The 70610-nt window shown below is 51.2% G+C and overlaps 3 protein-coding genes across 3 annotated transcripts; all 3 read right to left on the reverse strand.

The window, feature by feature from the left end:
- Nucleotides 1-25969: 25969 nt before the first annotated feature.
- Nucleotides 25970-31538, reverse strand: C1qb (complement C1q B chain). The gene is given in 3 exon segments (NM_019262.2): nt 25970-26696; nt 27960-28161; nt 31390-31538. Coding segments are annotated over 2 exon segments (762 nt in total). The 5' UTR covers nt 28141-28161; nt 31390-31538; the 3' UTR covers nt 25970-26115.
- Nucleotides 31539-34585: 3047 nt separating this feature from the next.
- Nucleotides 34586-37941, reverse strand: C1qc (complement C1q C chain). The gene is made up of 3 exons (NM_001008524.2): nt 37893-37941; nt 37436-37617; nt 34586-35420 (listed from the first exon to the last, which is right to left on the reverse strand). The coding sequence occupies exons 2-3, from the start codon at nt 37614-37616 to the stop codon at nt 34864-34866; spliced, it is 738 nt and encodes a 245-aa protein (NP_001008524.1). The 5' UTR covers nt 37617; nt 37893-37941; the 3' UTR covers nt 34586-34863.
- A 2877-nt stretch (nt 37942-40818) lies between these two features.
- C1qa (complement C1q A chain) lies at nt 40819-43666 on the reverse strand. The gene is given in 3 exon segments (NM_001008515.1): nt 40819-41620; nt 42558-42727; nt 43637-43666. Coding segments are annotated over 2 exon segments (738 nt in total). The 5' UTR covers nt 42721-42727; nt 43637-43666; the 3' UTR covers nt 40819-41045.
- Between the last annotated feature and the right edge of the window lie 26944 nt (nt 43667-70610).

The raw sequence follows: 70610 nt of genomic DNA on the forward strand, positions 1-70610 counted from the left end.
GTTTTTAATTAAATTCGATGTGAAAACACTTGCTCTGCTGAGGATGTGGCCACAAATTGCCCATAAAATTCTTTTTTTTTTTTTTTGGTTCTTTTTTTCGGAGCTGGGGACCGAACCCAGGGCCTTGCGCTTCCTACGTAAGCGCTCTACCACTGAGCTAAATCCCCAGCCCCCATAAAATTCTTAAGTAGCATTCCCATTCGGAAATGAGCTGTGTTTGATACAGCGAGCTGAGGCCGTGGGGCGGCACGTGATGAACCATCACTCCCCTCGGGATGGTTACCCTCCGTTCCAGTTGTTCCTACAGTTCCTGTCAAGGGTGGCTTTTTGCTGCTTCTGTGGTGACAGGGACTCTCTATGGGGTCCAAGCTTATTTTGGACTCATGGTCATCCTCCTGTCTCAGACTCCTTAGGGCTGGGGTTATAAACCTGGGTGCTGCCATACCTGTCTTCTCTCACACACCCTTGATTTTTAACTCACTCTCTGTGAGCAATGTGCAGGCAGCCGAGGCATCAGATGATGCCATACTCGAATCACGGCTCATGCTGTTCACATATGCGCACATTTAGAAGTGGTGGGACCTGTTTAATAACGTGGGATGTCCCCCAGCTGCCAAGTGTGGGCCCTGTGCATCTCATGCCTCACATTTTAGGTGCTTGGTTGGTTGGTATTTTCTGCATTGTTAGGGCTTTCACATGCGTTAGGTGAGCGCTCTACCGCTGGGCTACTATGGTCCTGGTTTCTCTTCAGTCTCACTCTAAAGCCCAAGGTAGCCTTAAACTCACGACAATTCTCCTGCCTCCGTCAGCCTAGAGCTGAGACTGTAGACTTGAGTCACCACACTAGGTCCTCTCTCTCTCTCTCTCTCTCTCTCTCTCTCTCTCTCTCTCTCTCTCCTCATTTTGTATTTCTGTGGAGACCAGGCTGGCTTCAAGCTCACAGTGATCCTCCTGCCTCTGCCTCCCAAGTGCTGGGATTACACTTCAAGTGTGCACCGTCACACCCAGTTTAAAATTTCTTTCTTTCTTTTTTGGTGCTCAGGGTTGAAAATGTTCAACCCTTATGCGTTCTAGGTAAACATTCTGCCCCGAGCCTTTCGTTAAGACCTTTGGAAGCTGTAATTTAGAACGTGGAGAGAAATGGACACCAATGCTAAGATCCCTGGGAACCCTTGCCCCTTGCCCTCTGAGAGGACGGACACAGCCGTCTCACTAGAGTCTCACTCAGGGTTTCCTTCCCAGCATCACTCTCAAACCTCATGTGTCCTAGAATAGGCTCTGCCCTAGAACAGGAGTCGGCAGCCACAGCTCCTGCACTCAACAGTGTTTGGCTGCAGCCCTTTCGTTGAGGACAGAGATTAAGAAATGAGGGAAAGCTTGTCCGTCCTTCCTCTGGGGCCCCTTCGTGATCTGTCAGTCACAGGAGTGGATGCCGAGGGTGACTGGGTGTGCTGGACCACGTGACGGAGGCGCCAGCAGCTAGGTAATAAACTCTGTGTGCTGGTGACGGGTGTGTCTGCTCTTGGTGTGTGGTCTGGGAAGGGGTGAGGGGCTTGGGTGTGTGTGTGTGTGTGTGTGTGTGTGTGTGTGTGTGCTTGTGTGTATGTGTGTGTGCAAACTGCCCAGCAGCCAAGAAGCTTGAAAAGCTTTTGTGCCAGGAGAGTGCTGTTACATTAGGTTTGCGTTCAGTTTCCTTGAAGGTGGTTTTTTCCTCTTTTTTTCACTGGCTATTTATTTATATGTGTGTTTGAGTATATGCCTTCATACACAGGGGCCGAGGGATGCTACTTCGCACATGTGGAGGTCAGAAAACAACTTGCAAGTAATGATTCTTTCCCTTTACCCAGTGGGTCTTGGGAATTGAACTCAGGGCATCAGGCCCGGTAGCAAGTACACTTACCCCCTGAGCTATCTCTAAAAATTGACAAGGCTAGCCGTCTTCCAAAAGTCTTGATGAGCAGCGGTAAAAGTGTGTTCAGAAACTTGGGAGACTTTCAAGGGCTTCTTCTCAAAAGATGGCTAACATGTGAAAGACCTATTTTGAGAGCATGCTCACACTGGGGGTACCTGGGTGGGGGGAATCAGTTGGCTCAGTGGGTAAAGGAAGGTGCTTGGTACGTAAGCCTGAAGACCTAAGCTTGATCCCCAGACCTTACAGTAGAAGGTGTGATAATACACGCATGCTGATGGTGATGATGATGGTGATGGTGATGGTGGTGATGGTGGTGGTGATGGTGGTGGTGGTGGTGATGGTGGTGGTGGTGGTGGTGGTGGTGGTGGTGGTGGTGGTAATGGTGGTGGTGGTGATGGTGGTGGTGGTGGTGGTAATGGTGGTGGTGGTGATGGTGGTGGTGATGGTGGTGATGGTGTTAGTGGTGGTGATGGTGGTGATGATGGTGTTGGTGGTGGTAGTGATGGTGGAGGTGGTGATGGTGGTGATGATGGTTTTGGTGGTGGTGATGGTGGTGGTGATGGTGTTGGTGTTGGTGGTGATGGTGGAGGTGGTGATGGTGATGATGATAGTGTTGTGGTGGTGGTGGTGATGGTGTTGGTGGTGGTGGTGATGGTGACAATAAAGGGTGTTGGGGACAGAAGCCAATACGGGAAGACACTGAAGATGTAGGGTTTGGACACGTGGGAGTCATCACTCACTCACTGGTTTCTGCAAACTGGGTCTCCTCAGCAACTGCAGACCAGTTATCCTCATGTGTTTGGCTATCAGAGCCCTTTACCGTCTTCACGTTGTGCTTTGTTACATCCTAGAGGTGCTCGGACAGGGTTTGGGGCCGTAAGCAGACTCAGCAGACCCCTTGCCACCTGCCGCAGATGACACAGCACTTTGAGGATGTGCTAAAGCACTCCCAATTTTACCGACTACGCTGCGCCTCCCTATCATGTTGCTCACATGTATTCGAATGGCGCTTACAACAGTGCTTGCCTGGCACACACCAAGCCTTGGACTCAACTCTCAGCACCTCACAAACCAGATGCGGCAGTGCACACCTCTAACCCAGCACTCGTGAAGTGGAGGCAGGAGGATGAGGAGTTCAAGGTCAGCCTGGGCTATAAAAGCCCTCGTCTCAAAACGACTGTTTTAAAAGAGAAAATGTAAGCATATTTATTCATTTCAAAAGAATAAGTCTCTGCTACATGTTAAGATAATTGCTATCTTTTTATTAAAATAAATTCGATTTCCCAAGATGAAAGCACAGTAAGGCAGGGTGGCCTTGCTTCAGGTTTTTTTTTTCCTAACATCGCTTATGTTTAGCTAGTAATTATATAACATTCGGTTTTTGCAAACGCCCCCAGGAAGGTCTCATAGTCACCCTGATCCTCTGAGGAGGGCGATTGGAGGTACTCCCCTGCAGACAAGAGATGGAGGGAGGCCAGTGGGAGTAGCTTTTCTGAATGCATAGGGGGTGTTGGAAAGGAAGTCAGGGATAGGGGCTGCAGGGAAGCCGACCGGACTTTGCCTGCAGGGGGCAGAAGTGAGAACCAGAAGCTGGCTAGGTGCCCAAGCTGGACTCCTGGAGAAGCTGCTGCGAGAAGAGTGATGAATTCTGTTTGCAATTCGCTGGGTTTGGAGATCTGTGGAGTCCCCAGAGACCATGCTCAGAGAAGCCGTGGGCCAAGAAGGGAGCATGACTCTGAATCCAGGAAGGCAAACTCTCAGGACTCCAGGGAAGAACCTCTAGGAGTGGATGCACGGCCTCGGAGCAGAACCTGGTGGCCAGCGGGTTCCAGAATCTGCTCTAAGACGCAGCTCCTGGGGTGGAGGCTGGCAAGAGCCCACCCGAGCTGACCTAGGGACACGCAGGTGATAGGAGCCCAGGTTGTGCCCGCGGTTTGAGGAGGCGTGCGAAAGGGGTGGGGTTCAGTGCGGAAGGAACCAAAGACTCCTTCGTCGCCATGTTTGAATCTCTGCTGTTCAGAGAACCTGACTTCCTGCCAGGAAGAGGCGGAGCTGGACCAGTTGTTCCCACAGCGGTCCTTCCATCAACCTTCCCTGGCCCCGTGGGACACTCCGTACTATACCCTCCGGCCTCTGGAGTTTGGTTTGGGCTGTACATACGCCATGTTTTTGCCTTTGTGCCTCTGCCCTCACTACTCCCAAGCCAGCCCCACTCCAAGTAGGCCATTTCCTAGAGAATGGCCAGCCTCAAACATGGAGGGAGCTGCAAGACCACTCAGAGAGAGGAGCCAAAGAGCTGTGTCTAAGTTAGGGTTTCTGTTGCTGCGATGAAACACCATGACCAAAGCAGACTGGGGGCAGAAAGGGTTTCTCTGGCTTGCACTTCCAGATCCTAGTTCGTCACTAAAGGGAATCAAGACAGGAACTCAAACAGGGCAGGAACCCGGAGGCAGGAGCTGATACAGAGGCCATGGAGGGGTGTTGCTTACTGGCTTGCTCCTCATGGCTCTCTCTGCTTGCTTTCTTATTGAACCCAGGACAGCACCCTAGCGATGTCACCACCCACAGTGGTCTGGGCCCTCCCCCATCGATCGCTAATTAAGGAAATGCCCTACAGCCATTTTCTCAATTGAGGTTCCCTCCTCTCAGAGGACTCTAGTTGTCGTAAAACTAGCTGCCACAAGCTGACAAGAGACGTTGGCCAGTGCCAGGACCTGCATCTGAGGGGACCTCACTGTTTCAGGACAAATACCGAGACTTAGAAGATATTGTCACTGCTGTGCAAAGGATGAGAAACAGAGGAACAGAGAAGCTGGGTAACTTTCTCCAGGTCACACAGCAGGGGTTGGGGCGGAGGGAGGTGAGGTTTGAGTCTGCTGGTCTATTGAACATGTTTTACCACTATGTTCCATCAACGCCATATTCCAGACCGTCACATGGAAGAGCTGTGTATGTGGGGGGGTCTCTGAGTAACACTGTCATAGCTGGGTGACATGAGGGAGGGCTTCCTGGAGGAGGTGCTGTGGGGCACAAGTAATTGCCCATGAAAGAAAGAAAGAAAGAAAGAAAGAAAGGAAGGAAGAAAGATCAACAGATGGAGACACCCCAAGCAGTGGATACAGCACAGGCAAAGGGAGGACAGGCAGATCCTGGCTACTTTGGAGGTTGCCAGGGTCTTACATAGAATGGGGCCGGGACATTGAAGTGGCTGCTTGGGGACTGGGACAGAACAGCGTGGAGACAGATTAATGTCGCTTCCCCCTGGAGTCTGGACACTTCAAATGTCCCATCTAAGACCACTGCCTCCCTCTGACCCCTGGTGACATCCCACCAACTTGAAAAGAATGGGTACCCCGCCTCACCACGGACCGGTCCCTCCTAACCTTCAACCAGCCGCCAGCTCCACCACGCTTTGCTTTCTTTGGGCCGAGCCACCCCTGTGCCTGTTGCCCGGGTCCAGCTGTAGGGTGGGCCATCTCTGTCCACCATTGAACCATCCTGATTCCCTACCTTCCTTCTCCTCTGCCTAAATGGCTGTTCAAAGCTTGCAGGGAATCCAAGTTCCTCGGCCAGAGACCTTGCCCGCCTCTTCTATCTGCTCGCTACAATCCCAGCTTCTGGAGATCTCTCAACTTTCACAGAAGCCATGCATCTCTGGGCCTTTGCACTCTCCTGCCTGGAAGCCCAGCCCCTGGCCCCTCTCTCCAGATACCAAATAGTGACCTCACCTTTGCTCTGACATTCTATGCCCCCATTCCTCCCAGTATCCTGTCACGTGTGGTTTGTGCTATCTTTTCTGGTGAGTCACTTTGGTAAGAAGCTGCGGTAAGAGAAAGCCCTTTTCTCCCTCAGCACAGAGCTCATAGCCAGGCTTAGCAGGTAAGTTCTCAATAGTGTGTTGAGTGACTGAATGATACCTGCCGCTAAGAAGCTTGGGAACTCTGGATAGACATTAGCGTGCAGAGTGCTAGGCCCCCACCAGAGACAAAGTATGGCAGGGGACAGCTATGGGAGGCCAGAGGAAGTTACTACAGATTCAAGTAATTTCTCTATAGCATTTAAGAATGGCCTGCTGGGCCCTGAAGGATGAATAGGAGTTTATTAAACAGACAGTAGTAAGAAGAGTCTCGGAAACCTCTCCTTCCTGAATCATAGTGTCAGTGAGTGAGGCCAGGCGGTTCCCAAGCCAGAGCATGCTGGGAGTGTTAGCCCCTGATGGCTGCCTCATGGAGCCGAGCCTGGGAGCAGCATAGCACAGACCCTCAGGGCCCACACAAAGACGACTTCGTCAGATGTGGCTTCCTGCCCTGGCTCTCCATCCCCCAACTGTGTAACCTTGGCTGGAGTGTATGCCCTATCTGAACCCCAATTTTTCTCCTCTACAAAATGGGACAAGTCAATCTAAGACAAGGAAGGGACTCAGAGATTGGGAAGTTTAGAGGCCAATCTGGAAAGACACTGCCTAGACACTTAGAGGAAGCCAGGCCTAGCCACGGCCAGCCCCCAGGCCTGTAGCTCTCAGAACCAAGACAGCCATGGCTGCTGCTTTGAGGCACTGGGGTTGTGGTCCTTGGTTCTGAGATCTCCATCACTGAACATGAAAATATGATCTCATCTTTGTACTTATCCTCCATGCTGCTTCCCAAAGCCGGACTCTGTCTCTCATGGTCACCACAGTGTTCCAGCAGCCCAGAGACAGTCTTCAGTATATGGATGCTCATGACACATTTGGCTGTCAGTGAACAATGCCTGACATTCTTCAACATACTGATCCCAGCACACCAGCCCAGTGAGGCCCCTAACCCTAACCCTAACCCCAACCCTGACCCCAACCCTAACCCTAATGTGCGTGCAATAACGGCATTTGCAGAAAGCTCAGAGCACAGTTTTTGAGAGTCAGTTCTCCTCTTCCTCGTGTAGAGATCCTGGCACCAGAGCTCAGACTTGCCAGGCTCCTAGGCAAGCACAGTCCTCTCATCAGCCTGCTTTTGACAAATCACTACCTCCCCCACTGCAGACACTCACACTACTCTCACAGAGGCGGGAGCCTGTGAAAGGCAGACTTGGAAATGTGAGGACCCCAAGGCTGGTTTCACCCCCCAGCATTTCTCTGCCCATCACTTTCTTCTCTGGAAAATAAGGGCAGACTCCTCAACCTCTCATGACAACTCCAAGAGCACAGGACACAGTAGTTGCTCAATAAACAGCAACTGAACTCAGCATTCCTTGAGGGCTGGACTTCTTTGAGATGCTGGCACTCTCTAGGACTAGCTAGAAGTCCCCAGTCCCTGATGGGCTTCGTGGACACTGAGCATAGCCTGTCTGAGTCTAGGGATTCTCTTCCTTGTGTGCATGGAGTATCCCCAGTGGGCCGCTCCACCCTGGCTGGGTTTTATTGAGGTTTTCACCCCCGAAGGAGTAAAGCCGCCTTTGATCTCTCTCTGTGGGTCTTTGCTTTGATGTCTGCACCCAGGGACTGCTGAGAATCTGCCCACCGCTGCTGCTTCAGGCCTGGCCCTTGGCAGGTGCCTCCTCTCTGCCAGCCTTGGTTTCTCAGAGGGAAGCAAAGGGGCCTGTCAGCCAGCCGGTCCCTGAATTCAGAGAGATGTCATCTTTGGCCCGGGTCCTCTGGAAACTTCCCCTCCTTAAATTCCCTGGACAAGTCAGCCAGTGAGGAAGCATGAGGCCGGGAGAGGTGATGGTCGCATGCCCTCCACTGGAGGTGGAACGGAGATCCAACCCAGATGGGCTCCCACCAGAGCTCACTTACTCCTGAGACCGCCCCCAGGCCAAGGTTACTTGGAATGCTGTGGTCTGTGACATCCTGGTTTCAGTCAATGTGGGGATTTGCAGGCTCACTCTGTCCTTTGAAGGGATAGCTGAACGCTGTAGGCAGGAGACTGGGGACTAGACTCTGGAGGAAGCCCACTGCCAAAGGTAGGCAGACTCTCACCACACTCATGAGTTGCCCCAGGGCCAGCTCTAAGGGTCAAACAATTGTGAGAGGCCAGCCCCTTGAGTGCCAGGCACAGAGGAAGAGCTCTGCAAGGAGGAAGATGTTTGGAGGTTTGTGACAGGGCTGGGACAATGCCTCAACTGTATCCTGTGCTCTAGGACAGGTGCAGGGTCAGAGGGGAAGCAGCCTCCGGTGTGTGAATAGGCCAGGAACAGGCTGAGCTTTGGTACAGAAAACACATGGTGGCTAGAGCTGGAGGCGAGAAGGGGAGAGGAGACGAGAGAGGGAGGGAGAACGAGGAGGGAGGTAGGGACAGGACCAGGGAGCACAGAGTGCGGAAAAAGACGGGAATGAGGGCTGAAGCGGTAGGTCAGCGGTTAAGAACAGGTTCTGTTCTGGCAGAGGATATGAGTTTGGTTCCTGGCACCCTGGTCTGGCGGCTCACAACCATCTGTGACTCTGGCCCTAGGGGATCGTGCAACCTCTTCTGGCCTCCAGAGGGCGCTGCACTCATGGACACACTCACACCCACACATTAACATAATTAAAAATAAAACATATGGGGCTGGAGAGAGGCTTCAGTGGTTAAGAGCACTGACTGCTCTCCCAAGGGTCCTGAGTTCAATTCCCAGCAACCACATGGTGGCTCCCAACCATCTGTAATGGGATCCGATGCCCTCTTCTGGTGTGTCTGAAGACAGTGACAGTGTACTCATATAAATAAAATAAATAAATCCTTTTAAAAATATATGTATTTTATTAAACAGCAAGAGTGAGGAAAGGAGGAAGTGGGAGAGAGACACAGAATCCTAGATTCATGGTCTTGGCAGAGTAGATGCAGATTGGAGTAGGGGCAGGTACCATAGCTGTCAATCAACTTCCATGGAGACCTAAGACTACCACCACCGTGTTCTATCCTGGTTCCCAGTGTGGCACCTAGATGGGAAGGGACTAAATAGAGGCTGGCAGTGTTACGGAACAAAAGGACAAGAGCCTGTGACAGGAGGTGGAGGTCATGTTTGGGAACTGGGGCACCTTTGGTGAGCCACAGTCTGTCCCATTTTGGAATCTGTGAAGGGTCAGAGCTGGGGCCCTGGGTGCATGCATAATATGGGTGTGCACGAAGACATGCCCATGTGTGTGCATGTGTGTGTGCGTGTGTGTGTGCGCGTGTGTGTGCATGTGTGTGTGTGTGTGTAAGTACACGTGCACATGTGCATGCACAAGCATTGTGTTTGTGTATGGGTGTGTGCCTGGGTATGGACATATGTGCATATATGAGTACATGTGTGTAGATAGGGTAGAAGTCAGATCTTGGGTTCTGATGGCCCCACTGATCTTGGCTCTGGGACTCCCAGGGGTGCAGGGAAGCAACTATACCCTAGGCCCCTTCTGGGAAGAGATTCTATCCAGGGCCTCAGCTGTTGCCGGTTCTGCCCATCTCAGCATTTCCTTCTTTCTCAGCTCCTTCCACTGGGAAGGACTCCATCATGGAAGGGACGGACATTTGGGGAACACGGAGGCAGAAAGGTACTGTTCCCAGATCTCCCTGCTCTGGGTCCCTATTGTTCTGGAAAGTTTAGCACTAAAATTCTGCCACTGCTGGGGTCTCTCTGTATAGCCAGACTGTAGCAAACATCTATGTGAAGCCATCTCCTTAAACCCGAGACCCTTGCTCTCTTCTGATGCTCACTTCGTAGAGGGAGAAAGGGAGTTCATTCATTCATTCATTCATTCATTCATTCATTCATATGACGTGTCCCACCTGAGGACATGTAGCATGTTGCACACTGAGTTATGGAGCAGAGACCAGAATGCAGGGCAGCACGAATGCCAAGGTTTCCTCTGACCCACGGCGTGGGGACATATTATTTTCTGCCTGCTGGCATCAGTTTCCCTATCACAAAGCCTCTGGTAGGAAACAGAGATGGTTGCCGAGGCCCTGCCTGGAGAGGCTCCGCAAACCACAGCTCAGCAGATGATGGAATTTAGATTCAGCCTTGAACGGAGGAGATCCCGTCTCTGCCAGGTGGCAAGCAGCTGGGTGATCTCAGGCAAGTGACTCAGCCTTGCTGAGCCCATTTGTAAAACAGAGTGGTACAAGGGAGAAGACAGTGTATCTAAAGGGCTCCCATAGAGTGCCTGGCACAAGGAGGGGGGGGGGACCTTTGATCCCCTCTCCCTTCCCCGGTCCTTTGCAGGGGTATGGGAAGGAGAGGCCTCGGGCAGGAGGGGATTAGCCTTGGGTCCCTCTCCGTGGGCGGCACTTTTAACCGTAGTCTCCTGGAGATCAGCCCTGCCCCCTCCCAGGCCCTGGGCCAGGCCAGTGTTTGCTGTGGGGATCTGGGCAGCCAGGGCCCGGCTTTCATTGCTGGAAAGCTTTTGCTTGCTTTAGGAGGCGCGCTCTGCCGGGCTCCCAGGAGCAGATGGGCCACAGTGGGAAAGGGGCTCGGCCCTAAGAGGATTGGAGGCCTTTCTTCCCACCCTTTGTGTGGTTTCCTTGGGCCGCCAGTGCCCAGACCATAAAGGCCGTTTGTTTGACGGCCTCTGGGGGCGCAGGGGTCACAGCTGGCGTCAGGGGCACCCTAGTGTGTGGGACACCCAGCATACTGAAGCACCCAAGCTGGGGGAGGGAAGCTGGGAAGAAGTTCCAGGAGCCCCACGATGTTGCGCTGACCCTGGACAATTTAGCAGCAGACTAGAGGGGGTCCTTGATTCACTGAAAGCTGGAGGCCACAAACTAGACTGTGACACACAGCAAGTGGGTCCCCTGGACTTCTTCCCTGGGACCCCACACCCTCAGAACTCGTCGTAATCTTGGAAATGTGGTCTTATTCCTGCTACAGGATAGGAAAGCCTCTGCGAACAGGAGGCAGAGAGGGAAGGTTTGAACCAGCTGAAGACCAGCCATGGAGTCAGGGACCTGGAGCTGGGTGGTGGAGGTGAAAATGGTGTCTGAGGAAGGACAGGAGAAACCTCACCCATGCAGTGACCCTAACCAGAGGTGCTGAATGGCTGTGCTATCTTGGGTGTTGGGAAAGCAAAGATAAGATTGAGTTGGGTCTTGGGTCACCCACACTGAAGTCAGGCTATTGTGCACGTAGTACATTTTCTGCCTTTTTGCCAGCAGCTCTCAAGGCCGCAGGGCTGCCCTCTTGCACCCAGTGGGGTTCTTGGTCACTATCTTGAGATTTTAGAAGCACCTCCAATTTCATTGACAGTGTGTCTGTAGATATGACTAAATGCCCCCTGGGTGGCAATCACAATTTTCTGCTGCTTCACTGGATACCATTCTTCTGTACTGAGTGTGTGGTGTCGCCGGGGCATCCGGGATGCTGCACAGGGCTAGAGGGATCAGGATGACAAACTGGCCCTCACCTCCTCAGGGACAGGATGAGCAAGTCCACACACGGATGATGTAGGAGAGCTGTTCTCCTTTCAGCTTCCCGGAGGAGGTGACATTTAAGCCAGTCCTAGAGGGGCGAGTAGGAGATTCCTGGACAAGGAAGGAAGAAGAGAGAACATCCCAGACAGACAGAGCAGAGGACACAGCCCCTACCAAACATTGCCCAGAGGCGTCGTGGGGACAGCTGTGTGAAGAACATCTCTGGGGACACAAGTGTGCCAGGACGGGTTCCGACTGGCACGTGGGGGTCTCAAGGCCAGCAAAGAAGCTTTGCCTGTGGTCTGAAAGGGCAGAGGCTAAGCAGGCAGGGGAATGGAGGGCGGCAGGCATTCGAAGCAGCCTCAGCTACTGAGCCCCAGAGAGCCAGAGGTAATAGTGGGGACCTTCAAGGAGGAAGCTGGAACAGGAGCAGAGGGGAGAGCACTGGGTTTAGAGAGGGAGGTTTACAACAGGGATCCCTCTAAAGAGCTTGGACTTTATCTTGGGATAATGGGGAGCCATGGAGAACATTTGAGCAAGAGAAGATTCGTTTCGTTTTAGAAGTTTCGCTGTGACTGTTGGGAAGTGATTAGACCTGAGGGGAGCTGGACCAGTGGTTCGGAGGTAGTCACGGAAATCCAAGTGTGAGACCAGGTTGACAAATACATGTGGCGAGCAGCGGACAGTCCTCTAGACACTGAGAGGATGAAGCTTGAAGACACGGGCTGGAACGTGTGGAGGAGGGAGCTGGAGGAGACATCTGGGCAGATTGTGGGTGTCTGGCAGCATGGCCTTGCAACAAAGCACCAGATTAGAAACACCAGATAAAAGACTTCGTGGAGAAAGCGATGTCTGCGAAGCAGAGAATACAAATTATTTTTGGAACTTTGCTCTCATGCACCATCTTTAAATATTGATAAGCGACATTTTTAAAGAGCTTAATGTGACGTGCCAGCACCGCTCTGAGCACGCCGTGCTCATCAGAGCGTTTAAGTCCTCAAAACAACCCCTCCAGAGGAGAGGTTTCTATCTCCATTTTGCAGATAGAGAAGCAGGCACAGAGAGAGTAAGTAACTTGTCCAGGGTCACACAGCTAATAAGTAACGGAGCCTGGATTTGATCTCAGGAAGTTTGGCTCTTATAGTTTGACTTGAGCCTACTTCACTTGGGCTATTTATAAAGTCCCATATGATATAGTTCCTGTACGCCAGGGATAAGTCAGCCGTTATGAGGTAATGGAGCCTCCCCTCTCCCTCTTCAGGGCTGAGTTAGAACTCAGGCCTCTGGGTGTGCTAGGCAAGTGTTTTGCTACTGACCTACACCCCAGTGTCTTGTTCTCGAGTGAAGGCAAGCATTAATATTTCCGAGTCATGCTTGTCAGAGGATGGTTGCAGTGTGTGGAAGTGAAACTGCAGAGGAAGGAGGGACACACCGTACAACGTTAACACAATGAAAGAGTCGCCGGGTGGGGAGGCACATGCCTGTAACCGTGGCACTCTGGAGGCCATGTCAGGACTAGGCCTACGTGCGCTAGAGAGAAGGAAAAGGCAATGGCCTTGTGTAGCCCAGGCACGGCTCTCCACCTGCCTCAGCCTCCAGAGTTCTGGGATTGCTAGAAGAGTCGTTGTGCTCTGAGCAGCGATGGGGCAGAGAGACATTTAGAAAGAGGGAGGCGGGGGCTGGGGATTTAGCTCAGTGGTAGAGCGCTTACCTAGGAAGCGCAAGGCCCTGGGTTCTGTCCCCAGCTCCGAAAAAAAGAACAAAAAAAAAAAAAAAAAAGAAAGAGGGAGGCGGAATCAGGTTTGGGCAAACCCTAACCGGAAGGAGGCATCACAGAGACTAACCCAGATGCTTTGTTAGTTGTGTTTGTTCCCCTGCACATTCGTGAAAGACATCCCTAGGTTTGAGGGCTTACTCATGTCGTTAGCACTAGTTAGGCCCTTGGCGGGATAGGAAGGAGGCATGGCTCCCAGGCTGCAGGGTGTGCACAAGAAAGGACAGAGATCATGGGTAGGTGGGTTGCCAGGACCTGTCCCAACTCTTACCGGTCTCCTAGACTACTAGCATCAGGCATTTCTGAAACAGCTGGTGGGAGCTAGGGGTGGGGTAGGTTTTACTCTGCAAACAGGCTGTACCCATGACCCCGACCTTCTAATCCCAGGGTTTAACTGACTTCATTAACTATGGAGGCCTCAAGGGAGAACCTCAGTCATTCCTTGTCAAACCATACTCATAAAAGATCCCGTCTTGGGAGGTATGCAGGAAAAACCTCTTGCCCGAAGGCAGGGGATTGAACGGGATGACCCTGGACGTGAACCGTTGACTGACTTGGAAAGAGCAGGATCACCCCCACCCCCTGCCCGCCTGAGGGCAGTGAGGGAGAAAACTGGGTGAGAGCAGAGCATGCTGGGTAGCCTGGCCGAGAGCAATCGGTCCAGCTGCCCACCCCCCACCGTGGTTGCCATGGCAACCGAGGGTCGAGGGAGGAGGAGAGAAGAGACCACTCCCCCTCAGACAATGGGAATCTATTCCAGGTCACCCCTGGTCTTATCTTAAGGAGCTCTCCATACCCTCCGACCGAGAATTTTGGGGAACAGTCAATTCAGGTCCAAACTGGGGTCCCCTTGAATGGAGGTACAGACAAGTTCCTTCCTCCTGGAAAATCCAGGTTCTGCTGCCCCTTCTTTTATAGGGCACCCAGATCCCCCAAGCTGAGGCACTGAACAGTGTACAGGGGGAACTTTGGGCACAGGGAGGAAGAGGCTACTCCGGGGACAGAGCGAATATTTTATGAGTAATTTACTATCTGGAGCAAGAACACTGAGCAGAGAATCAATCTGTCAGATCAAGGAGCAGGGCTGTGCTTCTTAATGTGGCTCCGAGGGACAAGTCAGAGCCATTGGGAGGCTAACCCCCCTAGGGGATTCTGGGAGGAAGCTGCGTGAGACAGGACCATGTGGCTGCTGCACGTGTGTCCTGGATCTGGAGCCCGAAGGCTAGATGGCACAAGTATCTGCGGGGAGCCTCCCAGACATAAGGACTGAATTTGGCTTCTGCTAAATGTGGATGGTGGACCAGTGAGTGACTCCACCTGTCTGAATCTCAGTGTGCTTACCTGTAAAATGGGGTGATAATGCATCCAAAGCACTGGTTCTCGGCACATCCTTCAGAGCCTGGGACACAGCAGGTGCTCTGTGACAGACTTGCCCTGGACATGACGCTTATGCCACCAGAACCTCCCAGCAGCCCTTTAAAGCCTGTCCTCAAAGAATCCTTCAAGATCTTTGCACCATCCTGCTTCGGAAGGGATGGGGCAGCATGGCCTTCTTCCCATTCTACAACTAGGACAGTCACGAAGAGTGCTGTTAACAGCTGGTGACAGTACCCTTGTAAAGTGCATACGCACAGCCAGGTCCTCAGTCAGGTGCTTCCAAAGAGCAGCTTGGTCCCAACCCATCCCCCCTGAACTGAGCTGTGAGGGAAGACAGCTTCCCTCACTCAGTTTCCATCCACTTGAAACTGGCCTAACAAGGTCCTTCCCTACCTGCTGGGACTGCATCCGGACACGGGAAGCACCTGGAACAGAGTTCAGAGGAAGGAGCCCATGCCTGCTGCCTTCTTAATGGTACATTTTTCCTTCCAGCAAAGGGACCCCAGGCCCTTTCCCCAACCTCACAGAGTCTCTGGGCCACACTGCATGTCACCTACACAGGGGCCAGGCTGTGGTAGGGGGACTTAGGTCCTTGGCCTGGCTTTCTGTTTCCTCAGGCCTCCAACAGTGCAGGGGCTTCTGTCTGCAGAGTCTACACTGTGTTAACTCTAGGCAAGGAGAGTTCCCCTTACAACACTCTTGAGAGTGCTGGAGCTCTGGTGACCATAGTCTTACAGATTGGGAAAGTGTGTCTCAAAGGGACAAGGGTAGCTATCTCCCAAAGCCCTGTGGAGGGTATTCAGGCTAAGACTGGCCCTTCTGCATGCCAGGCTGCCTCTGTGGGCTGAATACAGCCAGGCCCAATGCCACACGGGTCAATTACTTATATATCACTGTGACCAAATCGCTGGCAAAAGCAATTTAAGGAGGAGGGATTTATGATGGCTCGGGGTTCATGAGGCACAGACATAGCCCATCGTGGCAGGGAAGGGAAGGCATGGCGCCTGGAACAGGCACAGGGCCTGTGGTAGCAGGAGAAGGTAAGCAGGGAACCCAGACTGAAACTGGGACCTGGCTTTAACAGGCCCACTAAAGTGACCTACATTCACTAGCTGGGGACCAAGTGTTCAAACGAAGAGTCTGTGGGAGATAGTCTACATTCAAGGGGGAACAGCCCTGGTAGGGATGTGGCAGTTAAGACACCTCAGATTCCCAGCTAGTGACGGGGCAGGAGCCTAGCCTAGGACAATCCGAGTCTGCGCACTCTATGACCCTGCCGGGGCCTGTGCAGTGGAGTTTAGACTATGCCACAGGGCCCTGGAAGGAAAAACTCAGCCAGCCCCACTTTGCAGAGGAAGAGACTGAGCCTGGAAGCCATCGCTCATCTGGAGTCCGTTAGTAAGCCAGGGACTGTGGCACGAGTGGTCCTACATCATCCTGTGACCTGTTTTAATGTTTCACTGGGGGTCTTCTTGTCCCTACCTGCTTGGAATCCATTGAGGGGACAAACAAGGAGCAACTGCATAGCCTGTGTCTGGCTCCATGCTCCAGGGTCCCTCGTTGTTTGTCTGGTGGCTGTGAGCATGGACTCCTATGCAAAGTCCTGACTGGGAGCACTTCCAGGTGCTCCTTTATCTCTTCAACATCCTACAGAAACAAACGTCATCATTTCCATTTTAGAGAGGAAGAAGCTCTGGAGGGAAAGAGACCCTGGGGCTCACAACTATCCACCAGATACGGGCACCCCGAAAACCCATCTCTAGTCTTTTCTCCGTCCTGACACAGAGCTCCGAATCCCCTCCACACTCCTGGCAAGCCCCACCCTTCATGGCGACTTGCTCCAATGAAGCAATGGGGGAGGGAGGACTGGACCATGAAACAGAAGGAATGAAGATGTATTTTTCAGGTCTCCTTCCCCGGAAACCAGCTGGGGCTGGGTCCCTGGGAGGTTGGCATTTATGTCCTGCCTTTAATCATATTAGCTGACATATTCCAAACAAGCCCTGCAGACACTGTGTTAACGAGGGCCGAGGGCTGGGCTGTCTCTCCAGGGGATACCTGTGAGCGAGGACAGCTGCCCAGGAGAGCTGTGCTGCCCCGAGAGCTGCTGGCTCAGGAACTGGAGCTTCAAGACAGGCTGTGCTGTGGCAGAGCCCTTATGTCTCCCACACCCCGCTGTGAGCCTGGCATGTGTCCAGGGTGGCGGAACACAGGATGGAGGCAGAAGGGAGACCACCCCAAGGGTTTTTGTTTATTCTAAGGCTGGCTCACCTGAACGGGGGTGAGGTGGGGGGGTGTTGTTTCACAGATAAGAATGTTGACATTTACCGAAAACCTACTATGTGTGTGGCATGGTGTATGTTTTTTTTTATAAAGGACCTTCCCCACTGCACACCTACTGTGTGCCAGGTGGCTACACTATGTGGGCTGGTTTCTTCAGCTCAGGTCAGCATTCATTAGCTTGGCTCAACTTCCGGCTGACCTGTCCAACCAAGGTCACAACACTGCAAAGTGCAGAGAGCTTAGATCCTGAGCACTCCCCCAAAAGGATGTGTGCTACATGCTTGATGCCCAGGATGGCCAGAGACTTTAGGAAATGTACCCTTGTGGGAAGCTTGTAGGTCACTGGGTATAGTGGGACCCTGAAATCCTATTTTTGTGTGTGTGAATTATCTACCTACCTACCTACCTGTTTGGCGTGTGTGTGTGTATGTGTGTGTGTATGTGTGTGTGCATGTGTGCATGTGCATGCATGTATGTGTGTGTGTTCATGTATGCCATGAAATTGGGTCTCGGGGTTGGGGATTTAGCTCAGTGGTAGAGCGCTTGTCTAGCAAGCGCAAGGTCCTGGGTTTGGTCCCCAGCTCCAAAAAAAAAAAGAAAAGAAAAGAAAAAAAAAGAAATTGGGTCTCTTTTTCCTCCTTGAACTCTGTGGACAGCTGATCCTCCGGCCTCCACTTCCCAAGCGCTGGGACTCTCAGCACAGACCGCCGTGCAGGAATCTCAATCATGGGTTGAGATTGAACTGAGCCAAAGATCCCCAAAGATTAAAGATGAAGTTCGGTTAGTACTCTGGCCTGGTAACATAGAAGAACATGCGTGTGCTGAAACATGCCTATAATCCCAGCACCCAGGAGGCAGAGGCAAAAGGGATGGTTGAGGCCAGCCTAGGCTACATGGGACTGTCTCAGACAGTGTGTGAGCCAAGATGGCTCCTTCTCTCCTGTGAGCGAATAATCTCAGTGACATACTGTAGTGAGGGGGAGATGAACTAGGACACTCCCTGAGTCTGCGCACTCTATGACCCTGGGAAAAAGAACCATGGAAAATAGTGAAGGAGCCACAGTGTGCGTCCTCACGGCCCACACTGTACACGGGGGAGCTCCTAAGCCGGGCACTAAGCCTTCATAACTTCTGCCCACCTCACCTTCTTCTCCCTTGTACACAGAGGCCATGAGGCAGCTTGAGAGGTGAATACCAGGGGTGTCTGGTAAGGAAGACAACTCCATGGGGACAGTGGAAGCAGGGCAGGAGACAGATGTCAGCATGCGAGCAGGGGGTGAAGGGGTCCTCACACTGAGCTCTCCACATCCCTGTGTGTGCAGCACTGTCCTCTGGCCCCAGGTCTCCATGACCTGGTAGAGGTAACCTTAGCTTCCTTGCTTCAGAATGGGTCAAGCCCACGGATGTGAGGTGAGGTCCAATCACACTCATCATGCTCAGCGAAGGCCACCCCTTGGTTTCCCCTTGGGGTTCCAGGCCTATGGTGACTGTTCACAGGCCTGGAATAACTCACTGTTCATTCTTTTCTTTCTGGGTGGGACATCACCGTGATGTCCTTTCTGTCTGCTGTCCTTCCTTGCCTTTGACAGCTGTTTACCGGGCATGTATTGTGTCTGTGTTCAGCTCACAGGGGAGGGTTGCTGGAGAACCTCAGGTTCCAAAAGCTGAGAGTGCTCAAGTCTCATGAGGAGAAGTTTCCATTTAGCACAAGGCTCATACACATCCCTTGTATACTGAGTACACGTCTGTGTCTGCGTGTAGCATGTTTGCCTTTGGGTGGGTACATGCAGGCACACATGCTTTTATCCTTTTCCTCCTGTTTGTTTATTGTGTGTGCTCACCCATGCCACTGAGGAAATCTTGTGGGACTCATTTCTCCTTGCACAGATAACCAGGCTTGGCTTCAAATACTCGTCTTGGGTTTACTATTGCTGTGGTAAACACCACGACCAAAAGCAACTTGGAGAAGAGAGGGTTTAGATCAGCTGATCTTCTGTAGTCTGTGAGGAAGAGGAGTCAGGGCAGGGATTCAAGACAGGAACCTTGAACTGTAGCCATGAGGGAGTGCTGCTCGATGGGCTGCTCCTCCTGATTCCTCCTGGTTCCTCCTACACCCTAAGACCACCTGCTCAGGGATATCCCTGGCTACAGCAGGCTGGGCCTTTCCCTGTCAATCATCAACTATCAATCAAGAAAACAATGTGTCACAGGTTTGCCCGCAGGCCAGTCTGATCGGGACATTTCTCAATTGAAATTTCCTCTTCTTAGCTGACTCTAGTTTGTGTGAAGTTGAAAAACAAAACAAAACAAAACAAAACAAAACAAAACAAAACAAAACAAAACCCTAACCAAGGCTTCATCAGTTGATCCATCTCAGCAGTTAACACATTACCTGTTTTTGTTTGTTAGTTTGTTTTTTTAGGCAGACTCTCAATGAACTTGGAGCTCACCGATTGATTAGGTTGACTGGCCAACAGAAAATTGACAGCCGGGGATCCTCCTGTTGCTACCCACCTCCCACATCCTGGGTTACAAACACACACCCAGCTTTTTTTTTCTTTCTCCCTCTCCCTCTCCCCCCTCTCCTTTTTGGTGTTTAGGATCCAGATTGAGGCCCTCATGCTTGTTACAGCAAGCACCTTACTGACAGAGCTATTTCCCGAGCTCCTGAATACCTAAAAAAATAATGCATTTATTGTATGTGTGCAAGAGAGAGATTACGAATGTGAGCGTGCAAGAATGTGAGTCTCAGAGAGGGTGAACGTGCACCAGTGTGTGTGTGTGTGTATGTAAGTGTGTGTGTGTGTGTGTGTGTGTGTGTAAGTTTGAATGTGCTTGAAAGTAAGTGCAGGTGTGCCTGGGTGTGGTGCACACACACACATATGGAGCATACCTTACAGGTCAGAGAACGATGTCTGGTGGTTTGCCCTATCCTTCCCTCCCCTATTCCTTTGAGAGGGGTCTCTCACAGAGGCTGAGCAGAGCAGGTGGCCAGCGGAGCCCAGCAATCCTCTTGGGACTGCCTCCCCATGGCTGTGGGATTATAGGCATGATGGGCTGTGCCACAGGTATTTGTTTTTTAATGACTGTCAATAATTCCGTGAGCATTTTCTACAATGTATTTCTACCATATTCAACCCCACCTCTTCCTCTTAACTTCTCACCTCTCCACCCACCCTCAGCATTGCGTCCTTTTAAAGTTTTACTTTAATTTAACAGGCCACTGACTCCAGTTTGCACTGTCCGTGTGCTTCTGCATATGGTTGCATAGCCGTTCGCTGTGCACAGCACCTCGGTTAGAGGGGCTCATGAATCCATCCCCAGACCATGCTGGAATGTTGATGCATGGTCTTGTGCAGCCAACCACAGTTACTATGTCCAAGAGTACAGTGGTTCTGTCAGGTCCAGAAGACACCGTCTTGTTCTGGTCTTCCCTGACCTCTGACTCTTAAAGTCTTTCTACTGAGCCGCTTCTCTAGCGCAATGCCTTTTAAATAGGTGCTGGGGAATTGAACTCAGGTCTTCATATTTTTGTAGCAAGCCCTCATACTGCCCAAGTCATCTTTGAAGCCCCTCTGTATATTTTTTAAATTAATTAATTTTATATATGTGAGTACACTGTAGCTGTCTTCAGACACACCAGAAGAGGGCATCGGGTTCCATTTCAGATGGTTGTGAGCCATCATGTGGTTGCTGGGATTTGAACTCAGGACCTTTGGGAAAGCAGTCAGTGCTCTTTTTTTTTTTTTTTTTTTTTTTTTTGGTTCTTTTTTTTTTTTTTTTCGGAGCTGGGGACCGAACCCAGGGCCTTGCGCTTCCTAGGTAAGCACTCTACCACTGAGCTAAATCCCCAGCCCCCGCAGTCAGTGCTCTTAACCCTTGAGCCATCTCTCCAGCCCTCTGTATACAGTTTTTAAAAATTGTTATTTGTTGACTTCTGTGGTCTCTTCCATCGCTAATTCACCTCAGGATGACTTCCAGCTGCTAATGCAATGGAAACACTATGCAAATAGAGATGTTGTCTTGCTTCTGGAGTAACGAAAGGCAAAGGCATCTGTGGCATTCAGGGTAGACATACACTGTGTGTATACACTCTGTGTATACCTTACCTGGTGGTACACAATCTGCAGATATTAAGGGGACATGAAGATGCGTGGGGACATGGGGATGACTGTCCTTGGCTTCAGACCCTGTTCCTGATGGGGTAGGGAAGATGAACCAGTAAGCTAGGTAAATAACACATCCACACTTTCATGCACTCATTTGTTGAACGTGGCTCTCCCAGGCTCTCTGGGCTGTGAAACATTGGCTTCTGACTTGCTCAGTTCCCCCTGGGTCTCCGCCAGTGTTTTTGCAAGGTTCTCCATGAAGGAGGGGGAAGTTCTCTGCTCTTTTCACATGGGTATCACCAGAGAGCCTGGGCCCCCTAGCTTCTACTTTGAAGCCTTTGGGTAAGCCTTAGAACCTGTTTCTACCATAAGTTCCCCAAGCAAGTCTAGGACAGTCCATCTCTTTCAACCCCCTTCTTTTGTGGGGCAGGCTGAGTTTCAGAGAGGGTTAGTGACTTGGATGAAGTCACACAGCTCAGGTGCAAACCAAGTCTAGAACAGGGATTTTGACTTCTCCTTCTGAGGCTTTCCTGCTCAGCCAGGAACCCTCACAGTGGGTGTCCCTCCCTGGGTGGGCCTTGCTGGGTTTCTTGAACAAACACCTCCTTTTCTTCTGCATCTGGCCAACAGGGTCGTCTATGAAAATGCCTTCTGGCTGTGTGCAAAAATAAACTCAGCTTGCAGTTTGCTGGGGAAGGAGGGTGTGTGTGTGTGTGTGGGGGTGTTGGGTGAGAAGTGGGCAGGGCACCTCCTAGTCACAGGACGACCAGGACAGGGAGGACATGCAGAAGAGGAGGGGCCACTGTGCCCAGCATCAGGAGTCAAGATACATTCCCATCAGTACCCTGCCTGCCCAGTGTCCTTTGCTTTGGAGTCAGGCAATCCTGGCTTTGAATTCCTCAGCCTCACCTCCAAGCTTGGAGCCAGCCCTGTGTCCACAGCAGGACTGTGAACTATATGTGGTGCCAAATCCCACCACAGTCCACCTCCTGGGGGTGTTCTCCACAGTTTTAAGTAGGTAGAAACAAACCAAAAGGAAATTTATGTAAAATTCAAACTTCAAAAAGATGACTTGGAAGCTGGGCAGAGTGGAGCCCCAGGACTCTGAGTTTTAAAATAAAATGAGGAGATGGCTCAGGGGGTAAGGTTGCTTGTGCAGGTAGGAGGACCTGGGTTCTGATCTCCAGCATCCATGAAAGTAGCCCATCTGGGGTTCGGCATGGCGGCACACACCTTTAATCCCAGCAGTTGGGAGGCAGAGGCAGAGGCAGAGGCAGAGGCAGAGGCAGAGGCAGAGGCAGAGGCAGAGGCAGAGGCAGAGGCAGAGGCAGAGGCAGAGGAGGCAGAGGCAGAGGAGGCAGAGGCAGAGGCAGAGGCAGAGGCAGAGGCAGAGGCAGAGGCAGAGGCAGAGGCAGAGGCAGAGGCAGAGGCAGAGGCAGAGGCAGAGGCAGAGGCAGAGGCGGGCAGATCTCTTTAAGTTTGAGGCCAGCCTGGTCTACAGAGTGAATTACAGGTCAGCCAGGGTTATACAGTGAGATCTGTCTTTAAAAGTTAAATTATATTAATTAAAAAGGACCCACTTGGGGTTGGGGATTTAGCTCAGTGGTAGAGAGCTTGCCTAGAAAGCACAAGGCCCTGGGTTCGGTCCCCAGCTCCGAAAAAAAAGAAGTAAAAAAAGGACCCACTTGTAATTTCAGCCTTCCAGAGGCAGGCAGAGATCAGTGAAGGAAACCTGGCAAGCTGGGCTAGCCAAGTTGGCAAGTTTCTGGTTCAACAAGAGACCCTGTCTCAATATCTAAGGTGGAGAAGCAACCTAGGAAGATGGCTGGACATTGACCTCCAGCTTCCATACACATGCATATACATCTGCACACCCACGTGCCCTCGCACATGTGCACTCATACACACACACAAGCCCACAGACATGTATGCATGTCATATACATACAAACATTTCTGAACTTAGCCATCATTTGTGTATATATAGTCATCCCTCAGACTCCCAGAGATGGGTTCCAGAACTCTCTCAGGGATCTCAAAATCTACAGATGCTCAAGCCCCTTACAGAGAAGGGCACCTTGCCTGCATAGGAGCTGTGGGGGTCCTCTGTGTACGGATCTCATCCCTAGATGATTGTCATAGAAACACAATGTCCATATGGGGAAGGCAGAGCTGTGTGGTGAGAGATACCAGTGTTCCCACATGTTCAGAACAGATGCAGCTTTTTTCACGTATTTTCCATTTCCACCTGGATGAATCGTGAATGCAGAATTTGTGGGTCCAGAGGGCCGACTGTAAATTATGTATACACAGTTCTGTCCTACAGAAACAAGATCCAGTACTTGCAACAGAGTCTTTGGTGTCTGCAACAAAGTATTCATTTGATTTTTCCCTCCTTTTTCTTTTTCTGAGACAGTATCTCTGTCTGAGGGGTTACCATGACTAAAAAGCAAGTTGGGGAGGAAAGGGTTTATTTGACTCACACTTCCAGATCATAGTCCACCACTGGGGGAAGTCAGGACAGGAACTCAAGCAGGGCAGGGACCTGGAGGCAGGAGCTGATGCAGAGGCCATGGAGGGATGCTGCTTACTGGCTTGCTCCCCCTGGCTTGCTTAGCCTGCTTTCTTATAGAACTCAGGACAACAGACAGGGATGGCTCCATCAACCATGAGCTGGGCCCTCCCCCATTGATCACTAAGTGAGACAATGCCTTACAGCTGGATCTTATGGAGGCATTTCTCCTCTCTGATGACTCTAGCTTGGGTCCACACAAAACCAGCCAGAATAGTCTCACGTATCCTAGGCTAGCTTCAAACTTGCTATGAAGTCTGAGGATAGTTTTGAGGGCCTGATTCCCTACTTCCACCTCCCAAGCACTGAAACTCCAGACATTCACCCCCACATATGCTCCCATGCTGGCTTAATGTGGTGTTCTAGTTTCATTCCTATTGCTGTGATAAATACCTCAATGAAGAGGCTGGAGAGCTGATTCAGCGGTTAAAACACTTGTTCTTGCAGAGGACCAGGGTGTGATTCCCATTGCCCACAACCATCTCTAACTCCTGTTCCAGAGGATTCAGCACACTCATTTGGCCTCTGAAACAGTATGCATGTGGCCCACAGATATACATGCAGGCAAAACGCCCACACATAAAACAATTAAGTAAAATAAAGCAAACAAAAACGTACACACACCTTGCCAAAAATCAACTTGGGGGGATTTATTTCAGTTCACAGTTTTAGATTATAGCCTACCATAGTGAAGCTGTCTCAGTGACAGGTGCCTGAAGTGGTTTGTCACATCCAGAGTCAAGAGCAGAGAGAGAAAGAGTAAATGCATGTCTGCTTGCTTACTTACTTGGGCTCAGCTGATTTCTCTACTCTCCAATAGGTCAGCAACCCCTGCCTAGGGAATGAAGCCGCCCATAGTGGGACAGTCTTCCCATATAAGATAATCACCCACAGAAATGCCCTCAGGTCAATCCAGTGTAGACAGTCCCTCACTGAGACTCCTCTAGGGGATTATAGGTTGTGTCTAGTTGACAATGCTGACTGTTACATGCAGTACTGGGGTTCAAGTTCTTAGATATTTAAAAAAAAGATTTATTTATTATTTGTACACTATAGCTGTCTTCAGATGCACAAGAAGAGGGCCTCAGATCCCATTACAGGTGGTTGTGAGCCACCATGTGGTTGCTGAAATTTGAACTCAGGACTTCTGGAATAGCGGTCAGTGTTCTTAACCCCTGAGCCATCTCTCCAGCCCAAGTTTTGGCTTTTATTTACACTTGACAAATGCTCTGTCATCTGAGCTACATCTCGGCCCTTCTGTTTGTTTCTATACAGAAATAGTTTGGCAGCCCCTTGTCTGGAGTGCTGATTCTCCAGGACTTATTCGTTAGTGTATGCTGGGGAAAGAACACAGCCCTTTCCAGGCTGGGTGTATGCTCTACCACTGAGTTCTGCCGCTAGTGTCTACAGTGGCGTTTCTCAGCCTCCTGTCCACCTACCCATGGGTGACCCGTTCAAGCAGTTTGCTTTCGGAGTTCCTGCTTTAGCTGGTGGGGGCTGAGATTTAAAATTCCTAACAAGTCCTCTGTGAAGGTGAGACTGATGGGAGCCACATATGGGGACCCTGACTCTGTGAGCCTGGATCTTCAAAACTGACTAGTAACTAGTACTCCATCCTAGAAGGTCACAGATCACCCGAAGACTGGGGAGTGAAGGAAGGAGAGGAAGCTGCCAGGTGCCACCTGGCATCAGTCCTGGGCAGGCCATCCTTCTCCTGGTGTCTACTCCCCCCTGGTGGCCGTGAGACTAAAGCCGGCCTGTCCAGCCTTGAAGCCAGCGGCTCTCTGCAGAAACATTTCAGAGTCTGGGAGCAACCGGGCATCGTGGTGTACACCTGTAATCTCAGCAGAGATTGCTGTGAGTCTGAGGCCAGCCTGGGCTGTAAGGTGAGATCCTGCCCCCCAAAACAAACAAACAAACAAACAAACAAAAAACCAAAAAACCAAAGCAATTAAAGGTACATGCCCCCTCTTGCATAGGACCTAAAGTCAATTCCCAGCACACAAGCTAATGGCTCCCAACTATCCATCAATCCAGGGATCTGAGGTCCTTTTCTAGACTCATATGTGTCCATTATCATTACATAGACACACATGTATACATTGTTTTAAGAGTAAAATAAGTCCTGGGCAGGAGAGATGGCTCAGCAGTTAAGAGCACTGGTTGGTCTTCCAGAGGACCTGATTTCAGTTCCTAGCCACCGTATAGTGGTTCAATGATTCCTGACGCCAGTTATAGGTGATCTCATGTCCTCTTCTGACTTCAGAGGGCACCAGTCACACACGTGGTGTACAGAAGTGCATTCAGGATCGTACTCACCAATTTCCTCCACCGACTGGCCAGTAAACCCCAGAGATCCATCCCCCTGTCTCTGCTTCCCCAGTGCTGGGAATACACGTGTACTCTACTGTGCTCAGCATCTTTATGTGGGTGCTAGGGATTGAACTCAGATCCTCATGCTTGCAAGGTTAAGTACTTTACTGACTGAGCCATCTCCCAGCCTGTGAACATTCATTCATTCATTCATTCATTCATTCATTGACTAACACTTCTCAGACCTCCTATCAAGTACTGGGACTAAGACTCAGGTTACACCATGGTCCTTGGCCTTGAAGAGTTTATTTACCCATTCTGTAACATCTACAGGGCTCTGGTCAGGGCTTTGGGCAGTCAAAGGGCAGTGTCAGGGGTCCAGGGAGGATTACTGGCAGGGAGGAGGTTTTGGATAGGAGTGATTTGACCCCGTGATCATACATCCATGTCAGGGAAAAGCAGAAAGCCAGTGAAGATGCTATTGGCTCCCTCGACGCCCAGCAGGGAGTTCTTGTCTGTGGCCTGCAGGTGAACAACCTCTTCCTGCTCCAGCTTCAAGACTACCCCACCCGTGGTGACCTGGAAGGTGTTTTGGGCATAGTCGCAGAAGGTGAGAACTTTCTGCATGCGGTCTCGGTCGCGGCCGCGCACGATGTTCACACACAGATTCCCGCGGGAACTGGCGTGGTAGGTGAAGTAGTAGAGGCCAGGTACCTTGCAGGTGAACTTGCCACTGCGCGGCTCGTAGTTATCATTAACATTGGTGATCACCTTTTCGAAGCGAATGGCCTGGTTTGGTCGCAGGGCGCTGTTGACCGTCCTCAGGGCAGAGAAGGCTACTTTCTGGGTAGCCTTGTAGTCTCCAGAGTCACCTTTGGGACCGCGGGGTCCAGGGGGGCCTGGAGCACCCTTAGGGCCGACGGGACCCTTGGGGCCAACTTTGCCTGGGATCCCAGGGATCCCTGCATCCCCTTTCTCTCCTAACTCACCATGGTCTCCAGCCAGTCCGGGGAGCCCTGGAGAAACAGAATCAAGAGAAAAGAGGAGACTAAAGATCACTGTGACAAAAGGAAGAGAATGGGGTGGACTTCAGATGGCTTCTTGTGCCTCTCTGTGTTCAACTGTCGAACTATAAAATAGTGGGGGTGCCAATAGAGCCTCCTAGTCTCCTTCCACTCCAGGGATTTAACTCTGTGGACAGTCATGAGGAACAGCCCAGGGTGTGAGTGAGTGGCACCCCCATGGAGCCATGTGACCCCTGATCTTGGTCAGCACACATGCCTTTGTCAAGCTTAAGCCTGAAGTAAGGGCAATGAATTCATAGCACACATGCTATCCTTTCCCTTCCCTCGCCCATGGCAGACATCCTTAATCGATCACAGCACACTTCTGGCTCACCTAGTTGTGGCTGGTAGAATTTCTCTCACACTATTCCTCTAAGCAGTCATGGTCCCATCACCATAAGACAGAAGAAATATTCTGGTAGAAAACCAGAGCACGGTGCTAAGAGTACACTCTAGAGCAGTGGTTCTCAACCTTCCTAATGCTGCGACCCTTTAATATAGTTCCTCATGTTGTGGTGACCCCAACCATAAAATCATTTTGTTGTTACTTTGTAACTATAATTTTTCTACTTCTATGGGTTGTAAACATAGGATATACAAGATATCTAATATGTGACTCCCAACAGGGTCACGACCCATAGGTTGTAAATCACAGATCTAAAGACACAGGCATGCATCCCATGTAATGCCTGCTATTTTTAGTTGTGTCACTGAGACACAATGAGGCATTGACTCTGGGCCTCAGCTTCCTCATCTATAAAATGGGGATGATTGTTTTTTTGAGGTAAGGTGAGGATTTAGTGGGCTTCTAAGAGATGAGGGGCTAGCAGAGAGGCTGGCTCACAGCCCCTGAATTACAGAGGGAGCTTCATAGCAAGCGGACTCCCAAGCCCACACCTGCCCTTACCTACAGATGAGGGCAGCTGCTTTCTCTGGAGGTCATGATGAGTTCAGGACTGAGGCCCTGAGGAGTGTTCTCCCTTCTAGCATGGGGGAGGAGGACAGGACCCCTTGTTTGGTATGAGCCCCACTGCTGACTGGGTTTCCTTCCCACACACTTCCCCTGTCTGCAAAAGGACAATTAAAAGCCCTTTCTGGAAATGTATTGGAGACTCAATTTCTCTTGCAATCTCTAAGGCAAGGGATTATGACTCAGGAGATATAAGATGAGGGTCATGGCCAGCAACATTTGTGTGTCCCCAAAGTGTACAGTACCTTTCTCTCCTTTTATCCCTGGAGTGCCTGGTTTGCCATCAGAGCCAGGGACCCCAGGGATGCCAGGGACCCCAGGGATGCCAGGGGACCCAGTACAGCTGCTTTGGGCCCAGGAGACATGGAGCAAACCCAGGAGCAGCAGCAACAGGGGTGTCAAGATCTCACTCCACTGTGTCTTCATCAGCTCAGCTTCAGGGGCCTCCTACAGGGTGAGAACACGTGGAAAGTTACTGCCATGGTGGCTTCCACCTGTCATTAATCCATTCCTTCATTTATTCATCTATCTATCCATCCATGTCCCCATCTCTACAACCATTCATCCATCATTCCAAAGAATCATCCATCCACCTATCCATTCATCTCTTTATCCACCCACCCATCCATCAACTACCCATCTATCCATCTCTCCAACTATTCATATGGTCTCCATCTACCCATCTATTCATCCATCATCTATCTACACACCTCTTCAATCATCTGTCTATCCACCATGGTACAGATCTCCAGTCATCCATTCATCTGTTTGTCCATCCATCCATCCATCCATCCATCCATCCATCCATCCATCCATCTGTCCATCCATCCATCTGTCCATCCATCCATCCATCCATCCATCCATCCATCCATCCATCCATCCATCCATCCATCTATCCAGTCATTCATCCCTGCATCCACATATGCAGCATCCATACAGCTCGGCTTTCATACACTAGACCCTGAGGACTCCATGACAACAAGGAAAGATAGTCTTGGCCCTCACAGTCCTTAGCGCTAGGAGGAAGCAGTCAAACAGTGCACAAGGATGCACTGAGATGAACAAGATGAATTGGTGCTCTGGTAGATGGGCAATGGTGCTCTGAGGGAGGGGGGCTGAGCTGGGATTGGGAGGGGCTGATCTCACATGAGCTGTCTTCTCCACAGGAGACAAGTAATGTTTTGACTGAGATCTGAAGGTTCAGTGAGGACTGGGGAAAGAATGTTCTAGAAAGGGGAGAGGGGAGCTGGAGCGATGCCTCAGAGCTTACCAGTACTTGCTACTCTTCTGGAGGACCTGAGTTCAGTCCTCAGTACCCACATGAGGCAGCTCACAAATGTCTGTAACTCCAGCTCTAGGGGATCCAACACCCCTGGGCTCCTTGGGTGTCTGCACTCACATGCACACACTCACACGCAGACACACACCTACATGTATTTAAACTAATAAAAATATGGGGCCAGAGAGACGGCTCAGAGGGTAAAAAAAAAAAACAACAAAAACAACAACAACAAAAAAAACCCACTTGTTCTTGAAGAAGATCTGGGTTTGATTCCCAACACCCATAAGTCAGTTCATAACCATTTATAATTCCAGTTCAGGGGGATCTGATGCCCACTCCTGCCCTCTACAGGCACCAGGCATGCAATACATGTATGTAGACAAAATATTTACACACATAAATACATATTATTATTATTGTTGTTGTTGTTGTTGTTGTTTTGACACAAGAGTTTCTCTACATAGTATTGGCCCTCCTTGAATTCACACTGTAGACCAGGCTGGCCTCAAATTCATAGATCTACCTACCTCTGCCTCCTGAGTGCTGGGATTAAAGGCTGTTACCGCCACTACCACCAGCATAAATCTAATTTTTAAACAAATAATAAAATAGGTTTCTTTAAAAAGAAAAGAAGGGGGTTGGGGATTTAGCTCAGCGGTAGAGCGCTTGCCTAGGGAGCCCAAGGCCCTGGGTTCGGTCCCCAGCTCCAAAAAAAAAAAAAAAAAAAAAAAGAGTTTGCTTCCTAAAAAGAAAAGAAATAGAGCGTCGCAGGAGGGAAGATGGTGTGTCCTGATGTAGGACAGAGGACAGACCACAGAGGCTCAGCACAGAGGCGTCTCATGATATGGATGCTGGGTCTGTCTCTGGCCTTCTCTTTTCACACTTCTCATGGCTGAGTCAGGGTGTGGACTCAATGCACCCACAGTGAGGACGGTTACTGCTGCAGAGAGGACTCCGAGGCTCAGTGAGGCCATGTCACTTGCTCAGATCATATGGGAAGGAATGGTGTCGACATCCTTACCCACATCCCAGGACACCTTTGCTGGCGGAATATTCTCAGGTTCCTAGGGGACCTGACCGGTGGCTCAGCAGTGGAACTGTGCGGCCCCTTTCCTATCCCAGGGGATTGAGAAGGCTTATGGTGTAGGCTGTGCTGTGTGGCCATCCTACCAAGACTTTGGTCAAAGGCTTTCCTCCAGGAAGCTCTCCCAGGCTACCCACCCATGCACAGAGCAAAGGGTGCCCTGCCTTCCTCCCACGTAGCTATGGAAACCCCGGTGGGAACAAGAAACCCTGAGCTCTTGTCTTGACTGAGCTACTCCTGCTACTGGATCCCTATGAGCATCTGAGATGTGGGTTGTGATGGACTGCCCATCTCCCAGATGAGGAAACTGAGGCTCGACAGTTTGAAAATAGTTCCTAGTATCACCCAGCAAGTTGTTCAGGGGTAGGGCTAAGACAGGACTTCTCTCTGGGCACAGTTTACTGCTCTATAAGATGGGGGCAATGCTGATTGATCTGAGGTCGGCATTGGGAGCCTCACCTTTCAGATTTGGGGAGTCCCTCCAGTCCTCTTGGTTGGATTACCCACCTCTTATGCCAGTCCACCATTATGGCGTCCCCCTCTCTCCCCCTCTCTCCTCCTCTCTCCCTCTCTCCCTCTCTCCTTTTCTCCCTCTCTCCCTCTCTCTCTCTATCCTGGAGCCAGACTACCTTAGCTTTGAACTCTCGTCAGCTGCTGTCTGGCTGCGTGACCTCAGGCAGGAGTACACCCGTCTCTCTGGTCTCTTGGATACGTTCATTTTTGGCCTCCATGGCTGTCCATGATATTAAATGCAGTGGCACTGGGAGGATTCAGATCTTTTGGGTAGCATGTGCCCTTTACAGCTACGGCTTTTTCACTCAGGATAAACCAACCATGTCCTCCAATCCCAGGTGCCGAGGATGTGTGACGCTGGACAGATGAGGCATGGGTTCTTATCCTAACTTTACCTCTGACATTTTCAAACCCTGAGGGGCATCAAGCTTGGTCTGTGTCAGCGCTCACTGCACCCGTAAAAGGCTATGTTCTCTCCAGAAGGGATGCTGGGATCAGAGAGGTTCTGAGACTGGCTGAAGATGACCAGCATGCAAGAAACAGAAGGGTCATTGGGTTAGGTCTCCATGGTTCCTGAGACCATGATCCTAGGGGGTCCTATTATAGGCTGCCTACCCATGCCCTGGGCCCAAGGAACCACATGCACCTCCAACCGTAGTTCCCTCTAGAGAGCCTGTGCCGTGGATCTGAGCTTGGGCTCTGAGAGTTCAGTCCAATACTGGTCCAAGTGTTCCTAGTTGGAAGCAAGGGCTATGTCGGTGAGTTAACCCTCTTCTCCCTGCCCCACCCTGCTTACCTGTGTATGGAATCCTCGTGTTCTATGATGCTTCTAGGCCAGACAGCAGTGGATTCCCAGAGCCCAGAGCCTGCTGCTGTCTGCAGAAAGCGGAAGTCTGGGTCCCTAGAGGCAGGAAGGACCTTCCCTTGCTGTCCCCTCCCAAAACCCAACAGGCTGACCCCCTCTCTGTCACCCCTCTGTCCCCTCATCCTGCTGCCATCAGGAAGTTTCAGGTCCTGTTTCTGCTTCTCGAGGAAATTACTGTAAGTGACCACTATGACCAGCCTGATTTCGCCAACTCAGCACCTGGGTGGGCGGAGGTTGGGAGGACAACCTGTCCTCGGGGACTATCCCCAGCCGGTTGCTTGCCTGCCAGGGTCTTGTGAGCACATGACTTCTACAGGGGAGTTCCTCCATGATGCAGAGAGGCCCATCTATGGCCTGATTTCTACCACAGCTCTGCACCTTGCCAGCTAGATGATCCCAGTATAGGAGCCCTAGTTTTCCCCACTGCGTGACGGAGCCATGTGTGAGTGTGTGTGTGTGTGTGTGTGTGTGTGTGTGTGTGTGTGTGCGTGGTGTGTGTGTGTGTGTACACTCTGTGGCTCTCATGGAGAAGAACCAGAACGAGCGAGAGCACGCGACTCGTGAATGGTTAATGGAGTTTCATGTCCTTGGCTCTCCCTTTCTGGCCCTTATCTCTTCCTCTGCCCTCCCTCTCCCCACCTCTGCTCTCGTCTCTGTCTTTGGAAAATAATCTAATAATGAATTTTAAATGTATTCATAACTTATTCATCCACCTCCTTCTACTCCCAACAGGGCTCAGAGCCCTTGACAATAATAACCACAGAGAGGGGACTGTTGCCTGTGGATTGACAGCAAGGCAGAGCCGCAGAGGGCCTCGGAGGTCACGGTGTCCACCCTGTCCCTCGTTTTACACTCAGGGAGACTGAGGTCCAGAGGCATGAGATACCATCCAACAAGCCTTTGGGGGGTGGCACAGGTGCCGTGAGCTATAGTCTGGGGAAGAAGGCCTTAGGGGGTAATAGTGGGTCCTGTCCTATAGACATCCCTTTGTGGAAGGCTGGGACTAAAAGTTGAGTGTTTCTGAGGTATATGCAATAGAAAAACCAGGGAATTTTAGAACCCATACCCCAGGGCAGGCCCGGAAGCCAGAGAGCTCCGGGGCTAGGGTCTAGACCTGCTCGTGGCTGTATGTGTGGTCAAGTGTCACCCAGCTCTGGGGTAGATACTCAGAGGGATGAGAGGGAAGAGAAGAGAGAACTAAGGGCCATGTCCTCAGGGGACCCAGCTATCACTTACTTGACTTTGAGATGGGGGTCTCTCTTTTTTTTTCTTTTTTTTCAGAGCTGGGGACTGAACTCAGGGCCTTGCGCTTGCTAGGCAAGCGCTCTACCACTGAGCTAAATCCCCAACCCCTGGTCTCTCTCTTTTTAACTCAGATTGGCCTCAGACTCAAAATCCTGTTGTCTGTCTGTCTCCCGAGTACTGGGACTACAGGTACACATCGTGATCACCAGCCTCGGGTCCTTCTGAGGGACCGAGGCTGAGTCTCGATGATTCCTGAGGAATTGCTACAGTTTGAACTCCAGCTATCCAACCATGTAGGCTTAAGCATGGTACTTAGTGGGGTTCTCTCAGGTCTACATCAGAGATGGGGGAGCCTGTCTCCTGGGGCTGTTGGTGAGGCAAGGAGGGGACCCTCAAAGTCCAGGGCGAAAGTGCCCTCAGACACAGTATCATCTATATGAAGAGGGGACAGACTTGGAACAGGCAGGGTCTATGCACAGGGACCAGGAGCTGGGCCTTGGCTTCTGAGTGAAACACAGAACTGCTTCCTTCACATCCTGAGAGAGAGGGGTGACACCTAACGTGGGAAAATGTCTGGGGCCCAAAGAAGTCTCCTGCAGATGGGCTGTCTTCCTGCTTCCTGCCCTGTCCCGCCTTTCAATACCCATCCCTCAGCATGGCCAACAGACTGGCATGTTCTAAGGTCTGTTCCTCTTGATATAGAGAGGACAAGGAAACAGTTATGGAGGAAAGGCCTGGGCGAGCGAACCTTGTTGTTTCCTGAGTACGGGCTTTGGCTCTGACAGCATGGCAGACTCAAGCACTGTATTGATTTTTTTTTAAACCAAAGAAAAATGAGAAGAAAGATTTATCACACGGGGCATTGCTGAGTGACCTGTTAAGTGGCTGATGGAGGAACAGCTGGGAATGCTGTGACCAGTGACCCAGGCTGGCCATGCCAAGTGCCCAGATGTGGTGCTCCAGGCGGGGTTCCTCAGCCCTGGCTCTGTGTGTGTGTGTGTGTGTGTGTGTGTGTGTGTGTGTGTGTGTGTGTGTGTGTGTGTGAGACTGTGTGTGTGTGTGGCTGTGTGTGGCTGAGTGTGTGGCTGTGTGTGTGACTGTTTGTGGCTGTGTGTGTCTGTGTGGCTGTGTGTGTGGCTGTTTGTGGCTGTGTGTGGCTGTGTGTGTGGCTGTGTGTGGCTGTGTGTGTGGCTGTTTGTGGCTGTGTGTGTGTGTGTGTGTGTGTGTCTGTGTGTGTGTGTGTGCGCGTGGCTGTGTGTGTGGCTGTGTGGTTCTGTGTGTGTGTGTGTGTGTGTGTGTGTGTGTGTGTTATTCCATAACCAGGGCAGGCACCTGTGGAGTCCGGAAGAGGACATCAGATTTCCTGGAGTCACAGACAAGTGGCTGCCTGACTGGAGTGCTGGCTACCAAATCCCAGTCCTCCGCCAAGACCAGTACTCGTAACCACTGAGCCACCCTCTTGCCTGACAGTTGCGCTTTAAGGGTTTTCTGTCCCCAGGTACCCACAGCAGGACTTCCCGGTCCTCTGAAGGTTGCAGTGGTCAGTCCCTGCCATCAGTACTCTCAGCCCAAACCACACAGTTTATATAAGCAGCCATGTTTAGACAGCCTCCTGGGGTGCCTGGAATCTGTGCAGCAGACAGATGGGGGTGCCTCTCTCTGCTGTCCACGTACCCACGTTCATCTCAGAATACGAATGTGAATATTAAACACCTGGACACACGAGAAGGACTTACACACTAACTACTACGGGTTTATATTGGCTCATTCATTTCTTCTGCTTTTAGTCCTTAACTTGCCCACTTCAGCATTCATGCATTCAGTCCAAATCATCCCTTCCCTCAGCCCAAACACCCACAGATACAAAACGACACACGCCAGGTTTGAGGCCTTCTAGTGAGAAATCTGGGCCAGGCATATTTATTTAGTGATCTATTTATTTTTCTCTCTTCCCACCTGAAAAAAAAATAGTCTCATAAAGGTCTCGATAAACTGCCACTGGAATGGAACCAGTCAGTGATTCCCAGAGAAACTCTGAGGAGACAGAGGGCTGATGGGTCAGGAACCAGGGTGGACTTCCTGAAGGAAGAGGTCTGAGTGAGGATGGGGAAAGCAGAGGGAGCGAGGCGGGCGTCCGGGTGCTGGACCCAGCCTGCCATTCTAGTCAGGAAACAGTAGGAAACCAGAGAAGACGCTGTCAGAGCCCTCAGTGCCCACCATGCCGTTGTAGTCGTTGACGGCCAGCCACACCTCGTCGCCCCTCTGCAGCCGCAGGAGTACTCCTCCTGAGCTGACCTGCTTGCTGTTGGACATGTGGTCGCAGAAGCTGGTCACCTTGGCATTGTTGAGGAGCAGCTGCACGCACAGGTTGGCCGTCTGGGATGTGTGGTGGACGAAGTAGTAGAGGCCGGGCACTTTGCAGGTGAACTTCCCCGTGTTTGTGTTGTAATCCCCCTGAGGATTGGTGATGGCGGAATTGAACTTGACAAGGCCATTGGCCGCTGGGTACTGCGCGGTCTGCCGGGTGACCGTGAACACCGACTGATGCTTCTGTTTGTATCGACCCTCCTCACCCGGCTCCCCGGGAGGACCCCTGGGGCCTGGATCCCCTGGCGACCCAGAGGTCCCCATGGGGCCGTTTTTCCCACGATGGCCAGGCATACCCGGCTCGCCCTTCTGACCCTTGGGTCCTTGTGTCCCAGGGATGGCTGGGATTCCTGGAGAGAGAGAGAGCAGACAGGAAGGAAGTGATGGGGCAGGAGAAAGGAAGAGGGACCCCGAGTGTGTCTGGCAGTGACCTGTAGTGACACTCCCCAGATAGCTCTGCCCGGAGGGAAGGAACAGGAAGAGGGGGAGGGGACCTTGCTGTAAGTCCTGTGCTTGATCTATCCCTGGAATTCCATCACTTTTAGAATCTGAGGTAGAAGGGTCTAATTTTGCCTCAGCCTGATGATTCGAGTTTCTCTTTTCCTTTTAAGAACTCTACTTACTTTTTTTTTTTTTTTTTGGTTCTTTTTTTTCCGGAGCTGGGGACCGAACCCAGGGCCTTGCGCTTCGTGGGTAAGCGCTCTACCACTGAGCTAAATCCCCAGCCCCTCTACTTACCTTTTGATATTTAACTCCTGCTTCCTCTTCCAGGAAGCCCTCCTGGACTGCTACCCTTGCCAGTCCCCTCTGAGTGAGAAATCTATGAAGATCTGTTCTGTGAAACTCTCAACAGCTGTGGGCCTGTTAGGCTCAGGCTAAACAGTCTGGAGTCAGAGCCTCCTGTCACTCGGGAGAGGTGTGCTGAGGGGCAGGGGGATTACTGAGGGTGTGAGACTGCTAGTGAGACCCTATGTCAACAAAACCAAAACTAAAACTAAAACAAAACAAACAAACAAAACCAGAAGAGAGGGTAGGTTCAGGACCCAACAGATCTGTCCTTCAGGCTGTGTGGCTGCAGGCAGGTGGTTTCCTTCTCTGAGCCTCCATACGAAGGCTGAACCCAGGTTTAGCACATGAGCAGCATAATGCTGTAGTGTCAGGGGCCACCTCAACCTCCTCATGGGGACAGAGCAGGAGAGGGGGTCCAAGAGGCAGCGAGAGGCAATGGAGCAAGAGTCACAATGTGACTCTGAGACAGTCGCTTGCTCTCTCTGGACCCCAGTTTTGACATTTGCCAAGTAGAGGCAAATCCTGTCTCTAAGGGTTTATCAGCCCTGGGAGGTGAACTTGTGCAGGGTGCTCAGAGCCAAGCCTGGTGGCCAGGGGGCCTCAGAATGCTCCTCTGCCAGCCTAGGTACAGGGTTCCCTAAAGTGCAGCCCAGGGGGGCGGGGGCTCACTGAAGTGAGTAATTCCTTCCAGGGTCTCAAGGTTTCATTTGGTGGCTTGGCAGGAAAAGGCCAGTGTGGACATGGACATTCTTAAGGTCACTCTCCCTTAGTCCCCTGCCATATCCCCTGTCCCTATGAGCTCTGCTTGGCACTACTTAGCCTCCCTTACGCCCAGATGCCACTGATCTCCCAGAGAAGCACGCTCGTTCAGAGAAGGGTCGCAACACCTGCCCTCCTCTCCTACCTAATCCTGGCTGCCCACTCTTTTCTTCAGCCTGTCCCTCACACCAGGACACTCACAAGAACATCCTGGGTCGGGCTGGGGATTTAGCTCAGTGGTAGAGCGCTTACCTAGGAAGCGCAAGGCCCTGGGTTCGGTCCCCAGCTCCGAAAAAAAAGAACCAAAAAAAAAAAAAAAAAAAAAAAAAAAGAACATCCTGGGTCTAGTCCTGACTGCCCTGCCCCTTGCATCCTGATTGACAGAGACCATTGCAACTGCCAGGTGCTTAATTTTGTCATCTATGCAAACTTATTCAAAGCCGGGACACCCTGAGGAGCAGGGGTTGCAGCACCCATTTCACAGATGGTCAAACTGAGGCACGGAGGGGTTTAAAAAAAAGGTGTGCAAGTTGGTAGAGAGGGAGGTGGTGGACCTGGCTTTGACCCTACTGTAGGTGCACCAGAAGCAGTGTGGGTCACCTTCCCTAAGTGTCCACCTGCAGAGTGAACAGGCTGCTACCTACCCGCAGGGACAAAGGTTCCCTTTTACTCCCCTCCTCAGGACAAGGCAAATGAGGGAAACATGCTGAAAGGTCACCAGAGTCAGCCTGGAGGCTAAAGTCTGGACTCTGAGGACCAGCAGAAGGAGAGGGCTCTGCACTTCCTGCCCCAGCTTCTACCCAGGCAAGCGACTTACCCGGCTCACCCTTGGGCCCCTGAAGTCCATCATGCCCATCCTTCCCAGGGGTTCCCGGCAGGCCTGGCATCCCTGGGATCCCATAGCAGCCAGCGTTGGCCTGGCTCCTGAGGGGTAGGGCCAGAAGGAGCAGCAGCAGGTAGAGTCCATGCTGGGGCTGGCAGCTGGTTCCTACAACCATCCTGAGGAGGAACGGGGGTGAAATGGAGGAGCTGGTACTGAGTTCTCCCTCCCTCTCCTCATTACCCATCCCCTTCCACAGCCCTTCACCCTGGGGAGACCACGTCCATCCACAGATGACCACTGGACAGATGATGGACAGATGGATAGTGGGTTTCTTCTAAGGCCCAGGCAAACAAAGATACTCCTGGCCCTATGGTTCAGGAAGGAGCCTGGGGTGGGGGTGGGGGGGGGAGGATTGCAACTCGTTCCTACTACGGCAGGGTCCCGGCCTCACCTGAGCATGTAGGGGACTTCAGGCCTAATCAGAGAGACGTCCTGTTCTCCCAGACAGGAAGACACTGTTTCAGAGTGGTCAGAGAAGAGCCGCCCAGAGCAGGGGCCCCTCCCCTCCCCCACAGCACCCTAATCCCACATCCCCTTTCCAGAAATTTTCCCTGACTTGACACTTTCTTTTAGGTTCTGAGCCAGGCTGACCACAGTGACACCTCTGTCCACCCCTTCCTTCCCTGGCCCTAGGTCATGTGTGTCTAAATGAGGAAGTGCCTGCTGTCCCTTCATCCTGGGAACACCAGGATGTGTGTGTGTGCACGTGCGTGTGTGCATGCGTGTAGACCTGAGCCCAGGGCACAGCTGTCCCTGGGAAGAGGAAGTTACAGCCCTTTTCCAGAAGAGTGACCACCAGAAACAAGCCTCAGTGCAGTGGTCAATTGGTGGGTGGGCCTTGTTCTAGAAACACCCAAGTACCCATTCCAGTTGCCAGGCCCAGCGAAGGGTGCCAGGGCGAGCTTGGTTTGCACGGGTGCCTCAGCTGCTCTAGCCACACAGCCTTCTTGCTGGCAACTCTCTGACCAGGAGATGCAGTCACTGCTCCGCAGACTGATTTTCCCCACTGGATGTGGGCAGTGGGCGTGCCGGGACATGAGCGGCGACCCCTCTTCTTTTGCTAGACCCTCCACCACCTTGATGCTTTTTCTACCCTCTTCATTCTGCCTCTATTTTGTCTCTGGTTTTGTGACTTGTGGTGGTCAGGTCAGCCCCTTCCCTGTCTCTCCTCGAGTGAATTTATGGGATGAAGGAAGTTTGGGGCAGTAGAGTAACCCAGCTTGAGGGCCTTATTAACTGGATTTGGGGTTGGGTGGGGGAGGGGTCCTGTGTAGGGCACTAGGGAGGATTCTACACCCAAGCCAGGTTATCTACACCCTGCATATGCTACACCTGACCCACACTAGCAATTCAGGGTATGGAGCTGAGCAGCCCACAGGATCTTGCTTTCCCAGTCCTCCCTATCCTTGTAGCCCAGGATACACTATTCGGCTAAGGTACGGGTGGGGTGAGAACACACTGGCATCCCAGGGCTGGGAGGAGCAGGTGCGGTGGGCTCTGTATTGTGAGATGGTAGTAATGGAGCCCGCACACTTCTTGGGCGCCTCCGTGCCTGGCCTAGCTCTTCCAGCAGGTGGCAGGCTCGGTCCATGCTCAGCCGTGTCCACCACACCCACCTCTGTCAGGCTCAGCTTGCTGGCTCAGAGGAATGAATGGGGTTTTGCAGGTGAAGGGGTCAGAGTGGCTGGAATGTAGGTTGAGAAAAGGTTCGACATTCTCCATTTACTGGGTCAGGCACATCCCCACAAAGTGACAAGACCCCTCCACTTTGGGGCCAGACGGCCTGGCTTACATGTAGACCTTCCAGCAGGGTAACTTACTTCAGGGAGCCTCGATGGCTGTTTTGCACTCTGTGGTTATGGACACAGGATCCTCAGAGTCAATGTCCTTCCCAGGCTGTGGAGGTAGGCATTCAGGCATTAGAAAGTGCTGAGGACAGAGTGGACCAAGAAACCAAGAAGGAGCTCTGAGAGTCATGTGGTGGCCTGGAATTGAGGGGGTCTATTCTCCCTGGTGTCTCACTTCCTCCTGACCCCAGAGGCTCTTGGCTGCAGGGACAGGGCATGATGGAGCATGTAAAATGTATGTGCAGGTCAGGTCAGGGATAACCAGCCAGGTGCACCAGCCAGTGAACAGAAGGAATAGTTCCCAACTCTGGGCTGTGAACACATGGGGGTTAATATAGGGGAAAACATGGGCTTTCACATTCCTGTGCATGTGGAGATAGGCACATTTGTTACAAGTGTGCATGCCTGTGTATGTACATGTGTACATGCACGTGTATATGTGTGCGCAGCTATGTGCATGTTTGTGCATGTGTACATGCATGTGTTGTGTTCACCTATGTGCCTGTGCATGTGTGCACATGTGCATGTGTTTGTGCATGTGTGTATATGTGTGTGCATGCATCTGTGTACATGTGTGCATGCACACACGTGTGTGTGTATGTGTGTGTGTGCATGTACATGTATGCATGTGTGTTTGGAGAAGTAACTAGTGTATACCTCCAAAGCTGTACATAGTGTTCTGACAGGAAGTCCCTGAGCCTATCTTTTGATGAGGAGTGGGTGAGCTTCAGCCCAGGAACATGGGACCATTGTGAGTCTCAAGGGTAGTGTGTGAGCAGGAGACAGTGTATGTTGATTGCTGTGAAACTGTGTGTATGACTCCGTGTGTAATTGTGTTTGAGACTGTGATTGTGGGGATACACTTCAGCACCCGAGATCCTCAGTTGTTCCCACCCCCCCCCAGGGCTGCTATGCAGTCAGCTGGCAAGCATTCCAGTCTCCATGTCTTCCTGGAAACCACTCAGGAAACCCAGCTCTGGGAAAGATTGCTGGTGTCCCTGAGCCACTTGTCTGCCCTCTCTGAACTGGGCTGCAGAAGCACCTGTGTGGTTTTGCCCAGGTATAGCTGGGAAGCCTGCGAGGGTATTGGTCAGATAGCCCAATGATTTCAACCTCAGCTCCTTGCTTGAGGTACTGACCTGGGGCTCGATGTCCCTGCTTCAATCTGCATCCCATCAATCATCTGGGAGGTATGGTTAGAACACTCACCCAGGAGCCTGCTTATCAAGACTGACCAAAACAGAACAATAGACCCTGTCTCCAGCTTTCACGCCCTGGCCACGGCAACCCCCTCCCCTCCCCAAGCTTCCATTACTGGCACCACTTAGCAGATTTGGAAACTAAGCAGCTATCAGGGGCTGGCATCCGGAGCCTGGCTGATTGCTTTCACCCCACACCCAACCACTGTGGACAATTCTTTCCCTCAAGCCCCCTTCCTGCTCAGTGCCCAGAAGAATCGGCCACGACAAGTCAAGCCACAGACACAGATGGGGTCATTTATTCCAGAAAGTACTTAAAGAAACCACTGGGCCGTGTGCAGAGAGACATCAGTTCTCAGTGCCCTCGGAGCCAGCCCCTCCCCCAGAGTGCTAAAACCCCAGCCCCTTCACTTTGCAGAGTACAGAGAGAAGGGATGCAGGGTGGGGCCCCGCAACAGGGAGTGCAGGAGATGGCAGAACGTGGGGCAGCTACCCAGCTCAGGCCGAGGGAAAAATGAGGAATCCACTGAAGATGCTGTCGGCTTCAGTACCCTGGTAAATGCGGCCCTTTGCTGGGTCCTTCTCAATCCACACCTCGTCCCCTCGTTGCAATTGAAGCACAGTGCCCCCTGCTAACACCTGGAAGAGCCCCTTGCTATTGGTGTCACAGAAACCAAGGGAATTCCTGGGCTGGCCCCGGGAGGAGGACACGATAGACAGACAAAGGTCCCACTTGGAGATCACTTGGAAGGTGAAGTAATAGAAACCGGGCACCGCACAGATGAAGTGACCTGTGCGGTTCTGGTATGGATTCTCCTGGTTGGTGAGGACCTTGTCAAAGACAACCACGTTGCCATACATCGGTGGGTTCTGCCGAATAGCTGAGAAAGCTGGCCGGGGCTGGTCCCTGATATTGCCCGGATTGCCTTTCACACCTTTCAACCCTTGGGGGCCGCTGTTCCCCAGGGGCCCAGTGGGCCCTGGGAACCCCACATTGCCGGGTTTGCCAGGGGGCCCAGATTCCCCCATGTCTCCTTTAAGACCTCGGATACCGGTCCGGATGCCGGCAGCTCCTGTGTGGAAAGAGAGCAGATTGGTGGATGGGTAGTGGGGTGGGGCATCATGGGTAAGGAGTTCAGAGCCTGCTTGTCCTCGCAGAAGCAGCCTTTGCTTTGAAGAGACTGAGTCTGACTGGCCTGACTGGCTGTGTGGCCTTGGGCAAGCATGTCAACCTCTCTGAGCCTCTGCTTCATCTATGAAACCGAGCGAAGCAAATGCAGCCATGTGGCTGACCCTGCATTTCTAGGAAATGTGGGGCCGACTTTCTGACCGCCCAATTGAGTCCTGCCCATGGCTGTCACCTCACATGCCCCTAGATCACCAACTCCTTTCTCAGATCTAGGATCTTATGGCACAACTGTATGCAAATTAGTACGGATGTTGATGAGGGTCCTTTTGGCCTGCAGGAGACTGGGAGGCTCAGGATGACAAGGGTCTTCTCTTCCGGCTAGGTCATAACTCCTCCCCTCTCGTCCACCTCAGGATCATGTGTTCTAACAGGGTAGAGTGGCCAGAGAGCAGGGGTGGAGTAGAGGGCTGGAAGGAAATGCAAGGGACAGTTGCTATTGGCTGATCTTCCTCTACGCACCAGGCGAGGCTCTGCCTTGATTTTACGGAGGAGGAAATGGAATCTCAGAGACGTCCTTAATTTGTTTGAGGTCAACCAAACTCTGGAATCTTGGACCTCCTTTTTAGACCATTCATATCCATTCTCTGTGCGGCCTAGTCTTTGGAGGAGGAAGGGAAGAGTTTTGGCAAAGAAGGAAAGGGTCGCAGAGAGGTCTGAAGCTGGGGACAGGGTCCAAGAGGAGGCTAGGCCTTCAGGTTCTAGAGTGAACTACACACTGGAATGGCTTTCTGGAACTCAAATGCACCATTGCTTCCCAGGGCCCCCTAAACTATTGCCTCCAGAATGGCAGGACCAGCGCCCCAGCCTGAGAGAACGCCTACCTGGCTCCCCTCTCTCTCCTTTGAGACCCGGCCTCCCTGGGCGGCCAGGAATTCCTGCAACCCCGTCCTTCCCGTTGGGTGCTCTGCAGACATCTTCAGCCACTGTCCATACCAGGGTCACGGCCAGCACACAAGCCACCAGCCATCCCTGAGAGGTCTCCATGATGTTCCTGCAGAGACACACAGGGACCCCGGGCATGCTGGACAGTCAGAATCACATGTCTGTCCCACGATGAAATGTCACATGTCCTACATGCAAGCTTATGTGACCCAGTTCGGGGCCTTGGTGCCCATTCATGTCCTCAGCACCTGTATTGACCATAGGTCACTAATCCTAGCACTAACAATGACCTTGACCCTAACCGCTAGCCATAGCTGTAACCCTGACTCTTACTCTGACCTTAACCCTAGCACCCAGCCCCTACCCTAATCCTAGCCGTAGTCTATAGGCCCTAGCTCCAACCTTAATCCTGACCCTGACCTTGACCCTGACCTGACCCTAGTCCTAGCCCCAGCCCTAAATCCCACACTACCTCTTTCCCTGCACCTGCCCAGTGTTTGATCTTCCATCCACACAGACCTCCCCACTCTCTGGACACGCAGACTCACACACTCCCATGGATGATGGATCTCATTGAACAAATATTTACCAAGCGTCAGCACTGCTTTAATTACAATCTCCGGCCCAGATGGCGAGCTATGCACACTCACAGACTTTCACAAACATCTGCCTGCTCTCCGGCAGCCTCAGCCCCTTTCCACATCCATATGAGGGCTGACTGTCCCTGCAAACCCCTCTGCTGCTGGGCTCTGGCTCCCCCATGTGCTCTCTGGCTTTCTGTGTTTCTGAGGCAGGGACCACAATTCTCAGTTGCTACCTCTCACTGTTCCCCAAGCTCTGGCCAGAGGAGGGGGTCCTTCTACCCACCAGCTCTGGGCCCTATATCAGTGTTCCCCAACCCATCCATCCTTGAAGGGAACTAGCTTGCAGGAGTATTCTTCCCTCTCTGCCTCAGTTGTCCAGAGTGATCCAGCTAACCTTGGTTTCCCAGCCCCCTCTCCCTCAGGCTTGGCCTCACCTGCCTCCGTGGTCCGCTCGCACTGGATGTTCCAGTCCTTTGCTGATGGTAGGACACCCGTCAGCAAAGGGGTGTCACTGGGGTGCTGCCAAGTTTCACATCCACTTCCCCTTCTTGGAATCTACCCCCGAACTTCCCCAGGGCCAGACACCACACATGAAAATTTTAAGCAGACCTCAGCAAGTTTGGAACGGGGGATGCCCTATGGAACCACGGTTGTGAAGAGGGCTCTAGAGATGGGGGTTTGAAGGGTCTTCAGGATCCAGACAAGCAAAGACTATCAGGGCAGAAGGACTCAGTCTTCAAACCTGGGGCCTTTTTCATGATTAGGGAAGACATAAGAGCTCACGACCAAGTACTTGTAAAATTCAAAGGAGAAGGGACAGGCCACTGGGAACTGAAAGAACAGGCCACTGGGAAGTCGAAGGTACATAGCAATGGGTTTTAAGGCACCCTAGCAGCCTGCCTTTGGGAAGGCACCACATTTCTATGCTCTCAGTTTCTTTCTTACATTTTTTTAAAAAGATCACATTACAGATGGTTGTGAGATGTTGCTGGGAACTGAACTCAGGACCTCTGGAAGAGCAGCCAGTGCTCTTAACTTCTGAGCCATCTCTCCAGCCCCCCCCCCATCCCCCACACACACTTTTTCCTTTCCTTTTTTCTTTTTCTTCGTTCTTCTTTCTTTCCTTCTTTTCTTCTTTCTTTCTTTCTTTTTTTCTTTCTTTCTTTCTTTCTTTTTTGTGAGGCAGGGTTTCTCTGTGGAGCCCTGGCTGTCCTGGAGCTCACTCTGTAGACCAGGCTGGTCTCAAACTTAGAGATCCACTTGCCTCTGCCTCTGCCTCTCTGCCTCTGCCTCTGCCTCTGCCTCTGCCTCTGCCTCTGCCTCTGCCTCTGCCTCTGCCTCTGCCTCTGCCTCTGCCTCTGCCTCTGCCTCTGCCTCTGCCTCTGCCTCTGCCTCTGCCTCTGCCTCTGCCTCTGCCTCTGCCTCTGCCTCTGCCTCAGTGCTGGAATTAAAGGCATGAGCCACCACCTCCCCTCCCAGCCTTACTCTCAGATTCTTTACTGCAGAACACTGGGCACCTGGTAACCACTTATTCACCAAATTTTATCAACATTAAAGATAGTTTATTTACTATTTCTCTGTGTATATGCATGTTAGTGTGGGTTTGTGTGCCACGGAGTATGTGTGGAGGCCAGAGGTCAGCTCTCAGGAGCTGGTTCTCTCCTACATTCCCACATTCTCAGGTTTGTGAGGTGAACACTTTTACTCATTGATCCCTACCTCTTTTCTTGAGGCAGGTTCTTATGTATCCTGGGCTAGCCTTGGCATCCTGACCCTCCTGTCTCTACCTCCTGGGTGCTGGGATTGCAGGTGTACTCCCACTATGTTTGGTTTATTCAGAGCTGGCCATCGAGCCCTGGGCTTCGTAAATCCTAGGTAAGTATTCTAGCAGCTGAGCTATAGCCAAGCCCTTCAAACAACAACAACAACAACAACAACAACAGGGTCCCAAGTCTCATCTCAGCACCGTTTTCTGAAAGACACACACACACACACAAACATTTTCAGTTAAAAAAAAAAAACTACCATTACATCACGTATGGCAGCATGTGCCTATCATCCCAGCACTGCTGAGGCAGAGACCTGAAGATCAGGAACTCAAGGCCACCTTGGTTGAGCCTAGACCGGACTACATGAGCCCCTTCTATAAAATGGCAACAACAAAAAGGACCAGAAGGGTGCCTCATCAGGTAAAGGCACTTGCCATAAAGCCTGGGGACCCGACTTGTATTCTGACGTATGCTATGGTATTCGAGCATGCACACAGACAGATAGACAGATGATAGGCAGATGGACGGACGGATGGACGGACGGACAGTCAGATGTAATAGAAGTTCTTAAGACACGTCAGCTTCTGTGGCCTATGACGAGAACCTCAGGACCTTGGCTGGCTCAGTGAAGGGATATGCAAACCTCACGTACAGAGAAAAGAGAGGAGAGAGATTCCGTCCAAACAGCAAGACTTCTGGATGATTCCTAAGGTCAATGTGTCACATACAAAAATGACAAAAGTTCTTCTGGAATCAAACCTGATGGTTTTAGTCCACTTCCTGGGAGCCACATGGTGGATGGAGGGTGAGAACCTACTCTCAAAAGTTGCCCTTTGACCGCCTCCTCTGCCCCCACGTGCATTCTGCATGCAAGCGCAAAATAAATGACTGAATGTAACACGAGCTAAGATTTTCTTTTACAGTTCTGTGGGAGGAGAAAGGCTAATGATAGGAAACCAGCCTTGCACCGTCTACGAGGCCAAAATAATCTTGAGCTACTGATTTTTCTCCCAGTGCACAGCCGCCTTCGGAGAGTAAGCTGTACGTTATGCAAAGTGACATTCCTGAGAAGTGGCAGGTGACCCTTGGCACTCTTTAGACACAGCTCCAGCTTGGCCTTGAAAGGACATAGTTATCTGCCTGCCTCATTCTCACGAACCGGATGGTGGCACTCGGCAGGCTGCGCGCACACACCTGTGGGAAGTCCAAGCATTCACGCTAGCACACAGAGCATCGGCATGCTAGGCAGTGGTGATGTACACCTTTAATCCCAGCATCCGGGAAGTGGAAGCAGGCAGATCTGAGTTTGAGGCCAGTCTTGGTCTATGGAGCAAGTTTCCAGGGCTACACAGAGAGACCCTGTCTTTAACAACCAAAAGATTAAAAGAAAGGAAGAAACAAAAGCTAAGACAGACATACATCAATATCGTAGAATGTAAGTGGTCAGGGCTGGGGAGGTGAGGACAGGTGAATCCCTGTGACTCAGTGGCCAGTTGGCCAAGCCTATTCAGCGAGTTCCAGGCCACTGAGAGACTGTCTACAAATGAACAGACCACCAAGGTGGACAGAACCCAAAGAATGAGACTTGAGATTTTTAGGTTGTCCTCTGGTCTCCACGTGTGTGTGTGTATGTGTGTGCTAGGCATGCTCTCTATTCCTGAGCTACACCCCCAGCTCTCCTTTTACAGTTTATTTTGAGACAGTCTCTCTAAGTTGTCCAGGTTGAGCTTGGATCTATTTTGTAGCCCAGGCTAACCCTGCACTCACAATCTTCCCATGTAGCTGGGATTACAGGCCTGCACCACTAGACCCAGAGAGACATGTCTTTCTGATTATTCTGATTCTTTCTAGTGGTGTTTGGTTTCCATCAAGGGCTGTGCTCTTGGACCTTAGGTGAGCCCTGTTTTGTGGCAGTGTTTCTGTTGGTGAGCAGGGGTGCGGCTCTCGGAGATGACGCTTGTGGAGCATGTGAGACCCTGGTTCTAATCCCTGGCACTATTGGAGGAAACATTCAAAGAAAATGCTACATTGGGGAACACATTAGCACTCGACATCGGCCCTCTGCTGTCCCTCTGGGCTTTGATGTTGGGACAGATTTCCCATTCGGTTGAGCAATTGGCTAATGTTACCCAACATTCCCTCTCCAAAGGAACTGGATCTTTGAAGACAGGAGCCACAGACACTGTAAAGTGTTTAGACCAGGAAGGGTCACAGAGGTGGCTGAGGTAGACTTGGGGACTGAAAATCTCCTCCACACTGCAATCTCAGAAGGATATGCAAACTCCCCCTGCTTCATTCAAATCACCATTTCTAATTCTTCCTTTGAGTCATAGTAGGCAAAGAGCATATGCATCTATCTATCTGTCTGTCTGTCTATCTATCTATCTATCTATCCGTTTGTCTATCTATCTATCTATCTATCTATCTATCTCATCTCTTCTTTTGATTTTTCATTTAGTAGCATTGAATGGGCATGGTGGTACAGACCTGTAAACCCAACACCTAGAAGACTTAACTGGACTATATATGTCCCCCCACCAAAAAAAAAAAAAGAGGTATAAGGTGCATTTTGTATAAACTGAGATGCCTGATGTTTGATATTTGGACATTAGATGCCTCTATGCCCATTGTCACCTGGTCAGACTTGGAACATTTCCACAGTATCCACGAGTGGCCTGGAACCCATGCGTCAGGTCTGTGTCTGTGTCTGACACTCATCACGTTCACCTGCCATGTCTGCTCTCCCGTTCTCCTGTCAGTGGGTGACTTGGATGGAGGACTGATGAAGCCGCTAGTGACCTTATGAGCAAGTTCTCACCCTGCCCTGTGAACTGCTGTTGCCTTGAACATCTCTCTGGTGGCGTTTCCTCAACCCTGGGGCAGATTCGCACTCGTCAGTCTCTCCCTCCTCTCACTGTGGATCACTCTTCCGTGCCCCCGAACCTGAACCCTTCGTGGAGACACCTGCCCTTTCCTCACAGTCCCCCTCCTCCCTTTGATGGACAGCGTCTCTGCCTGCTTTCCTTGCTCCTTTGGCACAGTACCTCCCCTCCTCCTTGGTGTCTCCCCTTCTTGCCCTCAGCACCAGATAGGTGGGAGTTGTGAAGGTTGGAGCTGGGAGGGGCTGGCAGTGATCACTAAGACAGTGACAGCGTACTCCTCCTCGACTTTTGGTGAGCAGGCAGTGCTGGGCTCAGGATCTACCAGGGACCCCACCCAGAAAGTGAGGGTGGGAGTGGAGGGACCACAGTTAGTGGGTGCTGTGTTTCTAACCCCCCAGTGGCACCCCAGAAGCATTTCCATCCCCTGCCCTCACCTGCCACTCAGAGGGCCCCTTCCACGGTGAACTGCTGGAAAATCTGGGAAAGGAACTGGAGAGTTGATCATGGTTGCCCACACCTTTAATGCCAGCATTGAGGAGGCAGAGGTGGCAGGTAGACTTCTGTGAGTTCAAGGGCAGCCTGGTCCACATGGTGAGGTCAAGGTCTACATGGTGATTTCCAGAACAGACAGGGCTATGTAGAGAGAGACTCTGTCTCAAAAAGCAAGCACAAAAAAAAAGACAAAAGTTTTATTTTGTTTTGTTTTTCTTTAGGGAAGACCGGAGAAATACAGGAAGAAATAAAACTCCGTCCCCTCCTTTGCCCCAGCTGGAGGGAGCATCCCGGATGGTGGAAGGCGCTCTGGGCCAAGTCCAGGAAGGGCCAGGTAAGCCTCTTGGAGAAATCCCAGTTAGAAGTCACCCAGCTGGGCTGCGGGCAGGTGAGTTGTAAAGAGATCAGGAGGATTAGGAGAAAAGGCTTAGAGAAAAGCCAGGCAGCTGAGGGAGCCAGCTGGGAGGTGTCCCTGCGCCTTGGCCACTGTGTAATTGGGCTGCTGGTTGCTTGTCTGTCCTGCCAGCAGCTCCCCGTGGGTCTTTGTTCGACAGTCCCCCTGACCTCAGGTCTAATCAACCAGTTCCTTTCCCCAGAGCTGGGGACGTGCCCAGGGTGAATGGGCATGCTGGGCGGAGGCTGGGTTTGACATCGTCCTTATGATGCAGGAGCTCACTCTCACTTGCGCTCTGAAATTTGGACTAATGGCAGTTGCTTCTGCCGGTGTCCCCCCCCCCTTCCCCCGCCCCCCTCTTCCCAGCCCTCTGCTGATTGCAAATAAACACCCGGTCGACGCGGGAGAGTAATTAACTCTCCGATGTGGGGAGAAGTAATCAGCCCAGAGTGTGCTGCAGGTGGGAAAAGTGAAGGCTTTTCCTAAGTAGTATGCAAATGAGCCGTAGTATGCAAAGGAGCCCCGGCTGCTCCTGGGAAGCGCTGTCATAGCCTGGAGCCTGGCTGGTGTAAGGGGAGAGAGGCTCCGGGAAAGGGCAGTGTTTGCGGAGGGAAGAAACTCCTCCCTCCGATCTGGGGTGGGCGGGGCGTGTGTGTGTGTTGGGGGGAGATCAGAGTAGGAGAAGCAGGGATCCTTTTCAGGGTTCCAAGTTCACCTGTCCACCGTGTATGAGGCAGCTGAGGAGGCAGAGGAGAACCACGTTCCTGAATTTACCTTTCCGTTCGTTCCACACTCCCTGTGACCTTGAGTATACATCTGCCTTGCGAAGGCTCAGTTTTCTAGGTGCAGTGGGGGATGAGAACGTGGATCAGGCTGTGCTGAGAACCCGGGATGACGGGCGCTTAGCAGGTGTTCAGGGCATGAGAGCTTACCAGGTAGCATGGGGACGCACCAAGGGCCATGTGCTGCCAAGAAAAGGCAGAGTCCCAGCCAGAACTGCTGTCCAGGGTGCACCAGGACAGTGATTTGAAAGCCTCCCCTTCTTTCACAGGGCCAAGCCTGGAAATCACATCTGGTCTACTATATAGTGGGGGGTTCCAGGGTACACAGGGAAAGGAGGTGCTGACTCTCAGGTTAGCTCAATTGCAGTTACCCCTGTGAGTGCGCACCCTGTTAAAGTCTCTTTTCTGTGCTGAAAATGAAGCTAGCTATGGGGTAGGGTAGTGGAAGCTTGGAGATTGTTGACTAGCACACTGGGGTTCCACTCTTCTGGAATCTTCTAGGGGCATGTGTGGTGGGAAAGTATGTTTTTTTTTTTTCATCTTGGGTCTCCTTTAAAGGTCATGGGTAGGGCACAGGGACAGGGTAGTCTCCTTGGGTAATGGAAATATTTGACATCCGAGCTGGTGTGTCAGTTACAGGGTATATATACATTTGTCAGAGTTCATCAAATGGGACATTAGGTCTATATGATTATAAATTTTACTGTCATGGAAAGTTTTTCAAATATAATAAATCTGCGGCAGGAGACGTAGCTTCACTGGTAGAGTGTCTCCCTGGTGGGCACAAATCTTTGGGTTTTGTGCCCAGCACTGTGTGAACACTCAGAGAGTCGAAGCAGGAGGATCAGAGACTCAAAGGTTATCTTCAAAGGCTATGGGCTTTGAGACCAACCTGGAATACATGAGACCCTGTCCAAAAAAAAAAAAAAAAGTAAGTAAGTAAGTCTTTCCTGATAGATCACAAGCTATGTGACAACGGTGCCCAATGTGGCCATTCATGCTTGCATGCTTAGTGTGATGGAAAGCTCACTGCCTATAGAGACCATCATGTGTTTGACTGGGGAGCTGGAATTTGAACTGAGATCGACTCAAGTCCAGAGTCCAAGAACTTGACCTGTGTTCTACAGACTCTCCCAGAATTGTGTTTGCCTAGAAATAGCCACGAGATAGACATGAGACGGGCCATGTGACGTATAGCCAAATGTGGGCTGGAGACGTCCCCACGTCCTGCCTTGCCCTGTGTCTGGAGGTGTAGCAGGTTCACACATCCTGGACGATCCCCCTGTCACCGGTGCAGTGAGTCAACACAAGGACAGACGTGACATCGAAGATTTAAACTCTACAGCATGAGCATCCTGGGGGGACCTCGCTCACTACCTGCATCTTGATGAGCCACCAGATAGGTTTTGCAGGTGTGAGGGGGAAAAAATGCCACGACCAAGCCACCGAGTTACTGTTCTTAGTGTGACTCAGTTTACCCTGGCTGACAAGGTGCAGGGTGGTGTCCTCATGGTCTTGATCGCCACTGTCTTTTTTACTTTTAGAGTTGTTAATGGCCATATCCTCAGAGAACCTGCAGGGGGCATCGTACCTCCCGGGTACTGTTGAGCTGTCCGTGGTCCTGACACGATTTAGCCCATTCCCCTGCAGCCTAGCCACCTGTACCCTAGGAAATCTCAAATAAAACATGAGTGCTGCCTCTAAAGGGCTCAGGCTCACCTGAGAGAGTCAGACACAGAAAGGGTTGCTGGAACAAGAAGACTGTGGGTACCAGAGACTTATGTGGCATCACCTCAGGACAGGTATCTTGGGAGCTTGCTCAGAAAGGAGGGTGGAGGTGGCAGCAGAGACCTCCTTCTCACTATTCACGGTCTCAGGTTCTCAGTGTTTTGCTTCCCTCTGTGTAGCATGACACAAACATGGAGCCAGAGTCCTCTCATCTGCAAAATAGAATAACAGCACAACCTTATAGCATCACTGTGAAAGCCCAATGGGACAGTTTGCGCCAAGAGACTAGGTGTGCTGACTCTCACCTGTACTCCCAAGAGGCTGAGGCAGGTGGACTGCCATCACATTGAGACTGCAGGTAGTCTGGGTTACAAAATGAATTCCAGGCTAGCCTGGGCTACAGAGTAAGACCTTGCCTTAAAACCAGCCAGGTAGAGGGTAAATCCCGGGGAGGTAGCAACTATGAGCTTAATTCTCAGCACCCATGTAAAACACCTAGCACTGTGGTGTATGTGTAATTCCAGTGCTGGGAGACAAAGACAGGTGAATCTATCTCTCGGGCTTACTGGACAGTCAGCAGAGTGAACTAAGTGAGAACCAGAGCCCAGTGGGAGACTTTGGAAAACAAGGTGTGGGCTTGAGAGATGTCTCAGCAGTTAAGAATGCTCCCTGTGCAACCATGAGGACCCAGGTTTGGATTCTGAAACTTATAGAACGAGCTGGGCCCCAGCTCCAAGTGTCTGCGGCCCCAGCTCTAAGGACTCACTGCCTTCTTCTAGATTCTGCATGTGTACGGAGACCTGTGTAACTCTCTCACATGCACACACACAGAAATAAAAGGAAATCTTAAAAAATATAAGTAGGCATTTCCTGAAGAATGATAGCTAAAGTGGATCCCCAGGCCCTACACACACACACACACACACACACACACACACACACACACACACACGAACATACACACACATAAACACACACACGGACATACACACATGAGCATACACACACAAAAAACACACACCTACACATACACAGACACACACCTACACATACACAGACACACACACACATGCACACACACACCTGGGCACACACACAGATACACACTTTACACACACTACACCTGCACACCTTCACACACAGTCATATCTACACATACATTCACACACACCTGCACACACACAGACACATACTCACATCTGCACACACACAGACACAGACACACACACACACACCTGCATACATGTGTACACACCTACACACACACAGGGTGCAGAGTGCATAGTTTACTCTTTTGAGCCAGGGTCTCTCTATTATGTAGCCTTGAATCTCTTGGAACTTGCTGTATAGACCAGGCTGACCTTGAACTCACAGAGATCTACCTATCTCTGCCTCTGGAGAGCTAGAATTTAAAGTGTACACCACCAGGCCTGTCTGTGAGTGCTCAGTGGATATTTAGTTCACACTTACTATCATGGCTTCATGTGGTTCCTGCAGCAGCCCAGAGAAGGGAGGTGACTAGTGTTCCTTCCGATTCATAGATGAGTAACTGAGGCTGAAGTGGCAGTGACCTGCTCAGAGCCATGTGGCCTAGAGCCAGCTCAGCTTGACTTGAAGGCTGGGCTCCACCACTGCCCATGCATTGCAGTGCCATTTGGGTTTGTACATGTGTTCTAGGATGAATCTCACACTTTGCCCCTAGATTTCAAACCTTTGGGTGTTCACAACTTCAGCCTGACCTATGGGAGCCATTACCTGTTTTGTATTGCAGCAAAATATATATTATGTGACATGATCACTGAATCATTTCATACACAGAGTTCAGTAACATTATAAAAGGTCACAGCCAGGCATGAGGAACACACTGGAATTCCAGAACTAGGAAGTCTGAGACAGGAGAATCACAGATTGGAGGTAAAGCCTGGACCACACAGTGAGACCTTGGACAGAGACAGAGACAGAGGGGGCTTTTAGTGTTCATCTGTTTCCACAGTGTTTTCCTCATTTTCTATGGCAGGCTTCCCCTCCCCACTCCTGCTTGGTAGTAATATTGGATCATCCAACCCTCCACTTCTGTCTATGAAGTCAACTATTCCAGGGGCCTTGTAAACCAGCTCTGTCTGTCTTGTGTCTGGCTTACTTCTCTTAGCCTGTTGTTGTCAAGCTTGCATTTTTGGCGTACAGAGACATGTTCCATGGTGGGTTCAGACATTTCCTTTTTATATTTATTTTCATTTTTTTTTGAAATAGGGTTTCTCTGTGTAGCTCTGGCTGTCTTAGAACTCACTCTGTAGACCAGGCTGGTCTTGAACTCACAGAGATCCATTGGTCTAGTCTTTTAACTGCTCTGACATTCAACTTCTCTCATCTCAGCTATGGCTAAAAACAAATAAAAAATCACTGTCCCAGAATGTTGTGAAGTCAAGAAAATGTGTAGCTTGTTCTGCATGGCCGGCGTTCACATCTGCCTGCAACTCCAGCTCCACTGAGATCTGCTGCCTCTGGACTCCCAGAGCACCCGAACTCATGTATACATACCCATACACGGACGCAGTTTCTTCATGACAGTTTCTTTGGATAGCCCTCGCTGTCCTGGAACTCCCTCTACACACTAGGCTACCCTCAAACTCAAAGATCCACTGGACTCTGCCACCCCAGGGCTGGGATTAAGGACACATGCCGCCACAGCCAGACATGTTTAATTAACCCTTTAACTGCTGAGGTGCATTTGGGCTGGGTCCCCTTTGGGCTACTGTGACTTACTGCTTTCACGAGACCTGATGACTGTCACATCTTTGACACCATGCTGGGATCCACAGAGCACAGGTCAAAATGGTCTGGTTGTGTACCCCAACCCCAGCCTGTGTGCCTCTTGCTGATCCTAGTTTCTGTGCCTCGGCTTTCTGAGTCCCCACTCTCCACGTGGGTCTCCACGGTTCCTGCAGTCCAAACCCACCTGCTCCTAGGAGCATTTTCTAGCCTCCCAGGAAGCCTTCTGCATCAGAGGCTTTCCTGCCTCCGGAGCCTCTGATTTTCTATTTACCCCTCACTTGGGTCTCTGATTACCTTAAACTCAAATAACTCTGACCTGCATCTACTTCATTCCACCCCTTTCACAATTGTAGCGTGCCTTAAGAGATGGCTAAAGTTAACATCACTTAAAGGAAAGGAGGGTTACGAGCTCCCCCTCCAGGACAAACCCAGCTTGTCACTGGCCACTCCCACTAGCGCAATGTCTCCAATGTCTCAGAGGTGACTGGATGCACCCACTGAGGTAGCCTAGAGTGAGTGGCCACCTCAGAGACTTCAGGGTCCTTATTGTGGGAAGCACTTGCCATTTTGTTATGGTTCCAGCTTCTGGGTCAATTCTGTCTGTCTGTCTGTCTGTCTGTCTGTCTGTCTGTCTGTGTGTTTATCTCTTTCTCTGTGCCTGTCTATGTGTGTCTGTCTCTTTCCTCTCTGTGTTGTTTGTGTGTATGTGTATTTCTTACCGCCTCTGTGTGTCATTCTCTCTGCTCTGTCTCTTTCTGTGTGTCTGTCAGTCTGCCTCTCTGTGTCTGTCTGTCTGTTTCTCTCTCTCTCTCATTTCTTTCTTTCTCTTTGTCTCTGTCCATCTCTTTCTCTTTGTCTCTACGTGTCTGTCGGTCTGTCATTCTCTTTCCTTTGTGTGTGTGTGTGTGTGTGTGTGTGTGTGTGTGAATGTGTGTATTTGTGAGTTATTTGTGTGTGTATTTGTGTGTGTGAGAGTGTGTGTATTTGTGTGTGTGTATTTGTGTGTGTGTGTTTGTGTTTGTGTGTGCGTGTGTGTGTGCGTGTGTGCAACAGCATGAGTGGAGGTTAGAGGACACCCTTGGCTGTCTGGCCTCACTGTCTACCTTGTATGAGACAGGACATCCTGTTCGTTGCTGTTGACCCCAGGTGAGCTGGCCTGTGGCCTCTGAGGAATCCTCTGTCTCCTAGTTCTCCACAGGAGCACTGGGAATTACAGACATGTGCTTCAGCATCTGGCTTTACATGGATTTTGGGGATTCAAACCCAGGTCCTCAAACAAGTAATTTATGCAGTAAGCTATCATCCCAGCCCATTTACTAAGAGAACAACCAACCAAACAACCAACCGGAGATGGTCACAGTGTTCCTGGCGTCAGGCTCCAAAGTGCATCACCCAGACCTCATTATGCACCAAGAGGCTCAGAGAATAGAACTTAAACTTTATCACATACTGCTGTGTGGCCTTGAGCAGGTAGCTGCACTTCTCTGAACCTCGGTTTCCACATTTGTAGAATGAAAAGGACAGGCTTTTCTATCCCGAGGCCCTACACAAAGGTAAGATCCCAGCAGACTGCACAGAGGCTCCAAGAGGAGCTGACAGACAGCCTGTGTCCACATGGTGATCTCCAGCAGAAGGGCGGGCTCTCTCTATGGAGCTTTTGCAGCTCAGTGGATACAGACACAGTTAGGTCTTCAACAGCCTTAGGGAGGTCTCCACTGCTCACATTTTGGCTGGCCCCCTTATTCTGAGGTGCTGGTTCTGAGGTTGTGGTGACTCTCAGGCTCCCCAGACAAATCCCAGGGCTGGGTGTGAGCTGAGGAAGAGCTTCCTTAGCAATGAGGGGGGCATGACTTCCTGCTTCTGTCAGGGAACTAACCTAGGGTGCTACCACAGAGTGGGCCCCTTTGCATCTCAGCAGTTGGGGTGAGAAGGTCACAACAGCGATGAGAAGTTAATACATGGAAAGGCACAGCTCTCCGTCTACGGTAATTAGCTGCGGCGGCCGTGCTCCCCTAATTGTCTCTCTCACTCCAGACGGGAGGAGATCAATAGGAAGCGGCTGCTGTGCGCTGAAAGTCACAATTAATTAATTGTCGGGCATGTGTGTGTCTCCATCTCTGTCACATCAAAGGGCCTGGGCGGTAGCTGCCCACATCTCAACAGTGCGGGGCTAGCCCAGCCCCCAGCCCCCACGTGCACGGACCATGCGCCCCAGGCTTGCTCTTTTCTTGAGCAGTAGCAGGCTCCAGGGAAGGGGTCCTCTGAGACGCCAGGCTCAGAGGCCTCCTCAGGCGATCAGCATCACCCCCCTCCCCCAAATCAGGCCATCTTTACCAGATCCTCCCCCATGCTCCCCTATCTAACTCAGACAGCCCTCTGCAGCTCCTGTGGCTTGTGGGCTTTTCCAGCTGTTGATGAAGAATGCTGGGAGTGCTTGATGCGGGTGGTGGGCTCTTCCTCTGGGAGTGTATGAGAAGCTGTTCCTCTGAACCTTGGAGATGAGTAAAAACCATTGAACACACAAGCACACAGGAGGCAGACACACACGCACACACCGGTGCCAAATCCACACCCCACGGTCAGCAAGTGCCAAGTCCACCCACCTCGCTTACATAGGCACGTGGGGGTTCAGGGAACACAGATGGGAAAATAGAGGCACGTGGGGGTACAGGGAACACAGATGGGAAAATAGAGGCACGTGGGGGTACAGGGAACACAGATGGGAAAATAGAGGCACGTGGGGGTACAGGGAACACAGATGGGAAAATAGAGGCACGTGGGGGTACAGGGAACACAGATGGGAAAATACAGGCACGTGGGGGTTGGGAGAAATCTGGAGGGTGGAGAGTATATGCTAGGTTGTCACTTCCCAGTGAAGGCTAGGAGAGAACAGCTCTAGTCTGAGGCCACACGCGGATCGAGATCTGATGGGTTGGAACCCAGGTGATCATCCCACAGAGGGAAGGGGAAGAAGAAGAAAGGAGAGAGAGAGAGAAGAGAGAGAGAGAAGAGAGAGAGAGAGAAGAGAGAGAGAGAAGAGAGAGAAGAGAGAGAAGAGAAAGAGAGAAGAGAGAAAGAGAGAGAGAAGAGAGAGAGAGAAGAGAGAGAGAGAGAAGAGAGAGAGAGAGAGAGAGAGAGAGAGAGAGAGAGAGAAGAGAGAGGAGTCAGATCAGTGAATTCAGTGATCCTCCTAGCCTAGGTGGATGTTCAGAAAGACACAGGCATGAAATGCATTCTCACACACGTGTGTACACACATATACACACCCATCCGCACACATACATAAGTTTACGCACAATACACTCACACATTCACATTAGCAACGTCGCCCACTCCATTCTCTCTTCAGTAGCTGTCCTGGGGCTGGATATCTTTTCCACCTGAAAGGGGAGAAGACGGATTGTTCTAAGGTATCCTATGCTCACCCATACACCTTGAGGCTCAGTGCGCATGCTGGGCCCTATTGTGTCCCCACCGCAGTGAGTAGAGACACTTGGATTCCTGGCACCCACCTCTGGCCAGGATCTGCTGCCTTGCAAGAGCTGCTCTGGAAAGAGGCTGTTCTGCCCCCTGGGCTTCTTCTCCGATCACCCCTCACCTCATAGCAGGCATGTCAAGCCCCTCAGTGCCTGCGGTTGACAAATATTATACCAGCCTCTGCTGAGGGGGCGGCATCCTTGTCCTTCTGTCTACCTCTGGCCTCCTCTTGGTGAGAACAGAGCCTCAGTCCAACCTCCTCCTCTCAGCTGGCCATCAGGGGAGTCCACCTCCACACTCCCATCATCCTGCCTCCTGTCACTGAGCCTTTGAAGTGCCGCCTGATTTTCCAGTCTGTCTGAAGTCCCTCACTGTTTATGCAGCAGCTGGTCCAGCAAGGCCCTCCCGCGGGCCTTTCCATGATGAGGACAGCCGCTGGGGATACAGGGAGACAGCCACGGCCTCTCTGGGGGGCTGCCAGGGGAAGTCGTGATGACATTTCCATCTTCGGGGTCTCCAAGATCGAGTTTGCTTTTTGGTCGTTGTTGTTGTTATTACTGTTGCTTAAAAAGACAAAAAGGGAGTTTTCTGAGAACCCCAATGTGCCAGTTCACTTCACAGAAAAAGGAACAAAGGAAGAAAAACCCGAAACAAGGGGCGAAGGTGAAGCTCAGAAATGTTTTTGAATATATATAATTTTTTTTTGCCACTGCAGCAGCTGCATGGTGGAAGACACTGGATGGGAACACTACTGGGCTGAACGACCTCAGGCGAGTGACCTCTAGTCACCTGACCCCTGTGGGGGTGAGGGTTCCTCCAGACCAGTTCTTTCTTTTTTTGACACAGAAGATCTGGGAACGGGGCAAGGCTACAGTCCAGGATGCAATTTAAGCCCTGGAGGATAGATTCCCCATGGTAAAATGGCCACAGCTCAGGACCAGAGAGGTTAAGCAACTGGCCCAAAGTCACACAGTGGAGAAATCCATGGCAGAAGCAGAATTATTGAGCCTGAGTTGTAGCTGACAAGCTGGGGGTCTTTTCCACCCCACCTCTCTTGGCTCAGGAGGAAGTACTTAGAAAAAAAGGAGGTAGCCTCTTATCTTTTAATGTGCATGTCTCTTCTTACAGCTTTCTTTCTGTCTGGGTGGGTATACATGAGGTCTGAGCAGGACATCAGGTGTCTTCCTCTCTGACTTTCTGCCTCATTGAGTTGAGACAGGGCCTCTCGATGAGCCTGTAGCTTCACATTTCAGCTAGCATGACTGACTGCAGAACCTTCTGGTTCTGTCCCCATCTCTGTCCCCACAATGCTGGGGCTATGGACACATGCCCTCATGCCTGGCTTTTCATCCTAAAATGTATTTTATTCGTGCCTATGTGCCTATGTTGGTATGAAAGCCTGCCGTGTGTGTTGGTGCCTGAGGAAGCCAGAAGAGGGCGCCAGATCCCCTGGAGCTCTAACTTACAGGTCGCAAGCCACTGTGCTGGTGCTGGGAACTGAACTCAGTAAGCAATGCGCGCTCTTAACCACCGAGTCATCTTCCCAGCCTCCCTCCTCACCTCTTTCAACAGAGGCTACTTCAAGGCTGAAGGCTCTGGGATTGAACAAAACTCCGTACTCTATCTGCCCCTCAGTTCATGCCTCCAGCCTCAGTTACCCTTACTGTGCAATGGGTATCCCCATACCTCGCTCCTGCACGACTTGTGGAGGGTAAGGAGCTACGTGAGTATGATCCCTGGTACCCCTGAGACTCTGAGGATGCTGGTTCCTGCCTGTCAGCATCTTCCTCAGAGACTGGTGTCTTTTGCTTAGCTCTCCGCTTCCTGGAAGAGGAGGGTACACGGGCTGCTCTCAAAGGCCTGGCTGTCACATTCCTACTCCCATCACAGGCCCTCCCACCAGAGCCCCTTCCTGGGAGAGACAGACAGTGCCTGCCAGGCTGTGTGCAGAGTGTCAACCTCATGTCACTCAGAGGCTTCTGCCAAACCGCTGAGCCCCCAGCGGGGGGCACCTGGGGCCTGGCCTCCTTCTCCCTGGGCCGGGCCTTTCTCCTTCTCACTGTCATAGCTCAGACTGCAGCCCTTGGGAGGTGACCCCGCTGGTTGGTTGAGTGGCTTGCCAAGGGCTGGGGACCTGTCAGAGTAAGCTGGTCTTCAGGAAGCTGGAAGGCTGGTGGAAGGCTCAGCCTCAGTAGGGTGCTGGGGGCAGGAACCTGCAGAGGGCGCAGGTGCAGAACAGGCTGGGCAGAATCTGAATCTACCCCTTGGTCACCTGTCACAGAGGAAGTTGCCTCCTCAGAGGAGGGAATCTCCATCTGTACATGGGGCGGGGTTGCAGAGCTAGGATGTATGCTCGACACCGGGCTCTAGGGAAGCTTGGAGTGGTGTTCACATCAGTGTGACACAGGCGATGGGAACTTTCCAGGTGGAAGAGCTTTCATTATTACTATTATTGTTGTTATTATTGTTTCTGTTGTTGTTGTTGTTGTCTTCTTATTGGGGTTTGAACCTGGGTCCTCACGTATGCTGGGTAAGTGCCTGACCACTTACCTGTGCTCCCATCTATTTTATTTTGAGACAAGGTGTAACTATGTTCTTCAGACTGCCTTTGGGCTCATGCTACAGTCCAGGCAGGCCTAGAACTTCCAACCCGCTGTCTCTGCCTGGCCCGTTCATTCTTTTATTCAATAAAGAGCAGTTGCTCACTCGCTGTGGTTCTAAGTCCCAGGGACTCAGAAGTCCACAATGAACAGAGAGACAAACTCCTCAGGGAACTGACGCTCTAACAGCAGAAATGGCCCAGAGCGGTCAGACGCACAAGATCTGCCTTCTCGGTCTGTCTTGACCACTAACCTGCTGTGTGGTTGTGAGCAAGACATTTCCCTCTCTGGGCTTAAGTTTCAATATTTTCAAAGTGGGACTAGTCACTCAGTTTTAGATCCTCAGGAGACGAGGCTTGAGAAGACACTAGGAGAATGGGGATCCCTCTGCCTGACTAGTTTCCTTCCCTTGGAGAAGAAGGCATGTGAGAAGCCACTTGAAGCACCTCTACTTCATGTAGATGCCCATCCCCAAAGCCCAAAAATGGTTACTTTGTCTTTTGAAGTCTCCAACCCCAGGATCTCCAGACTAGGATTTTCTGCTTGTCTGGACAGACTCTCTTGGAGTTGACGAAGACCAGCAGCCTTCATTCATTCACTTATTCGGTCCTAGTCAGTCAGCAAACACTTGTCTAGCATTTACCGTGTGACAACTCCATGCTAGGCACAGGGCTTTCGGGAGGGTTTGTCAATGTCGTGCTACTTCAGTCATTTCAGGAAGGCGTGTCACAGGGTGTGTGTAGAGGTCAAGGGGCACTGTGTGTGTTGGGCGATCTCACTGACCTTCAGCACCTCTGTTCCAGGCTCTGTGTGTCTCTGTTCTGGACACCGAGAACACTGGCTAACTGATTTGCTTCACACTTAGACCCACCAGGAGCCCTGAGCTGAGTGTAGAAGATTGAGGCCCCCATGCCCCCTGTGCCAGGCCCGGGGCTGAAAGTATCGACCAGAGACGCTTTGCACAACTAATCTGTGCGGGGCTCCAGGCTGACGGTTTTATATGCAGACGTGAAACCCGGTGTTTCCCTGTGGCTAATGAATCGCTGGGCTTCACAAGAGAAGCCAGCAGACCCCCTTGTCCATGAATTTGCTAATTGAGCTCCTCAAACTCAGACATTAACCCGCATTACCATAAAGACTGCAGAGGATGGCTGCGCTCACTCCCGGCTCTGAGCTAATGGAGAAAATTGGTTCAGGAATAAAACTGAAATGGAATCATAAAACCTTATTTTCACCATTAATTTGAACCTCATCTTGCCCAAATACGTTTAGCTAAATCTTTCTCTCACACTGCGGGGCTGGTGTAGGTAGCCTGGGGCTGGCAGAGGGCAGATGCTGTACTGAGGTCGGGCTCCAGGAGTGGCTGGGCTTTCTGCCACGACTCACTCACTGGTCCGTGGCCTTGAGGGATGGCTCTAGTGACTAGGGCCATCTCCACATGAAGAAAGAAATGAGTGGGGAGGAGAGAGAGAGGGGGGCCGCAAGGGAGGAGACAGCTGGGATGGTAGGACTGCCTGCCAGGCAGACACGGGGAGACAGATGAGATGAAAGACAGATGGACAGACAGTCAGACCAGTCAGGAGCATCACCCAGTGGCCAATCTGACAGATATTAGGATGAATGCAAATGGACTGGAGGTGTTTCTGAGAGGACAGACAGACTTGATACAGAGAGAGGAAGGCTGGCAGATAAGTGTCTGACAGACAAATGGACAGCTGGGCTTACTCACAGCAGACAGAGCTGTGATAGCTTGAAGCAGGTCAGGGTGGGGTGGCCAGTCTGTCTCCTGAGACTTTGCATGGATGTGCTGACTGACAGGCAATGGGGTGGAAACTGCAGCTGGGGGTAGAGACTAGGGCTGCTGGGACCCCCACGTGCTCTCAGCAGGAGGGGAAGACTGGGTAGCTGCCTTCACATTGCGTGCCAAGCCCCTGGCATGAGGGAGATTGGCGTGCAGGGTGCTCCCCTGGGCCCCAGGCTTCCTGGCCTCATTCCTTCCCCTTATCTCCCTCACAGCACCATGGCACGCAAGGCAGGGAGTCTGTAATGCTCTGAGGTGGGCTGAGGTGGGTGTGGGGTTCTGCCTGCAAACTCTGTGATCACCGAGGCCCACCAGGTTCAGACCCAGTTTACAGTCCCTGGTCTTGGGAGCGAGGGTTCAGAAAGTCCAGAAAGGAGCCTGCTGGGTCGTAGCCACATCTCTCTGCCACCTTCCCACGCTCTAACCCTCCCCACAACTCTGTGTGTAAGACCCTGTTATGCACCCCACTTAGCAGAACCGACAGGCCTCAGAAAAAAGAGGCAAGGGAGGGGAGGCACCACCTCCCTCCTACCTGTGTTCTGGAGGTGGTGCTCCCAGTTCGGTGCTCCTTGGCGGAGCTAAGAGTCAGCCATATTCTGAGTTCAGGGCAGGAAGTCCAGTGGCCTTCGGGGCTGAGCTGATCACAGTTTCAATGTTTTCTATCTGATTTTGAGATGACAAAGTCAGGGGACAAGACTGAGCAATCCCACAACAGCTATGATTGGTCAGGTCTCCATCTTGAGTCACAGCCCGGCATGACTGCTTAGCAATGGGGAGCTCCTCTAAGGAGTGAATGGGTTCTTCCTTCCAGCTGCCTTGATTTGCTGTTGGTATTTTGGTGTCGAGATTTGAACCTGGGACCTCCTGCATACTAAACAAGCACTCCACCCACTGAACTACATTCCCAACCACGATGATTAGTTTCATTTTGTTTTGGAGATAAAGTCTCACTGTAGCCTAGGCTAGCCTGGAATGCACGAGGTAGCCCAGTCCAGTTTTTAACTCACAACAATTCTCCTGCCTCACTACCTTCTAAGTGTTGGGATTGCAGGTGAGAGCCATTACACTCGGCTCTGTTGTGTCAAGTCTTCAGAAAGCAAGAGCAGAAGAGCTATGGCATCTCTAGCTCTTCTGGTAGGGACAGCAGTAGAGGTTGTGACAGTGGCCAGTTGTAGAGTGAAGGCTGAGAGGTGGGCCAGCTCTCGGGACCTCCATGCTTGGTCTTCGTCTATGAGGCTGGTGCTCTCCCATTTCTGGAGCCAGCCACCCTGAAGTAGCTTTGAAATTCATGGCAGAAGGCATAGTTGGCATCCAAACTGGACTGGGTTCCTTTTATCATCTCAGAGCTGGGGGCTGAGTTGGGACCCATGAACCATGGGGAGTAAGGGGGAGGGGGTGTGGCGGCAGATGGCAGTACAGATGGGAGAGCCCGTAGGGCCAGCAGGCGGGTGGCCCGAGCGACTTACAGGCAGTGTCTTCCTTGGGCTGCCGCAGGTGATGAACACTGTCCCAACTCTCATGAAAGAAACATCAATTCTAATCTCCTTGGGCTCCACGCCCTGAGCCCCTTCTCATCCACTTTTCATTCGTTTTTTTTTTTTCTTTAAAAACCAACCCTAGAGAAGGAAAAGGGCAGAGAGTTAGAGAAAGCTGGGTAGCTGACCCATGACTGGGAAGTCGATCCCAGTCGTGTGGCCATGATCAACATGGCTTCTCTTTTTAGAACTTAGTTTCCCCATTTGTAATACAGAGCCACGGATACAAGTGCCTGTGGACTGTGGTCAGCACATAATAGATGTTCTGTAAGTAGCACCCATGGTGCTTAGGGGCCAATCTCTTACCACAGGACTCCTTTCTGCCAAGAAGCCAGCCTATTACTGAGACAAGACAATCCCTTACTGAGGAGCCCTGACTGTAAGAAGTTTCCCAATTGAAATCTGTCTTCCCAGGGCCTCCATCTGGCTCTGGGAAGATTCTCCTCTACTGTGACATCCCCATAGGCATATCCACCCTTCCTTCTCAGCTGTGTCTGAGTCCCCGACGTTCCAAAAGAGGTGTTCAGCCAACAGTGAAGTGAGCTCCAGGCATACCAGACCCACAAGCAACATGGTAGAAAATTTCACTTTCCTAATCACAGCTCTCTGTTCCTAACGCTGTGATTCCCCAGGAACTGCAGTCATCCGGGGCGCTGGGGCAGGATTTACAGCTTCTCAAAGTCAGATGGGGCCCAGCCCAGACCCCAACATCGGATACCCAGAGGTGTAGCTTCAGCACCAAGAACAGATCCCACAAACTGAGGTATTGCTCTCCCTTTCCCGGGTCTCTTCCTCCAGATGTCAGGAGACAGGGCAGTGTGGACATGCTGAACTCTGAATGCCAAGGAAAACTATAGGGTAAATAGTCTAGAGAAATAGGGGTTTGTGGGGGGAGGGCTACTTGTACTTGATGTTAGAGGCAAGAATTTGGGTTCTTTCAGCTGTGCTGTGGGAAGAAGGAATTCCGTTGACTTTGTTACATTAAAGGATGGTGCATTCTCCTTCTGATACTTAGCCCTTTTTGAGCTTGGACTGAGAGTTGTGTCTGACCTGGGAGGGGTGCTGGAACACACAGCAAGAGGCAAGTAAAGATGCCCTTTACCTGTCATGCCTCTAACCCTGGTCACTGGTGTACGCACACATGTGCACACACACGGTTGTGCGCTCTCACTTGCAGACAGCTCCACTCATGCCACTTTTGTACCATGGCATACCAACCACCACATGTACTTATATAGAGACACAACCCTCTCACACCTCAGCTAAGTCCATAGCAGTGACTCTGCCCCAGGAGCCCCGCCAGCCCCTCTGGCCAGGGCCTAAGATGCCTTGGAAGGCAGGTTTGGATGTGACTTGCTGGCAGGCAAGGTGAGTCCCGTGCCAGGCTGACTTGTGCTATGGTTGGAATGGGAAACGGTGTGTACAGGCTCCTCTGTTTGAGTACGCAGTCTCTTAATTGATGGCTCTTTTTGGGGAAAGGTTGTGGAACTTTGTGGGAATAAGGCCTAGCTATCTGATTGGCCATTAGGCCTTGAGGGGGTATTATCTGAATGCACTTCTGTCTGGAGTTCCCTTTCTCCTGATCTGTTGAATGTGAACGAGCCCAGCTTCGAGCTCCTATAGACGGAAGGGTTCTCCTACCATTATTGATGGAGTCCTCCTGTGGCCATGGATGGAGCACCCTCCCACTATAGATGGAGCCATACTATCACAATGGATAGAGCCCTACTTCCACTACACATGGAGTCCTCCTATAGCCATGGATGATACCTCTATAGCAATGGAGAGAGCTCTCCTACAGCCACGTATAGAGCTTCTCTTATTGCACTGCTTTTCTTCCATATTGGACTATGGCTCCTATTGGCTCAAATGTTTGGATATCTGATCTCCGGTTGGCCATTTGGGGGAGGATTAGGAGGTGAGGCCTTTTTAGGAGGTGTGTCACTTGGGGTGAGTTTTGAGGTTTTAAAAGACTCATGCCACTCTCGGGAGATGCTCTCTCTGCAGCCCTTCCCCTCTGTGCCTGTGTTTGGATGTGTGAGTGGTTGCTGTCAGCACCCAGCAGATGTCAGCCAGGGAGGTCGGAGGCCACCCCTAGGCTCCCCAGCACCAGGTCTAGGGTCACCTTGGCTATATCTAGGCTTGAATTCCCCTACTACACCAGCCTCCTCCTTTGCTGAATCTGCACCAGTCACCCATGTTCCTCCCCTCCTCCCTCCCACCCTGAAGTCCCCAGGCCTCTTCTTCTTCCCTTGGGCTTCTGCCTTCTCAAAGCAGGAAGGTGGCTCTCTGGTTTATTTTGCATTTTTGGTATTCAGAGAGAAGCTCTCTCGATAATCTCCCCACTCTTCATTCTCGTCACATCCCTCTTAAAGCCACGAGAGCTCCCCCCTCCCATCTTTTATTCATCACCTTCCAGCAGCCCCAACACAGGAGACACAGAAAAGCACACCCTCCGTGGACTGCAGATCGCATGCCAGCAGTGACCCTTCCCCAGCCACCTCGCCTGAAGAGGAGGGCAGGTGCTTGTGAGGCACTGGCCACTGAGGATGAATTGAGAGGGTGGAGGGAGGCAGATGAGGCACAGCTGAGGTTGTCATAGCATCTGGGGTTCTGGCTGGTCCCACCCTTCCTGTTGACAAAGCTGCAACCACCCTTGAAGGCTCTGTTTTCACATCCCAGATGTCTGCCAACTTCCTAGAGGTAGCAATGGCAGTCGTCTATCCCTTGCACCTGTGGGGTGGGTATTCAAAGTGACCTCGTGCATAGATGATGGATTGAGGCTCAGAAAGGATACATGGCTGTATCAGGTTCACAAGGAAGAAGAACCTGGCCTACCGGTTGGACAGAGATCCAGAGCCCAGCTAAGGTTTCTCTACTGATGTAGTATCCCACACTGAATTCTACTGGTCAGGTCTGGGCTGTGTATGCAGGTGCTTTGGCTAAACAGAGCACTCCACTCTCTTGTCCAGGTCCCGTCCTTCATTGGTCTATAGGGAAAGCCACATACCTACCATGGTACAATGTAAGTGCAGAAGTCCAGGGTCCTATGGGGACTAAGAGAAGGGGTTGAATAGCTCTGAGTTAGGGGAAGGGCGAAGAGCTTGAGGGCAGCATTGTAGGTTAGAATTAGGCCAGAGGGTAGGAGGGAGGGAGGACACTCCTCTAGTGAGAGTCACACATGGCTGGCCAGGGAAGGCCCAAGGACGATGAACCTACAATATCTTCTTTCTTGTGGCCAGTGAGGCTACACAGCTTGCGGAGAACTGAGATCAGGAAGTGAATGATGAGATGAATAAAATTACACAAGAGGAGCCCCGGCCACCTCTTCCGGTGTTTCCTTGGAACTCCCGGTCTCATTCCTGTTGAGGTGGGAGAGTTGTGTCAGCTTTGTCTATATGGAGGAATCCAGGAGGCAAGTCTCCCAGGGCTTTATTGAGCACACAAAGCCTGCTCAAAAGAGATGTGTTTTGACAGAGGACAGTGCAGACACCATTTGTGAGAGAGGAGGTGTCCTGGGTTCTGGTTCAAATTTCTCCCTCTGTCATTTTGCTGGCACCTAGAAAGGAGGCTGTGGCCAAGGTTGTGGGGGAGGGGTATGATGAAGAGGACTTTTTATAAATGCAAATACAAGGTGATATGTGGCCTGGCCTCACATGTAGACCATGCATGTGTCTGATGCTGTATGAGTGTGGGAGAGTCCTTGACCTTCTTTGGGCTAGATTGGGATATTTTAATTAATAAACAAGGAGTGAGAGATGAAGCACCAGGTTACTTTAAAGTCCTTTGATCCTTTAATAAGGGGAAGGGGGATTATCCCCCTCCTGAGTCTGTGATTTGGCACCCAGTCTCTCCAGCCTGGGAGCATCCTGAGGGCAAGGATTATCTTATTTATTCTGGGATCTACAGACCCAAGTGCAACGTCTGTCACAGAACAGGTGCCCGGTAAGCATTCATTCACCAAACGTGGATTGCTACCTGCTGGGCCAAAGCCCTGAGTAAATCACACAAGGGGCTTGAAGGCAAACAGGCTGGTAATCACACGAGTCAGATAAGCCCTTCTGTGGGGAGCGTGGCAAGCACAGTTAGCACAGGTGGATGTGGTAGCCTCAGCAGTCTGCTCTGGTGGTAACCTGTGGCCGAACCTTCAGGAGATGTGGAAGAAGAAAGAAGGAGTGCAAGGCCCACAGATCCAAAGATGCTGGGGTGCTGGGGGAGGATGGTGGAATGGTGGGAAGGGAGGCAGGAGAATCAGTCTGTGCAGTGCTGGGAGCCCGGTAACAGTTTCACACGTGAAAGAAACCTGTTTGCAGGGTAGTATCAGGGACATAGCAAGATCTTGTCTATGGTCTTTTAATTTTTTTAAACCTTCATTTCTCCTTAAAGAGTTATTATTTTAGGCAGTGTCCTACTCTCTAGTCCCAAATGGCCTGAAATTCACTGTGTAGACCATGTTGGCCTTGGACTCACAGAGATCTGCCTGCTTCTGTCTTCTGAGGGCTGGGATTCAAGTTTTGGCTCACCTCACTTAGACAGAATTATCTTTAGATTTTAATGATGTGCATGCATGCATGCATGCATGTGTGTGTGTGCATGAATGTATTGTGCACATGTGTGTATGCATATGTGCACATGTGTGAATGCCTGCAAAGGTTTTGGGTCTTCCAGAGGGGGACTTAGAGATAATTGTAAGCCGCCCAACATCAACATGGATGTTGAGAGTCAAACTTGTATGTATATGTGTGCCCGAGCCCTAGTGCGTCTGTGGGGATCAGAGGACAATTTGCAAGAATAGGTTCTCTCTGTTCAGTATGTAGATGTGAGGATTAAATTCCAGTCACGGCAAGCTCCTTTACCTCCTGGCCATCTCTCTGGTCCCAAATTAGTGTTTCTAAAAGTACTATTTTTCTGGGATCGGGGGATGAGAGAGTGGCAGGAAAAGACACGAGGAAGCTTCCCCAGGGGCCTGAAGCTATAGGACACGGAGCCCTGTCCTTCTATCTGGCTCAGGCTCAGACCTGCTGGTATATTGCAATGCAGTCTGAGACCGCTGCTGTAGTCCAGGACCCTGGACAGCTCTTTACCTCGACCCAGGACCTTGGACAGCGCAGCCCTAGCTGTGTCACAGCGCCAGTTCTTTGGGGCCTTTTTGGAGACACTGGGCCTTCCCAAGGCACCCCAGAACGCTGTTGATTAGAACAGCAACAGCAACAAATATATTCTTTTTTACATTTTATTTTATTTTGCCGAGGATGAGGTGTGGCAAGCATATATGCCACAGTGGAGTCGGTTATCTCCACCATGTGGGTTCCGTGATTCGAACTTACATTGTGAGGTTTGGCAGCAGACAACTTTACCTACTGAACCTTCTGGATGGCCCACTAGCAAAATCTACGTTTAGAGCAAGCAATATCAGGCTCACAGCAAGTCGAATGGGAATTAGGGTCTGCCTCTACGGGTCCCATGTGGCTTTGTTCATGTTCATTTTTAATTTTTAAGGATTCATTTTACGTGCGTGAGTGTTTTGTTTGAATGTGAGCACTACATACCTGGGGCTTCAGAGATCAGAATAAGACATCCACAGTTACAAATGCTTGTAAGCCCCGGTGTGGGTACTGGGAATCGAACTCTGGTCCTCTGCAAGAGCAGCAAGCGTTCGAAGCTGCTGAGCCATCCCTTCTGCTCTGTGCTCTTTCGTGAGATAAGGTCTTGGGATGTGTCTCAGGCTGTCTACCCTACTCTGTCTTCTCAGGGCTATAGTGGGCTATATGTGTTATAGGCAGGTGCCATTACGTCCACTTCCCTCTAGCTTTCAACCATTTTTATTTTTAAGGTTTATTTTATTATATAATGCATGTGGATGTCATATCTGTGGTACCCACAGAGACTATGAGAGGGCATCAGACTCTCTAAGAGTTACAGGTCATTGTCAGTTGCTTAATGAAAATTTTGGAACCGAACTCTTGTCCTCAGCAAAATCAGCTGGTGCCCTTAACCACTGAGTCATTTCTCCAGCCTCCAAACGTTTTTCTTTTTAGTCATAGACTATTTTGACACACAGGAAAACAACAGTCGTATATGTGTCCACTCTCAAGATTAAGGACATCTTTTTCTTTGGCTGTATTTGTTTCAGTTCTGTCTTTTAAAGAAGAAAATTAGCGAAATGCAACAACTGGAGCTGAAGCCAGGGTTTATCTGCCCCACACGCTCTGAGCTGTCATTACCCAGTTATTCATTCAAAACCTCGGCATCCCGTTGTGACGCGTGCTTCCGAGGCTTACACAAACGAGAGGACACCGTGTGTGCTCCGTTGTCATTCACTCCTCTCTCCGTGTGACGTTCGGAAGACGCATCCACGAGACTCATGTTGATCTGGTTACTCGTGTTAAATGGGGTAGATTATTTCATTGTACTTGTTAAGCCGTTTGTTTTCCTGATCCCCTGCTGAGAGGCAGCCTGCTTCTCTTTGCTTTTCTGTTCTGTTAGGCTGGGATGGATACCCTTAGACACGTGTGCTTTTGCATGTGAGAGGGACTCACTGGTGAGGCCGGGGATGTAGTTTAGCTGTAGACAGCTGGCATAGCATTACCGGGAGAGCAGATTTATCCCAAACACTCTCCACCGAAGTCACAGTTGATGCCCCACTGGGTGCCTTATCTGTAGGTGGCTTTTGTCCCTCAGCTGCTCTGAGTAAGGGATCACAGCTACCCTTCCTAGGCAGACTATGAATTTGTGGGTGGCCCAACAGCCTGTGACTAAACATGAAGGTACAGAAAGATCAGCTACAGGCTCACTAGTGCTCCAGAGCCTCATGCGATCATCGTAATGGGACTGTTGCAAGGAGAACACTGTACTTCCCTACAGTTCCCCCATGAATTGCCTGTGGAGAAATCTCCCTCCCAGGACCTGCCGAGGCTCCAGAAGCGATTGCAGCTTGCACTCACAGCGATGCCGGGCAAGTCAGAGACCTGCTCGCCTTAAGGTTTACTAACCGTTTCCAAGCTGAGTGTGGTGGTCCATGCCTGTATCTTAGCACTTTCAAGGTGAAGGCAGGACGATTAAGAGTTCAAGGTCGTCCTGTCCTAGACAGGGAGTTCAAGGCCAGCCTGGGCTGCAGGAGTTGTTTGTCTTGAGACAAACAACAACATTTTCCTAAGCATTTTCAAATGGCTCTCC

This window comes from Rattus norvegicus, chromosome 5, assembly GCF_021556685.1.
Source record: "Rattus norvegicus strain SHRSP/BbbUtx chromosome 5, alternate assembly SHRSP_T2T, whole genome shotgun sequence".
Lineage (NCBI taxonomy): Eukaryota > Metazoa > Chordata > Mammalia > Rodentia > Muridae > Rattus > Rattus norvegicus.

Excerpts from the sequence above, each read along its gene's own strand:
- C1qc (NM_001008524.2), bottom strand. The coding sequence starts at position 37,616 with ATGGTTGTAGGAACCAGCTGCCAGCCCCAGCATGGACTCTACCTGCTG. Across the intron at positions 35,421-37,435 it reads GGGGCCCAAGGGTGAGCCGG|GAATCCCAGCCATCCCTGGG; the intron begins GTAAGTCGCTTG and ends CTCTCTCTCCAG.